Source organism: Lethenteron reissneri, chromosome 53, assembly GCF_015708825.2.
Source record: "Lethenteron reissneri isolate LAM-NWPU_2019-01 chromosome 53, ASM1570882v1, whole genome shotgun sequence".
Classification (NCBI taxonomy): Eukaryota; Metazoa; Chordata; class Hyperoartia; order Petromyzontiformes; family Petromyzontidae; genus Lethenteron; species Lethenteron reissneri.
In genome coordinates this window covers 3,507,278-3,575,954 of record NC_083831.1, presented here as the reverse complement: position 1 = coordinate 3,575,954, position 68,677 = coordinate 3,507,278, and the positions used below count along the sequence as shown (strand labels likewise).

Genomic DNA, 68,677 nt, shown 5'->3' with positions numbered 1-68,677 from the left:
ATGGTATTTGCATGTTTAACGACTCTCTCTCTCACTAACAACCATCGCGTTATGCGGGATCCATGTGCCGTTGTCAAAGTGAAATCAGACAATCGTTGATGATACTGTATTGATGCCGTATGACGTTCAGGGATTGAGAGTTCGCATACTATATCATAGTTAAGGTTGAATTAGTATAAATTGATCAATACAGAAGTGGTTGTGTGATTCTTTCCTGAAATCTATGCATAAGATCTGCTCTCTGCGTTGTAGATTTGAACTTGGGACCTTAATAAACACACTAATACATACTCATTAAATGTTAAAGCGATAACGGGGTGAACCGGGGTCTGGTTATCATAACGACTTGCGTTATCATAATTACACCCACTCGCATAATTAATACGATTACCTCTCGAATTGGCATAATTAAAATGTGCGTAATTACATAAATTAACATATTTCCGGATAATTACACATTTGGCCAAATTTCATTTAATTATTATTATTTCCACTGAATATTCATAACCCACATATACAACATAATAATTCACCCACGCACGCATACAACATAACAAATTTTCATACCCAACATATACAACAAGGAGCACCGTCGCAGGCCCTTACTCCGAGCCGTTCTGTGGTCAGATAACCTGCCGATGTATCTGTTGAGATTGGTGCCTTTAAGAATAATAACTGTTTTGATTTTTTTTTTATCGCCGTATAATCTTTCAAGTATCTTTCAGTCATAATCGCCGCACGTACTCGCATCCTCTACAGAATATTCAACTGTCCCGTGACCCAGGTGCTAACAACGTCATAAGGGTTGCGTATGATCAATAAGGAGTGCGGTACTGCGTGAACAATATTGAGTATATCATTCATTAACGGTTAAGGTTTTCTTAGCATAGTATTTGCATATTTTAACGACTCTCTCTCTCACTAACAACCATCGCGTTATGCGGGATCCATGTGCCCGTTGTCAAAGTGAAATCAGACAATCGTTGATGATACTTGTAATTGATGCCGGTGTTGACGTTCCGGGATTGAGAGTTCGCATACTATATCATAGTTAAGGTTGAATTAGTAATAAATTGATCAATACAGAAGTGGTTGTGTGATTCTTTCCTGAAATCTATGCATAAGATCTGACTTCTGCGTTGAGATCTGAACTTGGTGTACCTTAATAAACACACTAACACATACTCAGTAAATGTTAAAGCGATAACGGTGTGAACCGGGGACCTAAAATATAACCACGAATACACACTCTGGGAATGTTAAAGCGAGAATGAGACGAACCTAGGACAACGATGCCGAGTTAATCTAAGTTAATCTTGCATACTTACAACACACCTGCATAACTGCATACGATTAATTGCCTATTCCGATCGATAACCCACCCTCATCACCGAGGCGGGGGTCTGGTTATCATAACGACTTGCATTTATCATAATTACACCCACGTCGCATACTTAATAACGATTACTCTCGAATTGGTCCATAATTAAAATGTGCGTAATTACATAAATTAACATATTTCCGGATAATTACACATTTGGCCAAATTTCATTTAATTATTATTATTTTCACTGAATATTCATAACCCACATATACAACATAATAATTTCACCCACGCACGCATACAACATAACAAATTTGATAACCAACATATACAACATAATGGGGGCTCGTCCGGGGATTTCTCGCAGACAGTTTTATGCATGAATTCAGGAACGAATCACTGTTGTGTTAATCAAAGTGTGTGAACTAACGTTGCCTTGTGATTGTAAACGGGGGTATACAAACAAAACGCGCTCTGAAGGGAAATACCAGAGTAGCAGAGTATAACAAAGACAGCTGGGCTTGAGATTATTTGCTCGAGTTTGAACTGACGCATCCTGTGATACAATTGTTTATATGTGCTCTGAAGGGGAATTCTAGAGTAACTCACGACGCACATGAGATGTTAGAATTAAGATACACTCTTAAGTCTATTAACCACACTACATAATAGAGATGGCACAGGATCCACAACATTCTGAGTTTGACACACCAACGCATAACACTGATACAGAGTGGACCTCTGAGGAGGGAGATGGAATCTATGGAAAAAACAATATCGGGAATTTGTGTTAAAACGTACTGGACGGACTGCTAGCCAGCAGACGGAGCAGAGAGATATATGGGAGGGGAGCCATACAGAAGATGTTAAGGCCCATAGAAGGAAACTACTTAAGGACGTGATGAAATGTGGCAAAGCCAAACGTGACGTAAAAATTGCAGAAATAGCGAGGGTAGACTCGTATCTCCTCGCACAGACAGACAGAGAAAGATTATGGAGTGAGGAAAAATTTGAAAGGGAGAGACAAGAGAAACTGTCCTTAATGGTGCAGGTAGAGCGTCTGCACGCCCTCGTGAGAGAGAAAGAATCCGCACTAAATGCACCAGTGAAACACCCAGACGTTGATACACAGAACACATACGGGAGTAACAATTTACCACACTCCGAGCCACGTGGACGTAGCCCAGGGCCAGGTCTCACAATGAGTATGGCTACTATGCAAAGCAATTTTGATAAAGTAACACCCTCGCAAATCGAGGAGAGAGAAGAGGAAATAATAATACAAACGGGAAAACATGAGGCCGACCACCCCAACGTTAGAGAGAGACAAATAATTAACCCTAAGTCATCAGGATACACTGTAATGATAGAGCGGAAAAGGGCGGAGCTGGTGCAAGACGGGAAACATGACATAAACAGCACACCAGGCAGACGCACGCTACGCAAGTATGACCGACATGATGCAGATGACAAAGACAGCTCACCAGAGAAACGCACCTCGCACAAACACGACCAACACGACACGGGTAACAGGAGCTCACCAGAGAGACGCACATCACACAAGCATGAGCCATGGGTTAAGCAGAAATCACCGAGCCAAGTTGACCCACGTAACAGGTGCAGAAGGCACTACAAAAGTTATGTTAAGCAGAGCCACCGTGATGGTGACGGCTCATCTGACACTGACTCCTCTGACGATGACCAACAGACATGGGTAACAGAGAGAGCTCACCAGAGGGACGCATGACATGTAAAAATCACCCACGCAAAACCACCCGCACCACAGATGACAGAGACAGGAATCCCGATAACCATGAAGCACGAGACAAACATAAATACAACACCTCACCTAGCAGGCACCACACACGTAGTAGGCAGCATGAAGGTCAAGGACAAAAACACTCACCACATAGACACTGCTCAAGGAGATCACGCACACCAACCCACAAGCACGAATCACAAGACCCACATAAAGAAAACAAGAGACACAAGCAACGGTACAGATACGAATCCTCGGACAGAGGGAGATCACGACACCGACACGGGACACATGACAACAGTGATAGTGGAGACAAGGGTAGCTCAAGGGAGCACTCCTCAGGAACCGACACCACTGATGACGAACAACACACTTTTAACAGTAAGACACTAAAACTAATGGACAAAGCACTCGTGAGAATTCCCTATTTCGATCCACATAACAAGAACAGGGAGATACACACTCACATAGCTACAGTAGAACAGGAGGCTAAGATCCGGGGTCTGGGTAAATCAGCAGAAAAGGCATGTTTATTATCAAGGAGCCTACATGAACCCGCCAGACCATGGGTAGCCTCCCTGCCAAATAGGGTGAAGAGTGACTTTAAACAATTGAGCCGAGCAGTAGTTAAGAGATTTGGGGAATACTCCACACTATCCGAAGGATTGAACGCGGCAAAGTTGATGACCCAGCGTGTAGACGAAGACCCACGAGATTATCTCCTACGCCTTAAGAAAGCATATTACGCAGGGGACGTGAACAATGCCCAGGGAGATAAGACAGTCTTAAAAGTGATGTTCTTCCAATCATTGAGACCTGAAATAGTGAGAATAGTAGGAATGATGTTGGACCCCGAGACTGCCTCCCTACGCCAGATTGAAAGCAAGGCCCACACGGCCTGGGTGAACGGACGGAAAACCACTGGCATAGCCAAAACCCACATCGTCACCAGAGATAAAGAATGCCTCGATCTGGAGGGAAGCGAATCTCCAAGGAATAATATTAGCGCCACACGGGGTGGACATGAATTCCCCCAGGAGAGGGCGCCTAACCCAATAGAATCAACACCCGTCCACAACACGCTGAATAACGTTCCACGTGGGGGGAGGAACGAGGCCAGAGGAACCTGGCACCCACAACCGCCACCACCATGGAATGCAGAAGAGGGCGGAGGCTGGAATTATGGAGGAGGAAGAGCGAGTGACGGGCCATACCTACCCCGCGGAGGCCGACGCCCACCAAACCAGTTACCATATCGTCCCCCACTGCCGCCTCCACTAACAATAGAGCATAGACCACCGTTAGCTAACAGGAATCGATATGCTCACCACATTAGGATGGAAAAAGAGCTCCTAGGGAGTATGAAGACTCCCATGCAAGTAGCAAAGGGAAGAATACCAACTATACCCACACAGGAGGAGGACACACCCAGCGCAAAGGTAGCCCAAGTGAACGTAGGGAAGACAAGAAGCCTTGAAGCAATCACCGAAGTGGTACCAGAGGGAAAAGGGTACCATCTGGGGGAATTGATTCCCGTAGGACCAGTCGGACGAGTCCACGTGGAAGTAATACTGCAAGACACCCTGACCAGCCAGGGCCTTTGTGATACTGGAGCAGAAATATCCATGATATCCAGAGAATTATTTGACGAACTCCAGACTGCCCTCCAGAGGAAGAATGAAACACTACAAATGATGCCAAGTAAACTTACCTACTCAGGATGTGAAGGGACCCACATGCAACCATTGGGCAAAGTTATGACGAAGTTGACGTTCAACAAAATCAACATGAACCATCCCCTATATGTCGTACGGAGCCCCGGAAAAGAGCTGATCATTGGGATAGAACTACTGAATCGCCTGAAACCCATTATGAACCTTGAATCCCGACAAATTTGGGCACAGTCAATGCCGGAGCAACAAAGGGACTCAGAAGATGAAGACGTTATGAGAGACTCCACGGGAATCCAAGTGATAACACAAGAGCTCGACGACCTATCAACGACAATCAGGAACGAAGACGAGCTCCCAGCAGGAATTCGAATCACTCAGCTAATGACTAACAGACTGAGAGAAGACCGAAAGGAAGCCGACTTAGAGTCAGTATCACCAAATGACCGTCCCCTCATGGAGTATATACCGCCCCCTGGAGGCCAAACCGACGAACTGCAAACTGATGAAGGAGAACACAAGGGCAAGAGCGTATTACCCTCGGATGAAGCCAAGGCAACTCAACCGATAGTAACGCAAAAGGAACTTTCAACCGAGCCGCCCGAAACCACGAAGGCCTTGGACCCAGACCCAGGACAAGGAGTCTCCATAATAGAAGAACAAATCGAACAACAAATTGAAGCAGCAGACGCCCTCGAGAACGACACTCAACGAAATGAGCTTCGTCAACTGCTCCACAAATACCACTTCCTGTTCTCAGAAGACCCCTATGATTGCGGCAAAACCGACCTACACGTGGTATCTATTCCCACACTGGAAGGAGCGCCAGCGGTATATGTGAAACAATACAAGATTCCACTGGCTGCCTACGAATCAATCCAAGAAACCTTGGAGAACCTACTCAAGAAGAATATAATTCGAGAATGCAACTCAACCTACAACTCACCGATTTGGCCTGTATTGAAACCCACAGGCAAGTGGCGACTCACCATCGACTATAGGCAACTCAACAAAACGGTTCCCCTATCTCGATGGCCAATGGCAGAAATCGACCAGAATCTCAACCAAATAAAAGGCGCAAAAATTCTCACCACCATGGATCTATCAAATGGCTTCTGGACCATGCCCGTGAAAGAAGCGGATCAATACAAGTTGGCATTTACATTCAATGGAATACAGTATACTTGGAACCGATGTCCATTTGGATACTCAAATTCACCTGCGGACTTTAACATATTCCTACACAAGGCAATGGACGACGCAAAAGAGCGAGGTACCATCGTCTATGTCGACGATATACTGGTCAAGGACTCCTCATGGGAAGAACACCTCGAGAGCCTCCAGCATACCCTCGAGCAGTTAAAGGAAGCAGGCGCAAAGATTTCAATACAAAAAGGACAGTGGGCACGCAAAAGGGTGGACTACCTCGGGCTCCAGGTCGGCACTGAGGGAATGTTACCCCAAACCAAAAGACTTGAAGCCCTCCTCGCACTCAAATCGCCCACCACAGTCACGACCCTTCGGAGCTTCTTAGGGATTTGCAACTACCTTCGACAGTTCGTGGACGACTACGCAGGAATCGTTCGACCCTTAGTCAAACTACTGCAAAAAGACGAACCATGGGAGTGGGGACAGGAACAGGAAGCCGCAGAAAAATAATTAGAACGACAGATCACAGAGGCATCCTGCCTAGCATACCCAGAGAAAGGGAAAGAATACTACCTGGAGACCGCATACTCAGATCATAGTATCAGCTCGGTACTGTACCAGAGACAGGAAGCAGAGAAACGAGTTATTGCCTATGCCAGCAAAGCCCTCCGGGGAGTGGAGATGAAGTTCTCCGAGTGTGAGAAGGCGATATTTGGAAACATCTGGGCCATACAACATTTTCGGAACTTGTTGAACGGAGAGAAGATCATCCTGGAAACGAATCATGAATCCTTGGCATACCTCAACAGTAAGAAGATTCGAGAGGGCCGCGTAACCAGCAGCCGAATAGCCAGCTGGGCACTGACACTCCAAGGCCTACCAATCACAGTGAAATACGCAAAAAACAAGAAAAGTCCAATGGCCCAAGGTCTTGCCGATTTACATGATTGTACCCTTGACAGCATAGAAGCAGAGGACGGAAAGATACCTCCGGAGGACAACAGGTACCTGCCCTTCAGGAAGGAGACATGTGCCGACCTACCAGTGGTATACATCGATGGATGCTCCAAGATGAAGGAGAACAAGCTTCACGCTGGGTCAGGAGTCATTTGGGAAACTGGCCCACTCACAGGGATTCAAGAGGGATTTCAGCTGGGACCAAAGTCAAACCAGTATGCAGAGTTGGTCGGGGTACACATCGCTGTCCAAATGGCATCCGATAACCAAATACGGACCATGGTGGTGTGCACTGATTCCAACTACGTACAGCACAGCTTCCTGCACCACCTACCCATATGGAAAAAAAACGAGATGAAGATCCATAGGAATAAACCAATTCGCCATCGAGAACTATTCGAGGCCATAGATAAGATGGTTCAGAACAAGGATATGAAGATATTTTGGAAGGAAGTCAAAGGGCACTCCAAGATACCTGGTCAAGAGAAAACTGGGAACGACCAAGCAGATGCCATAGCAAAAGTGGGAAGCCTGGAAGGCACCCCGTGGAAGCTAGAAGACCAAACCGACAGAAACGGACAACAAGAGTCGACGAACCAAGACATCGCCGTGATAAGACTGGTCACAAGAAGTGGGAAGAACCCGGCAGAAGCTGGAACCAGAGCCCAATTGAACAGTGCCCAGCCTTCCGAAGACCTGATCAGAATGCAACAAGAGGACGAAACACTAAAGACACTCGCCGATCATATCCAAGATCCAGCAGGAAAACCAATCACTACTGACAACTTGAATGACAACAAAGAGCTCGAGATCATGCATAGCCAAATCAAAAGGTTCTCAATGCGAAAAGGGCTACTGGTATACACAAACGAAAAAGACGGTCGACCTAGATGGGTAGTCCCCTCTCAATATCGAGAAATAATGTTACAACACGCCCACAATGAACCGTGCAGCGGCCACCGATGCGAGGTGAATACGGGACAGATGCTGCGACAGGTGGCCTACTGGCCAAAAATGGGGGAAGACATACACAAACATGTGTCCAACTGTCTCGTGTGTTGTAAGTACCAGCCAACGACCTCACAGCATAGGGCACCCCTACAGAGGAGGGGAACAGATTATCCTTGGTCCAACCTACAAATCGACTGGATAGGACCTGTCAACCGATCAACCAAAGGGAACAAGTACATGCTAACTGTGACCTGTGCATTCTCTAAATGGACAGAGTGTTTACCAGCACCCAACAACACCGCGGAAACGACCGCTATCCTACTGATCAACCAAATATTCAGTAGATGGGGCCTACCGTCAACGATCGATTCAGACAAAGGAAGCCACTTCACAGCCGAGGTCATCACAGAAGTGTGGAAGATGTTGGGAGTAAAAAGACAATTACATGTCGCATACCATCCACAATCCTCAGGACAGGTGGAAAGAGCCAACAGGACCATCGTGAGCCTCCTAAAGAAATATGTGTCTACCACGGGCCGCGACTGGGATACGAAACTACCCCTAGTCTTGATGGCCATGCGAGCCACACCCAACCGAGCTACAGGCAGGACACCCTTCGAGATCATGACAGGGAGGCTAATGACCCTCCCAGTACACCTGTTATATGTCCCAGCGGAGGACGAGACCCCGACGGCAATGACGCCAACTGAATACCTGACGGGACTCAATAGTCACCTACAGAGCACATTCGCTATGGTCAGGGACCAGTTGCAAGTAGAGGCTCAGGGGAGCAAAGCATACTATGACCGAAAAGCCAGCCACGCAGAATACCAGCTAGGAGACCAGGTGTGGTACCTCAATTACGAGAAAAGAAAACAGAAGTGCAGGAAATTCCTGCCTTCCTGGACAGGACCACACGAGGTTGTTGACAAAATGTCCTCAGTCGTATATCAGCTAAAAATCACAAAGACAGGAAGAGAGCAGCAATACAAGTGGGTGCACATCAACCAAATCAAACCGTACCCTGTGCTGGTGGGGCAAGATGAGGAATAAAGGTGGAAAAAGGGGGGGGGGGGAACTGAACTAATGGGCTTATCAGACTACAATAATATGTAACATGTTTTCCAGGGAATGGCAGCCCTCCTGCTCACGCTCCTGCTAACGTACCTTGCCAAGCTAGAAGGAAGCCAAGGCCTGATGATGCCACCCAAGAATAACCGTAGAAACTATCTTTTTAACGATATCTCCTATAACACGTAGTCAATAGAATAATTTTTCCCTCCCTTATCGTGTTACCTTCCTTTAGAATTTTTTTTTTCTCTCTCTCTTGTCACATATAACCATGTTAAGTTGTGACACGTACGCGCGCGTTGTAAGGAATAGCAGCAAAACTTGAGGACAATCGATGGTTCATGATGGAAGAAGGGTATACATATTTTTTTAAAAATAACCCGTGGCCATTTGACCACTGGTCATTTTTAAAAGGGCGGAATGTTGTATACTAACCCTTCCTCCAAAATTGAGATTAATAATATTTGATGATTTTTATATATTATCTTTTTACTTGTTTTTAAACACACCAAAGCGCAGCAAACTGCAAAACACCAGGTGTTGTTAAGTGATGAACTGGAGGAGGGCTAGGATGGCAGAATTTGCAACCTTGCTTCAAGGAAAGATAAGGCCTGATGAACGGGCACATGTCACCCGTGCAGGCGGCAGAGACAGTGGGAGTGTCAGCCAGACATAGTTAAGGCAAAAAGCCCAACCATCCTGCATGGTTTTAAAGTAACAAAATTCGAAATTCAACAACAGAGTAGGCTAAAGTATCGATCCTCGCGCTCGCTCAAATTGGAGACCAGGCTGCGAGCTACATCAATGAACCATTGCCCATTTGCTAATCCAATACTGAATGTTAATATTACTGAAGTCAAAACGAATTCTATGACCTCAGCACATGGGCAAATAATAGGGCAGTGTCGACTCAAAGGCAATGGAAGAAAACAGAGGCGCCTTTGTCTAAATCACAACCACAGAAAGCCAGGAATCATCACTGATTGTGTGTTTAGGGATTCCGAGCTAGTTGGAACACGTGCACACAGGGGGGGAGGTAGAAGTACGCCTTGTCCTCCTGCAGCTGAGGGAGCAAAGATAAACCCAAGAAGGCCAAGAAATTAAATTAAGTGGGTCAGCTCAAGGCTGTGTGCACAGGGGAGGGAGCTGATTTAAACAACCCTGCACGTCTGAACGTGAGGGGGCCCTGGACCTGAAATTAAGAATAACACTCCCAGAGCAGAAGGTGATACACGGTGAGACGAGAATAAGAGGGTTGTATATCTCTCAAGGATGCAGACCCAGCTGAACAACAAGGCTGCGGGGGTCACCAGAAGTTCGCGTTCGCCTAGTTAAGACAAAAAGCTCAATTATTCTGTATTGCTATTAAAGTAACGTTAAAGTCGGAATTTAACAACAGGGTAGGCTAAAGTTTGATATTCACACCCACTCCAATTAAACCAGGTCACAAGTACGCCTACTGAACCATCACCATCATTAAGTCAATATGAAATGTTATTTCCATACTTTAATGCTTTCTATACAACTCGAACCGAAGCATATGCATGAAAAGACAAAAGTAAAACTTATGAAAAGCCAGGATAACGGGATGAATCACCACCAGGTCGAATATAAATACATAATAAAAAAACGATGTTAAACCCAGGGTCGGAGAGAAAGGGAGATCCCGGCCGTCTTTGTATCTCCGCAGCGCGGGATAGGAGTGTGTATACGCTCGGGGAAACACCTCCACTTGAGTCAAGCACCTTGATGGGAAACGACAGACCTTAGGTTACATACAGAATCATAACTGTGTAATAGTAAGGGACAAATGTTAACTTAAAACTTCTTAACCATTTCTTTGTGCGCCGGGTCGGAGAGAGTGTTGCCCCTCCCTCCAGGTTGTGCAACACGAACAAAGACGCCTATGAGACGATTTGTAACGTCTGTGTTTTGGGTTCATGAAGAAGGCCAGACAGAGAGACGACCTCGAGGCAATTTGTAACATCTGATTGTTTGCTCGTGGGTTTTATGGAGGGAGTGGGACAACGGAATACCGTGAGTGATGCACACAAGGACATACGGACGTACGGACACACACATGGACACACCTGCCTACGGACAGATCCTGACACAGCAAAAATCGAAAAGAAGCCCCGCCTTGTGGGCGGGATCCAGGGGGATTTTTCGGCATAAAGGAAAGGATCCTGAGCATTGGAAATTAGTGCGACCAGTGGGTTGGCTCAGGAACGAGTGCGACCAGAGGGTCGACTCAGGAGTGCGACCAGAGGGTCGACTCAGGAGTGCGACCAGCGGGTCGACTCAGGAGCGAGGGCGACCAGCGGGTCGACCCAGGAGCGAGCTCGACCGGGAGTGTCGGCTCAGGAGCGAGCTGCGATCAGCGGGTCGGCTCGACTCATCTTCAGCTCGTCAACCTCTGCCAAGTCGGAGGTCTCTGCTGCCGCCGGAGTGGTGAGCATCGCGGTTCGGCGACGACCCAGCACTGCGCGCTGCGAGCGGGTTGTGGGCGCCACCTACCGACCGGGTTCCGAACTGCGACAGCGTATCAACAGCCATCCGAACCAGTTCACCACGGTGACAGGGGAGCGACTGATACGTATGACGCGCACCGCCCCCTCATCACACGACCACCAGGCGTTTGTTTGACATAAAGAATCGACTCCGAACACTGACTATTCAAGACAACTCTTACCACTCAAACACACTCGAACCCATAAGCCATCCGTGGCTGGGAAGGCATCACAACGAGACCGAGTGATGGCCATCCGTCGTTTATAAGAGTATTCGTAATTTTTATCTTTAATATTTAGTGGGCTGTACTCTTAATCGCATAAATTCCCAACAGATCCATCAATACGAACTGATTCTTGGCACCTCCTTCCGCCGAGCCACGCTCACGTGGGGAGTGGTGGCCCACCGGATCCTTATCAGGTGATCTGGTCCCCAATTAGTAAACTTGGTATAAGATAACGATCTTCGGAAAAGGAGCACCGTCGCAGGCCCTTACTCCGAGCCGTTCTGTGGTCAGATAACCTGCCGATGTATCTGTTGAGATTGGTGCCTTTAAGAATAATAACTGTTTTGATTTTTTTTTTATCGCCGTATAATCTTTCAAGTATCTTTCAGTCATTATCGCCGCACGTACTCGCATCCTCTACAGAATATTCAACTGTCCCGTGACCCAAGGTGCTAACAACGTCATAAGGGTTGCGTATGATCAATAAGGAGTGCGGTACTGCGTGAACAATATTGAGTATAATCATTCATTAACGTTAAGGTTTTCTTAGCATAGTATTTGCATATTTTAACGACTCTCTCTCTCACTAACAACCATCGCGTTATGCGGGATCCATGTGCCGTTGTCAAAGTGAAATCAGACAATCGTTGATGATACTGTATTGATGCCGTGTTGACGTTCCGGGATTGAGAGTTCGCATACTATATCATAGTTAAGGTTGAATTAGTAATAAATTGATCAATACAGAAGTGGTTGTGTGATTCTTTCCTGAAATCTATGCATAAGATCTGCTTCTGCGTTGAGATCTGAACTTGGTGACCTTAATAAACACACTAACACATACTCAGTAAATGTTAAAGCGATAATGGGGTGAACCGGGGACCTAAAATATAACCACGAATACACACTCTGGGAATGTTAAAGCGAGAATGAGACGAACCTAGACAACGATGCCGAGTTAATCTAAGTTAATCTTGCATACTTACACCACACCTGCATAACTGCATACGATTAATTGCCTTATTCCGATCGATAACCCACCCTCATCACCGAGGCGGGGTCTGGTTATCATAACGACTTGCATTATCATAATTACACCCACTCGCATAATTAATACGATTACCTCTCGAATTGGCATAATTAAAATGTGCGTAATTACATAAATTAACATATTTCCGGATAATTACACATTTGGCCAAATTTCATTTAATTATTATTATTTTCACTGAATATTCATAACCCACATATACAACATAATAATTTCACCCACGCACGCATACAACATAACAAATTTTGATAACCAACATATACAACAGTATGCAGGTGGTCGTGGGTTCGATCCCGACCCTGACGCCTGTGTGTTTGGCGTTTGCATGATCTTCCCGTAGTCGCGAGGATTCATCTCCTGGCCCTACGATTTTCCCCTCCACATTTAGAATCAACATCACGCGTTTAGAGTGTTTGGCTGCCACTATACATTTCCACGCGATAAGCCGCTTCGTTGAGCTATCATTTGTGGCCAGGTCGCCACTGAAAAAGAGCTACAGAGAGTTCAATTGACAGTAAATTTGAGTAAGAGTATCATAATTGTTTAATAATTTACCAGGCATGTGTTGTTGTTTTTTTAAAGAAACAAAGTACAAGGACTCTTCTACTTACGAACACTCAACTTACGAATTTTCAGAGATACGAACAAACCTGTCCCCGTATGTCCAGTTGCCCACTCGGACCATGAGTCGTAAGTTCAACTGCCGCGCAATAGATGGCGGTGGTGGTATCTACATCTGCGGAACGTGAAAAACCAGTGGCATCTACATCTGCAAAATGTGAAGAAGCAGTGGCATCTACATCTGCAGAACGTGAAGAACCAGTGGCATCTACATCTGCGGAACGTGAAGAACCAGTGGCATCTACATCTGCAGAACGTGAAGAACCAGTGGTATCTACATTTGCAGAACGTGAAGAACCAGTGACATCTACATCTGCAAAACGTGAAGAACCAGTGGCATCTACATCTGCAGAACGTGAAGAAGCAGTGGCATCTATATCTGCAGAACGCGAAGAACCAGTGGCATCTACATTTGCAGAACGTGAAGAACCAGTGACATCTACATCTGCAAAACGTGAAGAACCAGTGGCATCTATATCTGCAGAACGTGAAGAAGCAGTGGCATCTACATCTGCAGAACGTGAAGAACTAGTGGCATCTACATCTGCAGAACGTGAAGAACCAGTGGGATCTACATCTGCAAAACGTCAAGAACCAGTGGCATCTACATCTGCAGAACGTGAAGAACCAGTGGCATCTACATCTGCAGAACGTGAAGAACCAGTGGCATCTACATCTGCAGAACGTGAAGAACCAGTGGCATCTACATCTGCAGAACGCGAAGAACCAGTGGCATCTACATTTGCAGAACGTGAAGAACCAGTGACATCTACATCTGCAAAACGTGAAGAACCAGTGGCATCTACATCTGCAGAACGTGAAGAAGCAGTGGCATCTATATCTGCAGAACGTGAAGAACCAGTGGCATCTATATCTGCAGAACGTGAAGAACTAGTGGCATCTACATCTGCAGAACGTGAAGAACCAGTGGGATCTACATCTGCAGAACGTCAATAACCAGTGGCATCTACATCTGCAAAACGTGAAGAACCAGTGGCATCTACATCTGCAGAACGTGAAGAACCAGTGGCATCTATATCTGCAGAACGTGAAGAACAAGTGGCATCTACATCTGCAGAACGTGAAGAACTAGTGGCATCTACATATGCAGAACGTGAAGAACCAGTGGGATCTACATCTGCAGAACGTCAAGAACCAATGGCATCTACATCTGCAAAACGTGAAGAACCAGCGGCATCTACATCTGCAGAACGTGAAGAATCAGTGGTATCTACATCTGCAGAACGTGAAAAACCAGTAGCATCTACATCTGCAGAACGTGAAGAACCAGTGGCATCTACATCTCCAGAACGTGAAGAACCAGTGGCATCTACATCTGCAGAACGTGAAGAACCAGTGGCATCTACATCTGCAGAACGTGAACAACCAGTAGAATCTACATCTGCAGAACGTAAAAAACCAGTGGCATCTACATCTGCGGAACGTGAAGAACCAGTGACATCTACATCTACAGAACGTGAAGAACCAGTGGCATCTACATCTGCAGAACGTGAAGAACCAGTGGCATCTACATCTGCAGAACGTGAAGAACCAGTGCCATCTACATCTGCAGAACGTGAGGAACCAGTGGCATCTACATCTGCAGAACGTCAAGAACAAGTGGCATCTACATCTGCAGAACGTGAAGTACCAGTGACATCTACATTCCTCGTGTTTAGTGTACATGCCGTACAACACATTTGGAATCGATAGGTGTAAAGTTGGACTTACGAACAAATCAACTTACGAACAGACTTCTATTTCCTTAAGTGGATGAGTCCCTGTACAGGTTTCTCTGCGCTCCAATCGGCACTGGGGGTGGCGTTTCATTCCAGGCGTGGACATTCCACGTTCCTACGACGGGGGCGGAGTTCAGATATGGCGTGGTGGCTGGACTATTGCATAAATTAACGACAACGTTCCTTTACCTAGCGGTGTGTCACTGAGTCTCAAGAGCCCAGCTATCAGTGAGTCGTTCAATGAGATGGTTCAGTCCAATTCACAAGACAAAGATTCCACCGCGTAGCCTTAACAGACTGTCGGGGCAAGTGCTGTTACGAAGCACCTATGAAGGTCGACACGGCACACGAGGGGGTGGGTGGCCAACACCACGCCCGACCGCCTTTGTCTCCCCAGTGGCGATGTTTTACACACTGCACCAGGTACTCAGTATTTACTTTTCAACACGGAAGCTGATGGGTAGCTGCCGGTTCAACAACAAAAAACGCGTTTGCATACTCGTCTAATAGGCTTCTGTTTGGGTCATAATTGGTGTGTGTCTGTGTGTGTGTTTTTGTACACAATGTGTTTGTGCACAGCAACAACGGAGGGCAGAGGAGCGACGCTCATAACAGCGAGCGGAGCGCCGGGCGGCTAAAATTCAGCAATTCGGTACAGTCGGGGGGTACAGTCAGCCAACCCAATGGCACCTGGGTTGTGCCCCGTGACCTCCTGCCAGCGAGCCTTCGACAGACACTTCACGTGGCCTCAAAGTGCACCTGGCCTGGCACAGGCGCCGTAGTGACGTCACCGTCACTTAGTGGCTAATGCGGGTGGGGGTGTTGGTATCGGTGTGGTACAGGAGGACGTGGAGCTGAGTGGACTTGCCGATGACTGGTACCAGCGGTGTCAAGATCGGCCTCAGTGGAGGAGGCTCGTGAAGGACGCTACTGGGCAGTTGGAGGCAGTCGCCCTCCAACAACAACGGAGGGCGGAGGAGCGACGCTCACAACAACGAGCGGAGCGCCGGGTGGCTAAAGCACAGCAAGTTGGCACAGTAGGGGGCACAGGTGGTGCATCAGCCAGTCATCTCGGTCATCTCAGTCAGTCGACCCGTGGCACCTGCTCGGTCTACCCCGTGACCCCCTGCCAGCGGGCGTTCGACACTTCACGTGGCCTCAATGTGCACATAGCCTGGCACAAACGTCGTGGTGACGTCACCGCCACTTAGTGGCGAATGGCGGTTGTTGTTGGTCTCGGTAAACAATGGTTCACGACAGGGGCGGTTTCTTCATTAGGGCGATTGGGCGACGCACCACCAATGTCATTCAACCACAGAGTTAAGCTAGCCGTTACTGTGCCTCTGGATATAGTCCAATCAGCGTCATGTCACGTTCTGTGGAGTACCGCCTCTTTTTGGACGATTTCACTCTGGCTGAGAATCGCCCAGAGTGTTCCCATAGACTTACATTCAAAGATGTTTTTTTTCGAACGGCGGGCGCTCCAATGCATTCTCTATGGCTTCCGGAAGGGCTCGCACTAACGTGCTTACGTCATCATACGTAAGCACGTTTCAGTCAACAATATTATTTGTCGCCACCTAGTGGAATCTTTAATTGAAAGAAACTGAGTGGATTGTAATAATAGTGAGTATAGAAACAAACAAGATGTATTGTAAGAGTCACTTTATTTTTCATTAATATTAAAGAAGTGAAGTTGCCTTTACATGCTTAAGCTGTTAATTTTTCCATTGCATGGGTGGACCTTATCCTTATCAATCATCCAGACATTTGCCCCCCCTGAGAGATTTTGCAGGAGCCGCCTACTGGTTCACGATATCGGTAGGCGCCCTGTGTTTGTAATTTGAGGTTCCCAGCAAGCGCACGCCGTCCCCTCGTCTCTTTCTCTCTCGCGCGCGCGCCACCTCGTGGTTTCAGGGCCGCAATCACGAGCCGACCAGCCAATCAGCAACGTGACGGGGCCATGTCCACTTCCTCTGGGGGAGGAGGGGGGGGGATGGAGATACAACGAGTGCCAAATTTCGATTTAAAGCTTTCGTGACTGCAGGGATTCATCTTCTTGGTTCTTTCGGTAAAGTCACGTAGAAGGGAAATAATAAAATAATAAAAATAGAACATAATAAAATAATTATCACGATGTTTCGGCCACAACGCAAGCAGCTGCCCATTCTTCACCTGAGGACGGCTGCTTGCGTTGTGGCCGAAACGTCGTGAGAATTATTTTATTATGTTTTATTTTTATTATTTTATTACTTCTCTTCTACGTGACTTTACCGAAAGAACCAAGAAGATGAGTGCCAAATTGTTGAAAGCAAAGTGTGGTAATGCTGTGGATGCGCTCGGCACGTGGGGCTGGCATAGAACTTGCTGACAGCGAGGTGGCACGTTACGTGGGCTAAAGGGCCGTCCATAAATGACGTCACGCACCTAGGGGGGGAGGGGGTCAGACATTTGTGACGATGTGTGATGAGGTGGGGGGGGGGGGTTGAGAAATATGACGTCACATCAAAATGCGCAACTTTAAATAAATATAGACAACACGTTCTACTTAATTAAATAGACTTTTTAATAAATGTTTCTCCTAGAACATCAGAGTGCAGCGCCACATTAAATACGCACTACAATGACAATAGTTTAAAGCGATTTGAAGCATGTTTAATTTTTTTTTGGGGGGGGGAGGCAGAGCTTTGTGACGTCATATTTGAGGTGTGGTCTGACTTTTTGTGACGCCGTGTGACGATGGGGGGAAGGGGGGTCAAAATCGTCCAAAAAATTGCGTGACGTCATTTATGGACGGCCCCTAAGGGAGGGTTGCCAGTGTGATGCACAGAACACAAGCAAGGGAAATGTTCTAAAAAACACGGTTCGATAATCCGCGACGTGGTTCCCCGTTCTTGCGGGAGCCAGCTTGTTTAGCCGGCGAGATGGGGGGGGGGGAGAAGGAAACGGGACTCGAAACCACCTCCGTTACCGGCACGGTAATCGCTGCACGCGGGAGAGAGGACGAGAATGGCAAACGTGGACATCGCGTTCTGCTCGGTTAGATTATACCCCTCTCCTCCGTCCATCACTCTCCCACATAAATAATGCTCCTCCGGTATCGAGAGGGAAATGAAAACATAGAGGGAGGGGACATAGACATGGAGTAGGGAGAGAGGGGGTAGAGAGAGAGAGGGGGGGGGGGTAGAGAGGGAAGGGGTAAGGAGAGCAGAGCGTGACATCTTTTGTGAAATATTTCATTTAAAAGGGTTACATAAAGCAAAGCAAAGCATTGAAAAAAAACTTAAACAGAAATGATGAACGAAGCAAAGTGCCGACTACACCGAGCATCTTCTTGCTTCCTCTGATTGTAAAAAAAGAGGAGCGAAGGGAGGAAATCAGGCTGTCGATGGACGGGCAAGGGAGATTCTCAAAACGGGCACCACGGTGGCTAGGAGATGTTAGCTACATCGCCTGATATACAGGAGGTCGTGGGCTCGATCGCGGCCATGGCAATGCCTGCGTGTTCTCTCTCCCTGTGGTGGCGTGAATTTTTTTCTCCGGGTCCTCCGGTTTTTCCCCTCCACATTTGGAAAACTACATCACGCGTTTTGAATGTTTGGCTGGTCTACATGGCCACACGATGAGCCACTTCGTTGGGATGTGATTTGTGATTGCCAGGTCGCTTCTGAAATAGAGAAACGTAGCCCAGTGGGCCTTACCTGATAAAAAAGTAAAAAAAAAGTTGTAGTTTACACGCTTTTTTAAATCCTTTATATTAAGTTCGCTTGCTTGCTTGCGTGCTTGCGTGCTTGCGTGCTTGCTTGCTTGCTTACGACCGTGCAAATCTTTCGTTCGTTTTTTAACCCACTTCCCGTGATCCAATCGAGCTGACATTTTGCACACAGACTCGTTGTGCGAGACAATTAATGTTCGTGAAAAATGTTTTCCAAAATTTTACACTGTTTAGGGAAAACAAATTAAATATTCAATTACCAATTGCTTAATACTGACAGACAATCATCTGACCCATAGATGGCAGCCATCTCAAGCCAGAGGACGAGAGGACTCTAGCCGCCACGCATATAAAGGATTTAGAGTGAAAAACTTTGTTTTTACGGGTTATACTTATTTATTAACTCATTGTCTGTTGTTGTTGTATCCTCAAATCTTCTAACTCAATTTTAACCCACTTCCCAATGTGGTATCGACTGCAAACTTGGTATACTTATATCATACTGATGACAATACTATATTCTATCATAAAAAACATTTATTTTAAAACATTTTATTTTATATGTTATGTTTCGCCTTGGGTCTAATTGTCCACGGTAAACTGACGTTGGCTGTAAATGACCACGGTCCCTTACGTTATGGCAAGCTTCGGGCCACTTCCTGGAGTCGTGGAGTTCTTCCATTTCTAGTACGGAACATTTCATTAAAGTGTGTTTAAAAAACGTTTTTATATTACTTATTAGTTTATACTGCTGACTGTGTTGAGGCAGTGCCGGATAAGGCTAGTGCGGGGCCTGTAGTCATATGTTATAAAGGGGCCCTAAAAAACAAATATGAAAACACATACATTTTTTACTTGCATCGTAAAGTAATTGTATTTTTTCACTTGCCATATAGCCAGATAACACGACAAATCGTTAAGCTTAAACACCCAGTCGTTCATAAAAGTTGAAGGCAGTATAGTACTATAGTAATGGAGCAAGTACGGAATCACTGAACCGGAATTGATAGCTTGAAAGCATTTAGCGCGGGCCCCTTGAAAGTGCGGGGACCGTAGCTACTACACGTGCAGCTACTACACCAGCCCACAGGGGATTATTGTGTCCGTCGTGCAGGGAGGGGCTGGGTGGGGAGGGGATGGTGAGGAGGTGCTGGGTGGGGAGGGTGGGGCTGGGTGGGGAGGGGAAGGTGGGGAGGGTGGGGCTGGGTGGGGGGTGGGAGGGATGGGGTTGGGTGGGGAGGGAGGGAGGGTGGGGAGGGGAGGGTTGGGAGGGTGGGGCTGGGTGGGGAGGGAGGGTGGGGAGGGGCTGGGTGGGGAGGGAGGGGCTGGGTGGGGAGGGTGGGGAGGGTGGGGCTGGGTGGGGGGTGGGAGGGGTCGGGCTGGGTGGGGAGGGGCTGGTCACCCCATGGTGCCCTTATAAAACTCAACGTTTAACCTACTCACGCCGGCTTGTGACCACCCTCACAGTCATGCATATTTGCGGAATACACCACGCCGCCGTTGACCCTGGCCATTGACCGAGCTACCCAACGTTCCTACCAGCTCCCTCCGCAGTAGGAATGTGTTCCGGCACTGCGTTGAGGTCATCCGTGGGTTGTGAGCCACTAGATGGCAGCCTCCGACTGTGGGTTCCTCAAATTCTGTCACTGGCAGATTTGTAGAAAAAAACGGGAACAGCACGGATGAACATGCAATACATGTCCTTTGTATGAAACCGTCTCTTCTCACACGAGCAGCGACCAATATTCAGAAGCATCGATCGCAGAATACGCAAACATCTGGACCGGTTTCGACATTCAGTGACCCATATGCAGAGTCAGGCTGCATGAATCAATGCTGGTAAAATTGGCAGATGTCTCTAGCCAAGCACCCTCCTTTGTCTATAAAACGTGGGTTGCAGCAGTTAGACGCAATTTATATATAATGCAAAAGTCGGGCGTTCGACACTTCACGTGGCCTCAAGGTGCACATAGCCTGGCACAAGCGTTTTTGTGACGTTACCGCCACTTAGTGGCGAATGGCGGTTGTTGTTGTTCAGTCTATGTATGTATGTGTGAGTCAATTTGTGCGTGTAACTCTATGTGTGTCTGCCTTTTTCGCCCGGGCAACGCCGGGTACTAACCGCTAGTTGTCTATAAGACGTGGGTTACAGCAGTTAGACGCAATTTATATATAATGCAATAGTTTGTAAAAAAAATAAACATGCTTATCAATACATCAACAAAAGCTTGATACAGTTATTATGCTTGTGTAATTCATGATTTTACTAAATATGTGAGGGTAAGTAAAAAAATGCATTCTAATAGCCAATTTAAAGAAATCACATTGACTGTTAGGGAAAGACGGCTTCGGCAGGATACGTATTAAGATGAGTATTGTTTAAGCAGGTTTGAAGCTCAAAAGGCCAGGAGAGAGTCTCATTTCTTAGAGTAACTTGTGGCATTAGTCTGCCAGCAGGGGGCGATGATTGCTGCTGCTGTGTATTACGTCCTAATAGAATAATTAGCGATGCAATTTTACAAATTGTCAAACGTGCACTCTAACACCGGCACGAAATGAGATTTTTTTTCTATCTTATTTAATAACCAGGTTAAGAAGATTCTAGATTTGAAGCTTTCGTGCCTGCAAGGATTCATATTCTTAGGTTTTTTCGGTAAAGTCACGTAGGAAAAAAAATTAAATTAATAAAAGTAAAATAAAAAATTAAATAAAAAATTAAAATCACGACGTTTCGGAGGCAACACAAGCTTCCGTCTTCAGGTGGGACCGTCACAGCACGATATCTGTATTTTTTTTACCCACGTGACTTTTCCGAAAAAACCTAAGAATATGAATATAGGTTAAGAAGAACTGAACTATTAGCTCTTGTTTTTAAGAGGCGACCTGGCACACACATGATATGTCATCCAAGTCGCTGCTATCACCATCATCATCACACGTTGGAATGCATAGTAGCAGCCACATAATCTAAGCGCGAATTGATTCTATAATTTGGAGAAGGGCAAAACCGGAGGAAACCCGTGGATCAATCAAAGCGACCACCACGGGGAGAGAGAGAAAGAGAGGAACAGGTGAAATCGACATATCCAACAGCAGGGATCGCCAGGTCTCCGGGATCGAACCCACGACAACCTGCATGCCAGACGAGGGAGCATCCTTGAACACACGTTTCTCCCGTGGTGCAGTGGTCAGCACGCTCGACTTGCAGTACAGACATCGCCGGTTCGATCTCCGGACGCGGCACTAGGAACAACAACCGTGCACCCCCGTTAAAATATGCCCCACTTCTATCCAGCCAGTAGTCGAATTAGGTGTACCACCGGTTAGTCGATTGAACACGTGGGGCAAAATGTGAGTAACTCCCAATCTCTTTTGACGAGACGTGCTGGCCAGCGTGGAAGAGCAGATCAAAATACCAAACTCGAGAGCACCCTCCACTGGCGGAGACCCTTCCGCGGGCAGGGGCGTAGGAGTGAGTAATTGCAGGGTTGTGCCTTTACCCCCCTCCCCCTCTTCTTTGACACGTGCAGCCGTCTCAGCAGCGCCAGCTGACAGGATCAGTAGGTTCGAGCGCGGAGAGACGAGCGGGGGGGGGGGCACGCGGATTCCCTGCGTCTGCAGCAGCATCGTGCGTCGCTCCAACGTGGCAGATGGATCTTAAATAATCTCGTCTGAAAACGAATTTCTTTAGCATTGCTTTTTTGCGTGTGTGCGTGTGTGCGCGTGTGTGTGTGTGCGTGTGGGGAGCGACAGTGTATCGGTTAGCGCGCTGCGCTATGAACCCGGCGACACGGGTTCGATTCCCGCTCACGGCCAACACCAGTGACGATTATCTGAACCTGAACCGGTCCCGGGCCTCCCCTAAGTCGACTCAGCCTCAAATGAGTACCTGGTGCGGTGTTTAAACATCACCACTAGGGAGACAAGGCGGTCGCGCGTGGTGCTGGCCACCCACCCCCTCGTGTGCCGTGCTGGCCTTCATAGGTGCTCGCTAACAGCACTTGCCCCAACAGTCTGTTCCAGGCTATATGGGGATCTTAGTCTTTGTCTTGTGCGTGCGTGTGTGTGCGCGAAACATTTAGACTGGCTTGCCTAAGATACATCCTGAATTTAACCAGGCTGGATTGTGTGAGGAGCTCACAAATCCTAGAAAGATATGGGCAAAGTCCCATTGGTGAGCTCCTCCGGCAGGCAAGGCTGCGTTGGCTGGGTCATGTAGCCCGCATGCCCATTCACCGCATGTCTAAACAGCTTTTGTTCGGCCGGATCGAGGAGGCTAAACGGGCGCGGCACGGGCTAGAAAATAGATGGAGTGACGTGGTACAGGAGGATGTGGAGCTGAGTGGATTTGCCGATGACTGGTACCAGCGGTGTCAAGATCGGCTTCAGTGGAGGAGGCTCGTGAAGGACGCTACTGGGCAGTTGGAGGCAGTCGCCCTCCAACACCAACAAAGGGCGGAGGCGCGACGCTCACAACAACGAGCGGAGCGCCGGATGGCTAAAGCACAGCAAGTTGGCACAGTAGGGGGCACAGGTGGTGCATCAGCCAGTCATCTCGGTCATCTCAGTCAGTCGACACCTGGCACCTTGGTCTGGCCCGTGACCTCCTGCCAACGGACGTTCGACACTTCACGTGGCCTCAAGGTGCACATAGCCTGGCACGAGCGTCGTGGTGACGTCACCGCCACTTAGTGGCGAATGGCGGTTATTGTTGTTGTGTGCCTGTGTGTGGTTTGTTTGTTGTCCTTCGACCAGCACCTCCGATTGGCACGGCTGTCGACGTGCGGTGCGTAAGAAGTTCAGCATCGTTCGTGTTCATGACACGTGTCCACTAAACGCAAACAAACGAGATGAATGCAAAACGACATCCAATCCCCGTTTGTGTGCGGCGTTACGTGGGTCACTGTTCGGATGGCCAGGATTTCATTTGCACAGAGATCCCTTATGGTGGTGCTGGCTACAGCCACCAGTGACGATTATTTGAACCACTCATGGGCCTCCCCTAGGTCGACTCAGCCTCAAAACAGGACCTGGGGCGGTGTGTAAATATCGCCACTGGGGAGACAAAGGCGGCCGGGCGTGGTACTGCTGGCCACCCACGTGTGCCGTCCCGGCCTTCACAGGTGCTCGCTAACAACAAATGCCCCAACATTGTTTAAGTTTATTATCGCAAGACACTGCAGCACAGTTTTTTTTATTATATTATCAGACTAAGAAATATGTGTGTGGGGGGGGGGGAGATCATGGGGGGGGGGCATAAGGGGAGGGGGTGGACGTGGTCACGATCGCACATTGGGTTGGTTTGATGCAACACCACGTGGTGAGCCTCTTCTGTTATTCAAATCGTGTCAATTTATTTCAATTTAATTTTGCTGGCTACACAAAATTCATGTTACGCGTAGGCGTTCACGCCCGAAATTAAGACGTATAACCAATTTCTGTTGGGTGAGATCCTCGAGTAGGTGGATAGTAGAACCCTGTCCTCTTAACGGCAGTGATTGGTTCAAAGAAATCGGTCCTGAAGTGATTTGGTCGTTCAGCGAGTACAGGAAATGCAAAACACCGTACTTAATAATATTTTAAACAATGGATATTAATACGTAAAGATACTAACAACATTATGAACACAATGAACACATACTATTATAAGAAACATTGTTAATCAACGCTTTTACTGATAGGCACTGTATCTACAACAGCCCGTCGTTAACAAGGGATTGGTGGTAAGCAAATACATTGGGCTCTATGGAGGCACTACACTATTCACTACTATACACTACACTATACACTACTATAAATTACATTATACACTACAATACACTACACTATACACTACACTATACACTACTATACACTACACTATACACTACAATACACTACACTATACACTACACTATACACTACTATACACTACACTGTACACTACTATACACTACACTATACACTACTATAAACTACACTATACACTACTATACACTACACTATACACTACAATACACTACACTATACACTACACTATACACTACTATAAACTACACTATACACTACTATACACTACACTATACACTACTATAAACTACACTATACACTACTATACACTACACTATACACTACAATACACTACACTATACACTACACTATACACTACTATAAACTACACTATACACTACAATACACTACACTATACACTACACTATGCACTACTATACACTACTATAAACTACACTATACACTACTATAAACTACACTATACACTACTATACACTACACTATACACTACTATACACTACACTATACACTACACTATACACTACTATACACTACACCATACACTACTATAAACTACACTATACACTACAATACACTACACTATACACTACAGTATACACTACTATACACTACACTATACACTACTATAAACTACACTATACACTACTATAAATTACACTATACACTACAATACACTACACTATACACTACAGTATACACTACTATACACTACACTGTACACTACTATATACTACACTATACACTACTATACACTACACTATACACTACACTATACACTACACTATACACTACACTATACACCTCACAACTACACACTACACTACTATACACTACACTACTATACAGTACATTATACACTACACGTTGGGGTCTGTGGAGGCCCGTTGGTTAAGCGATTAGTCGTTCAGAGGGGTTCTCGTTGAATGTCATTCCTTCAAACTTTAACCCTCCACCGAACCGACAGAACCAAGCAAACGACACCGTCACGGGCAAACGTGCCGAGAGTTTTGGATTTCATCGGAGGAATGTTGACGAGCAAGCAAACATTTTGATAGCTGTTGGCCGACGTTTCGCCGAATGATTTACATCTCCGCGCGAGCGATGCGCTTTGTCCACATTCCTCCTCCGGTTTTGCTGCCCAAACCCCCGCCACCCCCCCAAAAAAACATCACCCGGCGCGTTTGCCTATCACGCGATACAATCTGCTTCGATAGTACAACGTCAACAGACGCCTCATGTCAATCCACTGCTGGATGAAGGCCCCCCCTCCCCACCTCCCCATGCGTGTGAGTTTTGTCCAGGCCGCGGTCTCGTACTGCTGTGGAGTGCAGCTCACTCCCTCGCTCGCTCTCACACGGCGTGCCCTCTGGGTTGCCGTGTCCAACGTTTCGCTCCATCCGTCTGTTGCCATCACTGTGACAGCATAGGAGAGCATAAGGCAACCGCCCCACCCACGACCCCCTACGCAGAACGGGCGCGCCCGCGTCGGGGATTGAATGCAGGTAACTTGAACTCCATTGTCCGGGCTCCGACACCACATTCACAATCGACGCGCACTTCGATGACTCGTGAACACAACGGGAGAGAGCCGTTACATCGGCGCGTTTTGCGTTGGGATAGCGAGCCACGGAATGAGAGGCGAGCGGCGTCTTGCGCCCTTCCCTGCTGAAAGAATAATACAAAATAATTGATACTCTTAGTTCTTTCGGTAAAGTCACGTCGGTAAAAAATGAAATTAAAATTAATTAAAATGAAAAAAAAATATTTTTATTAATTTTAATTGCCTTTTTTTACCTACGTGACTTTACCGAAAGAACTAAGAGTATGAATCCTTGCAGTCACGAAAGCTTCAAATCTAAAATAATTGATGTCGTCCCTAGCCCCGCACCTATCTATACATCAACCAAAGTCCAGACACGCCTGGATCTCGGGGCAAACCCTTGTTTACGACCTGCGAGGTGCAGTGGTAGGTGAACGGGATGCCGCTGGATTTTTCTAGCCCCATCGCTGGCTACGTCGCTTCGCTCAACGAGTGATGAGGCTTATTTCATGCTAATCTCTCTCGCTAATCTCCCCCATTAACACAACTGACGTGCTTGCATGCGGGGATGGAATTCCTTTCCAGCTCGGAGCCCGCCTCCTTGCCCTTGGCCAACATATATCACCTCTTGTTGTTGTAACAGCTCTCTCTCGCTGCTGTGTTCTTCCTGGTTCAGCAGTTCCACTGCTGGGTCATTATTATTTTTTTTCCGCCCGAGGACGACCGCTTGTGTTGCGATCAAAACGTCGTGATGTAATATTTTTTTTTTCTAGATTTGAAGCTTTCGTGACTGCAAGGATTCATATTCTTAGGTTTTTTTCTGTAAAGTCACGTAGATAAAAATTTTTTTTATTAAAATTAATAAAAGTTAAATAAAATAAAAACCACGACGTTTCGGAGGCAACACAAGCTTCCGTCTTCAGGTGGAACCGTCACAGCACGATAGCTGTATCAGCTATCGTGTTGTGACGGAAGCTTGTGTTGCCTCCGAAACGTCGTGATTTTTATTTTATTTTTATTTGACTTTCATTAATTTTTACTTAAATTTTTTATCTACGTGACTTTACCGAAAAACCGAAGAATTTTATTTTTTTAAGTTTATTTTTCTACCTACATGACTTTAGCGAAAGAACCATAGATTATGGATTCCTGCAGTCACGAAAGCTTCAAATCAAGATCGAGTGTTAAGGCATCTGCTCAAGTGAGCCCCACTTTCAAGACGTAAACGTTTTTTGTTTTTTTGGGGGCCGCAGGGAGGGCCGTTGTCTACCGGTGTGCGCCGATCGGTTTCGGAGGCGACGCGTGAACGAGCCGAGCATGTTCGTGCCGCGCAGTTGCGCCGCACGCACCGTGTGCGGAGTGAATGCAGGGCTTGAGTCCTTGCCAAAAAGTGAAGGTAGGTAAAACATTAAAATTAATAAAAGTAAAATAAAATAAAAATCACGACGTTTCGGAGGCAACACAAGCTTCCGTGTTCAGGTGGAACCGTCACAGCCACGACAGCTGTATCAAGTAAATGAGAGATTGTAAGAATATGAATCCTTGCAGTCACGAAAGCTTCAAATCTAGAAGAAGAAAAAGTGAAGGGTTTCTATTTTGGTGTCTGAACATCTGAACAGCCGAATTTTTGACAGAAAGGGTCAAATCTACTCTTGTTGTTCATACTTTGATACTGGCAAAAAGTATTGAAAAGTTTTTTTTTTAAGAACTCAATTTCCTTTGGTCCCTTACCTCGTCCACATTCATCTAAGATCTGGGCAAAAGTCATTCCATTCCAGCCAGAAGCACCCGACTGTTGCTATCACTGTGGCGTCATCCGACTGTTACCATCACTGAGACATCATCCGACTGTTGCCATCATTGTGACGTCATTCGTCCTGTTGTCATCACTGTGACGTCAACCGACTGTTGTCATCACTGTGACGTCATCCGACTGTTGCGATCACCGTGTCAACATGCGATCGCCACCGCGTCTCGGTGGCAAGCTGCACCCATTTGGCAGCTCTTCTCGCCCGACCGGCCCTCTTGGCTACCCCCCACATCAATCGCTGTGCATCACACAAACGCACACAGGGCAAAGATAGCCCCCCACGTGCCCCCCCTCCAATAAAACCCACCAGAGTCGTGCCACACAGGAACATCTGCTCAGGGTGGGAGTGGGGGGGTGCTGCCCCCTTTTTGAACTCCTGAGGACGATTTCGATTTAAAGCTTTCGTGACTGCAGGGATTCATCTTCTTGGTTCTTTCGGTAAAGTCACGTAGAAGGGAAGCAATAAAATAATAAAAATAAAACATAATAAAATAATTCACCTGAGGACGGCTGCTTGCGTTGTGGCCGAAACGTCGTGAGAATTATTTTATTATGTTTTATTTTTATTATTTTATTACTTCCCTTCTACGTGACTTTACCGAAAGAACCAAGAAGATGAATCCTGAGGACGAGTTGAGGTCCAAGGTTGCTTCGAGTTGCTGGTGGCATTTCTGCAAGCGCTGTACACATGCAACAACTAAAAAACTATTGTTATCAGATTGAAACGTTGGTAGGCTTTCGCGACCAATGTTATTCACAACAAAGGTTGTTATGGGTTAGATCGCGTAAATGTAATATGTGCCTTTAAACCCGTCACCATCCCGTCACAGCCAATTGTTATGTCACGTTAACAACACATGCCCATGAATTACTACTTCCGCATACCGGCGCTGTGTGTTGGAGAGTAAACCCACAACTTTCGCAAATCGAATGCGGCGTTTCGCTGGTAATTACAACCGGCATCATCAGGCGCCGAGTAATCCAACACGTGGCCGGTGCGTGCTGAACTGGTCACTAATTGGCACGTGTTGTGTTACGTGACGAACCTCTTACTTAATTGGTTGTGTCGGGTGGTTTCGGGTTTAACGACACATTTATGTTTACGCTATCTAACCCCTAACAACAACAAAAATAAACTTTATCATGGAAAATATTCTTACCGACATTTTATTACGTATTCATATTTTATTTTTCGATGTAAAGCTTTCGTGACTGCAGGGATTCATCTTCTTGGTTCTTTCGGTAAAGTCACGTAGAATGGAAATAATAAAATAATAAAAATAAAACATAATAAAATAATTCTCAAGACGTTTCGGCCACAATGCAAGCAGCCGTCCTCAGGTTATTTCCATTCTACGTGACTTCACCGAAAGAACCAAGAAGATATTCATATTTTATGAAGGTTATATTATCATTAGTAATACAATATTAATAAAATTAATAAACTAATAATATAGTACAATTATAATAAAGCAATAATGTACATATGATGAATATATTTTATTAATAAATATATTATTAACAATTTATGAATATTTTATTCTTGAGTTGAAGCTTTCGTGACTGCAGGAATCCATACTCTTTAGTTATTTCGGCAAAGTCAAAGTTAAATTAAGATTTAAAGCTTTCGTGACTGCAGGGATTCATCTTCTTGGTTCTTTCGATAAAGTCACGAAGACGGCTGCTTGATTTGCGGCCGAAACGTCGTGAGAATTATTTTATTATGTTTTATTTGTATTATTTTATTATTTCCATTCTACGTGGCTTTACCGAAAGAACCAAGAAGAAAAAGTCAAAGTTGTTTCTTTCGGTAAAGTCACGTACCTACGTACCTACGTGACTTTACCGAAAGAACCAAACAGTTTTATTGCAATACTATGCACATTATTAGTAGTATTTCTATCAGCAGTATAAACCCAGAACTCGTGACGTCGCGATGACTTCTCGAAATCCCAACTCGACCGCCAATCTGGATCGTTCACTTCTTTCTTTTGAAAGCCCCCCCCCAAAAAATTTCAGATTCCTTTGCACCTGCGAAGCGAGCAGTAATCTCTCCCTGCGTGCGAGGGGAGAGGTGGGTGTAACGAGATCAAGCTGCACGATGTGGCAGAGTGCCAAACTTAACCCCCCTTCTTCTTTGCCCCAAGATATGTCAACGATAAAACCATCAGTAGCCCAAACGTACTGCTGATATCACCTCCTCGCCACGGATTTAGGGGGTGGAGATGCGGGGGAGGTGGTGGTGGGGGGGGGGGGGCAGGTGGTTGATCTATGGGAGGGTTAGAGAGAAAAAAGCATGCGTGAGTGAATGTTTTAGAAAAAAAATGTTTATTTTTTACAAATCGTTCAACACTCGAGTGTTGTGAGAAGGGTGGGGGCGGCGGGGGTGGGGGAGTTTCGGGTTCTGTGGATTTTGTTTCGCTGCGCGGCGCGTTCCCGGCGTGTCACGCGCGTGGCCATGCACGCGTGGAAGGAGCCGTCACGAGTAAAGGGGGCGATTCGGCGAAGAGACAACTTTGCCAACAAGTTTCTCGTAGACCTTGATGTTAGTAATAGGTTTTCACCCTTTCAACTGGTACAAAAACTGACACCTTTATACAAGGCATCATGTTTGCAATAACCACAACACAAGCAGTCAAAATGCAAACAAAAAGAAACAACTCTGATGATGATAATGATATGCACTGTCTTTGAAGTTGATTGGTGTACACCTGAGACAGCTTTTCTTAGAGCCTAGTCTCCATTGGTGTTGGACCAGATGACGCCAAAAAGCTGTCTCGGTGTGGACCAATCAACTTCAAGGACAGTGCATATCATTATCATCATCAGAGTTGTTTATTTTTTTTTGCATTTTGACTGCTTGTGTTGTGGTTATTGCAAACATGATGCCTTTTATAAAGGTGTCAGTTTTTGTACCAGTTGAAAGGGTGAAAACCTATTACTATATTTTGCCACTGGTAAAGGAGATGTCTCATAGTTTAAACCTTAATATTAGTCCGTGCAATGAGAGAACTCGAGGACGACCAAACTCACGCGCCAGCATGGTTGGTGGAAGTGTGGCCAAACAAGGTCCGTGACCCACACCGCGTGGTGAGACCCCGCTCCTGTATTTAGCGAGTGGATGAACGCTGTGGGTTGGCTTGGAGCAGTGAGGGTGCAAGATGCCCTTTCTGGGGGTGCGAGACGTGGCCGTGGTTTTATTGATTTATTTCTAAGATAAATAATCGAAATGCTATTTAAGCACGGGCACTGTTTTGTTTCATCAAACCCTGTGTATATTCATTCACTTAAACATTTGCGCTTGATAACCAAAGGAGTTCAAGGCTGCAGTAAATGTTAAGAACCACTGGTTTAAACGGTGGCGAGATGTTAACTACCTCGCCTGGTAGGCAGGAGGTCGTGGTTTAGTTCGCGACCCTGACGCCTGCTGCTGTATATTTGGAGTTCGTGTGTCTCTCTCTCTCTCTCCCTGTGGTCGCGTGGATTTTTCTCCGGGGTCTCCGGTGTTAAAGTTCACATTTAGAAACATTTGCTTAGAGCATTTGGCTGCTGTACATTGCCGTGATAAGCCACTTCGTTGAGCTTTCATGTCCCTTCCGTAGTGGCACGAGCAGGTAATTGCAGGACTGTGCCTTGACCTTGTACATCAGGTACACCTATAAACTATGTTTTTATTTTATTTTACTAGGTAAAGCCAACTGAGCTATAGCGACCTGGCCACAAATGATAGCTCAACGAAGTGGCTTATCATGTGGCAATGTATAGCAGTCAAATATTCTAAACGCCTGATGTTGATTTTTAAATGTGGAGGGAAAACCTGGAGCACCTGGCAAAAATCGACGCGACCACGTGCGGAGAGAGAGAGAGCGCGAGAGAGAACACGCAAACTCCAAATACACAGCAGCAGGTGTCAGGGGTCGGGATTGAACCCACGACCTCCTGTACACCAGGCGAGGTAGTTGACGCCTCTCATAGTCAGCAGTGGCCGGGGCGAGCCACTCACTCTGGGAACTCTGCCCGGTTGTGTTTTCTGTTTCTCTTGTGTCAGTCATTGCCAATCACCGGGACTCAGCTGCGGAATGCACAAAGCCAGCCAGCGCCAGTCCGCCCGGACAGCAATAACGTTCAAGTTCAGGGGTGGAGTTAAAAAAAAAACATCTCATCGAGTTCCTATTGTGTGTGGAGGCACCCCACCACCACCGTAGCGCGGCACGGCTCACGCACACGCACACACACAAAGACAAAGATCCCCCGTGTAGCCTTAACAGACTGTTCGGGTAAGTGCTGTTTGCGGAGTAGCAGCTATGAAGGCCGGAAAGGCACACGAGGGGGTGGGTGGCCAGCACCATGCTCGGCCGCCTTTGTCTCCCTAGTGGCGATGTTTTACACACCGTATTAGGTACTCATTTGAGGCTGAGTTGACCACTCACTCACTCACCCATTCAGCAACTCATTAACCCACTCACTCACCCACTCACTCACTCACCCACCCACTCATTGACTCACCCACTTACTTACTCACCCACTAACTCAACAACTTACTCACTCACCCACTCACTCACCCACCCACTCACTCACCCACTCACTCACTCACTCACCCACCCACTCACTCACCAACCCACCCACTCACCCACCCAATCACTGACTCACCCACTCACTCACCAACCCACCCACTTCACCCACCCACCGACGCAGTCACTCGCAAACTCACCCACTCAGTCACCCACTCACTCAACCACTCACTCACCCACTCACTCACCCACTCACTCAATCACCCACCCACTCATTGACTCACCCACTTACTTACTCACCCACTAACTCAACAACTTACTCACTCACCCACTCACTCACCCACCCACTCACTCACCCACTCACTCACTCACTCACCCACCCACTCACTCACCAACCCACCCACCCACTCACCCACCCAATCACTGACTCACCCACTCACTCACCAACCCACCCACTTCACTCACCCACCGACGCAGTCACTCGCAAACTCACCCACTCAGTCACCCACTCACTCAACCACTCACTCACCCACTCACTCACCCACTCACTCACCCACTCACTGACTCACCGACTCACCCACTAACTCACCGACTCAGTCACCCACTCACTCAACCACTCACTCACCTACTCACTCACCCACTCACTGACTCACCCTCTCACTCACCCACTCACGCAGCGCACAGCAGGTCACATCACTTTTCTTTCTGCTTCTTCCCTTGCCCTGTTCCACACTTTAGAATGCCCTCATCTCACCGTTCTCTCTTGCTAAACTCTCCTGAAAATAATAATAACCTTAGACACTCGTATCGATCACAACTTTGAGAGTGCTGTTTGTTACCGGCCGCTTGACGTTATTGACCTTTCCGATTCTCATGAAGGAATGAGAAACATCAAATAGAAAAATAAAAATCCCAGCCATTGTTTGCTTTCAATATTGTTTTTGTTTTAATATGAAAATACTTTGTGCTGAACAAGAACGTACAAGTGCTTCAATCTGAAATATAGGAACTTAACTAAACATGTCAAGGCAAATACAAAGATCCCCCTTATAGTCTCAACATACTTTTGGGGCAAGTGCTGTTAGCGAGCATCTATGAAGGCCCGCACACGATGGCGAGCACCACGCACGACCGCCTTTGTCTCCCCAGTGGCGATGTTTACACACCGCAGCAGGTACTAATTTGAGGCTGAGTCGGCCTAGGGGAGGCCCAGGACTGGTGCAGATAATCTTCATGGGTATTGGTGGCGGTGTACGGGAATCGAACTCGGGTTGCCGGATTCGTATCATGGATCGCTAACCTCTTCTTGGTTCTTTCGGTAAAGTCACGTAGAAGGGAAGTAATAAAATAATAAAAAATAAAACATATGTTTTATTTAAAAATAAACATATGTTTTATTTTTAATTATTATTTAAAAACTAAAACATCTTTTATTTTAATTATTTTATTACTTCCCTTCTACGTGACATATGTTTTATTTTTATTATTTTATTACTTCCCTTCTACGTGACTTTACCGAAAGAACCAAGAAGATGAATCCCTGCAGTCACGAAAGCTTTAAATCGAAATTTGATCGCTAACCTGCCGCACGAACTCAGCATGTCACAGACACATCCACAAACCGCCCACGGCAATCAGGGCCCAGAAACGTCTATCTGGACAAGGCGCTGGCTGCTATTATCGTCATCATCAACCGAGGTGACGAAATGTTAACACACTTTCCAGGTATACAGGAGTACGCGGGTTCGATCCCGATCCTGACGCCTGCTGTATATTTGGAGTCTGCATGTCATCTTTCCCTGTGGTCGCGTCGATTGTTCTCCGGGTCCTCAAGTTTTTCCCTCCTCATTTAAAATGGACGTCACCCGTATAGAGTAAGTCCACACGATGACGAGCCACTTCGTTGAGCTATCATTTGTGATAGCCAAGTCGCTTCTGAAAAAGAGCTACTGTACATAGCTCGGTAGGCTTTACCTGACTGCAAGGAATCCATACTCTTTGGTTCTTTCGGTAAAGTCACGTGGGTATAAAATAAAATAAATCACGACGTTTCTGGCACAACACAAGCGTCCGTCATCAGGTGGGAAAGCATCGTCTGCCCGAAACGTCGTGATTTATTTTATTTTATACCTACGTGACTTTACCGAAAGAACCAAAGTGTATAGGCTTTGCCTGGTTAAAAAAATAATAACAACGATAGTTTAACTTTATATTAATGATACTAATAATAAACAATTCTCGAACCCATGCCCCCTCACCCCCCACCCTCCTCGCTTCCTCGTCAACTTTACCTGAGAATCGCGTGGGCGTCTAGGCGATGTTTGTTTTTATTGGCGTCGTGTGGCGCCGCCTGTCCCCTTCTCTCTTTGCGAGGAGGAAGAGGAGGAGGCGGACAAGGTGATTTGCATGGACTCCGGAGGGTGGCGTGGGATGCCACGATTTGGGATGCCAGGTTTGGGATGCCAGGATTGGGATTGCAGGATTGGGATTGCAGGATTGGGATGCCTGGATTGGGATGCCAGGATTGGGATTGCAGGATTGGGATGCCAGGATTGGGATTGCAGGATTGGGATTGCAGGATTGGGATGCCTGGATTGAAGTGCCAGGATTGGGATTGCAGGATTGAGATGCCAGGATTTTAATGCCAGGATTGGGATGCCAGCATTGGTGCCAGGAATGGGATTGCAGGATTGGGATGCCTGGATTGGGATGCCAGGATTGGGATACCAGGATTGGGATTCAAGGATTTGGATGCCAGGATTTGGATGCCAGGATTGGGATTCAAGGATTGGGATTCAAGGATTTGGATGCCAGGATTTGGATGCAAGGATTGGGATGCCAGGATTGGGATGCCAGGATTGGGATTCAAGGATTGGGATGCCAGGATTTGGATGCCAGGATTGGGATGTCATGATTGTTGCTCACCATCAGGCGATGCGCCTCATCGCTTGATGATGAATGCCGGATGTTGCAATCGCCAGCGAATCTTCACGCTACTCGACTTGTAAAATGTCACAACCGACGTTGCTAAAGTAGTAACTCATTGGCATGTTTTGCTGCTGTGACAAACCTTACTTCATTGGCTGTCGGACATATTGGTCGTGAAAGCCTCACTGAGTCTTAAACTGACTTGCTCACCACCACTGCTGCCCACGATTATGGGAAACTGCGCTGCAAACCCGGGGAACAACCAACAACAGTGGCGAATATTTGAACCAGCCCTGGGCCTCCCCTAGGTCGACTCAGCCATAAATATCAGCAACCGGGGAGACGAAGGTGACCGGGCGTGGCTGTTTGCCCCCTACCTCCTCGTGTGCCGTGCACGCCTTAATAGGTGCTCGCTAACAGCATTTGCCCCAACAGCCTGGTGAGGTCTATACAGAGGGTTGCTTTGTTGTCTTTGTACGTACAAGATTTCGGCCGTGCCACATCGATTGGCTCGCCCTGTCATTTCACGGCGCCCCTCTCCAGAGTGAAAATCTCACTGGCACCTGGATGGGTGGGTGAGTGGATAAGAGAGTGAGTGGGTAATTGGGTGGGTGAATGAGTGAGCTCGTGAGTGGGTGAGTGCGTTATCGGCTTGCCACCTGTCCCTGCTCTGGCAGATCTATCCGTCTCTCCGGGGAAATTGTCAGTTGTGTAACTAGCATATTCATTATAATAATCGTCCACTGAGTGCTTCATTTCAGCAGGAAATTGTGGACTTCTCAGACTATGCCACTCAAGACGACGCCTTACATGGCCCACTCTTCTGCTACTGTGAGATATTCCCATCCTACACCTTCCCGCGATACGTCCCGAGTTTTTTGTACCTTTTAGGTGCAACCCCTCCGCGCTGCACCGTGGGGCAGCAATACCAGCTTCGCTGTGGAATGTTCCATTTGGATGCCGGGATTGAGAGGGGGGGGGGGGGTTGGTGGGAGTGTCCATTACCGAAGTACACAGAAACCACCTTCGCACCCCCTCTCTACAGAGAAGAGATGGACTACGCCGAAGGCTCCGGGTAGATGTGGTTGGCGTGATGATGTGAACTGAGCCTCTTGATTTCTGCTGGAACGAGTGGGAGGCAACCACACAGACACAAGCAGTGTTACGGCTCACACCTGTAACTGCACTCGCAATACAGGGTCTCCTCTACTTATGAACATTCGACTTACGAACATTTAGAGATACGAACAAACCTGTCTGTATGTCCAGTTGCCTGTTTGGACCGAGAGTCGTAAGTTCAACCGCCGCGAAATAAATGGCGGTGGTGGCATCTACATCCAGAATATGAAGAACCAGTGGCATCTACATCTGCAGAACACAAAGAACCAGTGGCATCTACATCTGCAGAATTTGAAGAACCAGTGGCATCTAACTCTGCAGAACGTGAAGAACCAGTGGCATCTACATCTGCAGAACGTGAAGAACCATTGGCATCTACATCTGTAGAACATTAAGAACCAGTGGCATCTACATCTGCAGAATATGAAGAACCAGTGGCATCTACATCTGCAGAACACGAAGAACCGGTGGCATCTACATCTATAGGAGCTTATAAAGTTTTAAGCCATTTCCCCGTGCTTAGTGTACATGCCTTACAACATGTTTGGAATCGACAGGAATAAAGTTGGACTTATGAACAAATCGACTTACTAACAGACCTCTTAAATCTACCTCGTTCGTAAGTAGAGGAGTCTCTGTATAGGGGCTGACTGAGTGTCTCGTAATGGCCGCAGCTTTAATGCGAGTCAAGTTTTAAGTTTACTGCGTTTAATCAGGTGATAGCCCAAGAGACCAGGATGAGTCTCGTTTTCGAGAGTAACCTTGGGGCTTTCGATTTAAAGCTTTTGTGACTGCAGGGATTCATCTTCTTGGTTCTTTCGGTAAAATAACGTAGAAGGACGGCTGCTTGCGTTGTGGCCGAAACGTCGTCAGAATTATTTTATTATGTTTTATTTTTATTATTTTATTACTTCCCTTCTACGTGACTTTACCGAAAGAACCAAGAAAATGAATCCCTGCAGTCACGAAAGCTTTAAATCGACGGTAATTATGTTGATGACAACGGAGATGATGATGATGATGACGATGGTTATGATGTTGATAACAATGGAGATAATGATTATGACGATGGTGATGTTTATGACGATGGTGATGATGATGACGGTGATGATGCTGATGACGATGATAATGGTGATGATGACGACGGTGATGATGACGATAGTGATGATGATCACGGAGGTGATTATGATGACGATGGTGATGTTGATGATGATGGTGTTGATGTTGATGATGACGACGACGACGATGGTGATGACGTTGATGACGACAGTGACGTTGATGACGATGGTGATGTTGATGACAATGTTGATGACGACGGCGACGACAGTGACGATGATGACGACACCTTCTTCCGGGAGGAGGCCTTTGTCGAGGGGCTCCTCCTCACCGTCGAGAGTCGGCTGCGGTCTCGTGCCCCCGGCGGCCGGCTGCGAGTCTCCAATCACGTCCGCCCAGCCGATGAACGTGGCCAGCGGATTCTCGTGCTGACCCACGTAGCCCAGCGGGAAGGAACTCAGAGCTGCTGCCCCCATCTGAAAGTGCCAGGGGGAGGAGGGGGGCTCAATAACCAGCCGAGCAATGAGTCGAATCGCCCCCACAACCGCCGCTCTTCAAAATCCCACAACTCAATCGTTGCCTCTCCGCCTGCTTTGTCCGCATCTCAGCCAGCAGTTGCGCAACGAACACCGTGCTATCTGGGCGTGGCTACAGCGGCTGGTGACGCCCCTTATAGTGGAGCCCCCCCCCCCCCGTATGGTTAGCTCCACCCCCTTTCGCCTGGCTCCTGCACCCACAGCGGATGGGGCTGCACCTGCAGGCTGCTGCTGCTGCTTGCACCTCCCACTACTCCACTCTTTCGTTTCTTCTTCTCTCCCTCTCAGTGTCAAAGATCAAGCAGCACCCTCTCACCACTCCTTAACATCCTTCCGTTCTCCTCTCTTAAAGCCTCAAACTCTTCTCTGTTGCACAATCGCTTCCCTCTACCCTCCATGTCTTTCCATTCCGTTCCCTAACCCCCTATAACTCCTACGCAGCGCTCTATCCTGGCCATGCATTCCACAGCCCCTGGACGCCCCTGCCATCTGAATCATTTCTCTGTTCATGCCGTCTCGTGTTTGTAACTATGTGAAGCGAAGCGCTCTATAATTATAAAGGTCGGATAAGATCAGGATCGTAACCAACCAACTCGCAAGCGATGAAACGCGTCACTACAAATCGGTCGATGCTTCAAAGCCGAGTCTCTCTCGACTGCGAGCAGCCATCTCGCGGAACACGTCTCGCCCGATGACTTTGCCGATCGATGTAATTAGCTGGCGTGTGTCCTCCAATACAGGCAGTCATCGTTCAACCTCGCGGTCTTGATTTCCGAGGATGCGTTCTTTGCACGCTTCTCCGCGCACTTTTCAGCGTCCGTTCTCCTGTTCGTCGTCAATGACTGCGTGCCCCTCTAAACCGCGTCCATCGCCATGTCGAGTGCTTTGATGCCTCAAGCGCAAAATCCTCGATTCATCGTCGCGTATTATCCGGAATATGAGCCGCTCCGCAAAAGTAAGACGCACCCCAATTTTGCGTAAGTTGAACTTCTTTCGCACCGTACGGCGCCAATCGCGCTAATCGGATGTGCGGGGGAAGGACAACAAACTAAACACAACAGGCAGGTCTGAAGAAATGGGTTTTCAATCGAGATGATTTAAAAGTGTATAGCTCCCAGTGGCTTCCGAAAAACGTAAGGGAGAGCGTTCCAGACGGCCGCAGAAGTTCAAGTTCATTTATTTCAAGTTCATGTATTAGGTATAGCCCTGTGAGCCATTCGGCTCTTGAATCGGGTGCAACCTGCAACAAACAAAAAACAAAAACATGAACAAAAAATATCTTAAAGTTAATATGTGACTGAGTGCAAACAGAAAATCCAAGAAAAGACAGCAAAATATTGCAGAAAAAGCACCGTACATCAACGCTGTGTGCAAAAATCCCAGTGGGATGCAAGTCAAACAACCAACAACAACCACAAGATAACTTAGATTAAGGCCATCAGTCTAACTCTGTACTACAACAAACAAACATGGCCAAACCAAAAAACGTATCTAAAATCAACAAAATAAAGCCATAAAAGCAATGAAACAGTGGTCATAGGAACTGTGACCGAATTTTCACAATAAACGACGTAAACAACATGTACTACCAAACTCTGCAGCCATAGCTGGCTGCATGAGTCACTCCACAACAGTAGGAGCATCAGTCGGAGTATCAACATTTTTCAGCGCACTAAGAAGCGCATCTGAAAGCGCGCGATGTGGTAACCGTCTTGGTTCCAGCCAAAAGCGGCTGCTGCGAGTATGAATTGCGTGCAATCGACTTGCAACCGAGTTGCACGCAACCCGTCACTCTGGCGTGCGGTTTGCATCACCGTTTCTCAAACTCCAGTCCATGGAGTCCTCTAAACCACACTCCGCCTTACCACGATTACCAATGTTTTGTTTATATGCATATGCAGATAAAGGCAGCGTGCACACACTTCACGCACCCAGTGTTTGGTAATTGCTTGACGCGAGTTTGCAGGGAAAAACTAACAAACCCTCCTTACGGAGCAAATAAAAGTGACGGCGATGGTCTGGGGAGGCCTTCATCCAGCAGTGGATAGACCCTTACAGGTGATGATAATGATGATATAAATAGTATGACGTTAATCATATACGAAATAATATCATCCAGCATCGTGCAGTGACTAATTTATTTGCAGATGTTGACAAATATTCAGAAGGGGGATTTATATTTCTGATTCAATAGTCCTAAATGTTTGTTCCAAGGGAGAATACGAAACTGTAAAATTATTTATGTTTTTATTTTCCCAGGTAGGCCCCACTGAGCTATCCCGCACTTTTTCAGAAGCACTCTGGCCACAAATGACAGCTCAACGAAGCGGCTTATTGCGCAGGAAAGTTACATCAGCCAAATACTCTAAAACGCATGTTTCTCAGTGTGGAAGGGAGAGAAAAACCCACGCAACCGCAGCGAGAGAGAGAGAGAGAGACATGCCAACTCCAAATATACTGCAAGATCTCAGAGTCGGGATCGAACCCACCACGACCTCCTGTATACCAGGCGAGGTATTTGACATCTCGCCACCGTGGCGCCCTATGCAAATACAGAGTCATTCAGAAGGCACCCACGTGTTCTCTGCCTCCCACCCCTCTCTCCGCCTCCTACCCCACGTGACGAACCTGTGGGAACTTGATGTCGAACCCTGCGGAGGGTTTATCGAGGAGCGCACCGATGCTCGGGAAAGGGAGCCGAGTCACGCAGCCCCAGTCCTCCACCTTGCCAGGGTAGGGCACCGACTCGCACACGGAAACACCTGCGGCACAGGGGAGGAGGGCTACCTTAGGCTACCAGACACTGGACTGTTAACGTCTCTAGATTTGAAGCTTTCGTGACTGCAAGGATTCATATTCTTAGGGTTTTTTTCGGTAAAGTCACGTAGGTAAAAAAATTTAAATTTAAATTCATAAAAGTAGAATAAAATAAAAATAAAATAATATAAAATAACATAATTAAATAACATAAAATAAAAGAAAATTATTATTTTATTTTTATTTTATTTTACTTTTATTAATTTAAATTTTATTTTTTACCTACGTGATATTACCGAAAAAAACCTAACAATATGTTAACGTCTCGTCCATCACTCTGCTCAACCGACACCACGCCGGAGGTCACAATACTTCTTGCGACTCTCCCATCAGGTTGCTCCGTCGTCAGAATCTCATCGCGTCATCTCTTTAACCCCCCTCCTGTTCTCACGCCGTCGACATCAGCCGTGGTCGATCCACTCCTGGATGGAGGCCTCTCCAATCTGCCACCCGCGAATATAATATTCCACCCAGCACCTGCAAGACGTCCTTATCTCACCGCTCCATCTCCCACGGTGTACGTCCTGCCGGAACGCGTTCCGTTCCTTGGCTGCCACTCCAATATGTTTACCCTGACCCACTGCCATCAACCCTTTTAGCACGCTTGGATACGTACGGTGCGAAAGAAGTTCAACATACGTGTCCTGCTCAAGGCCGCTTGCCGTCTGCCTGTCGATCTACTTAAAACCAATGAATCGTTGTGCCCGTGGCACAACACCACGGGAAGGGGAAAGGATAACGGAATGGGAATAGAGAAGAGAGCAGAGGGTGAGCGGCAGAGAGGATGAAGGCCGAGACGGAAGTGGCTAAGACGGACAGAGAGGAGGAGGTCACGGCTCGAGATGAGGGCAGCGAGGAGACGGAGATGGAGGCAGAGTAGGGAGCAGGAAGAGGAGAAGGAGGAGGAGGGGGAGAATGAATGGCCCGGCTGAGATGTCGAGGATGAGAGAGTGGTGGTGATTGGGGGGTGATGATGATGATAGGGGGGTGATGATGATGATAGGGGGGTGATGATGATGATGATGATGATAGAGGGGTGATGATGAGAGGGGGGTGATGATGATGATAGGGGGGTGATGATGATGATGAGAGTGGTGATGATTGGGGGGTGATGATGATGATGATGATAGGGGGGTGATGATGATGAGAGGGGGGTGATGATGATAGGGGGGTGATGATGATGAGAGAGTGGTGATGATAGGGGGGTGATGATGATGAGAGGTAGATAGGGAGAGGAAAGAAGGAAGGAGCCAGCGGAAGTGAGCAGCACGGAGGATGAGGAGGTGCGGCGTCTGTTTTCACAGTGGGCGGCGGTGGGCAGGTTGGAGACGTTCCGACTGGGCGTGGCCACGCATAAGTCACGTGATCTACGGGAGGTTTGATCCGACGTAGATAGAAAATTATATCTCTGGTCAGTGTCCACATTCCCTCTCGGCTCGTTGTAGCCGTGAGCGAGCTCTGTCTCTCCCCGCCTCTCCCGGTCTCTCCTCGGCTGTCTCCGGCTCTCGCAGTCTGTCTCTCCTCGGTGTCTCTCCCCGGTGTCTCTCCCCCGTGTCTCCCCTCCTCTCCCAGTCTCTCCCTGTCTCCCCTCGGCTCTCTCCGGTTCTCCCAGTCTGTCTCTCCCCGGTGTCTCTCCCCGGTGACTTTCCCCGGTGTCTCTCCCCTGACTCCCCGCCGCTCCCCAGTGTCTCTCCCCGGTGACTTTCCCCGGTGACTTTCCCCGGTGACTTTCCCCGGTGTCTCTCTTCCCCGTGTCTCTCCCCCGCGTCTCTCCCCCGTGTCTCTCGCCGGTGTCTCTCCCACGTGCCTCCCCGCCTCTCCCCGCCTCTCCCTGTCTCTCTCCGGCTCTCGCAGTCTGTCTCTCCCCGGTGTCTCTCCCCCGTGTCTCTCCCCCGTGTCTCTCCCCCGTGTTTCTCGCCGGTGTCTCTCCCACGTGCCTCCCCGCCTCTCCCCGCCTCTCCCTGTCTCTCTCCGGCTCTCGCAGTCTGTCTCTCCCCGGTGTCTCTCCCCCGTGTCTCTCCCCCGTGTCTCTCCCCCGTGTCTCTCCCCCGTGTCTCTCCCCTGTGTCTCCCCGCCTCTCCCAGTCTCTCCTCGGCTGTCTCCGGCTCTCCCAGTCTGTCTCTCCCCGGTGTCTCTCCCCAGTATCTCTCCCCCGTGTCTCTCCCCCGTGTCTCTCCCACGTGCCTCCCGCCTCTCCCTGTCTGTCTCTGGCTCTCCCAGTCTCTCGCTCCCCGGTGTCTCTCCCCAGTATCTCTCCCCCGTGTCTCTCCCCCGTGTCTCTCCCCCGTGCCTCTCACGCCGCTCTCACCGGCGCCGAAGTGCAGGCTCTCCCGGACCCCGTGCGGTGTGTGCCACACCAGCGGGCTGCCCAGGGCCGAGGGGGTGGGCGGCTTGAGTCCGCGGGGCCCGTCCGGCTCCGGGGTAGCGAGGGGCAGCCTGGGTGGCGGTGGAGGGCACGGCCACGTGAAGTGCGCGGGGAGGTCAGCGGGGGTCTCGGCTTTGACCCCGAGTGGGGGCAGGGGTGGTGCCGATCCTCCGCCGCCCTCCGTCCTGTTCCGCAGGATCCGGCTGATGGAGCTCACCGAGGGTACGCTCAGCCTGCCGGGCAAGGGAGTGGTTGGTGCGGGTTACTATGTCAGTCTATGGGTCTCTATGTTAGCATATGGGTCCCTATGTCAGTCTATGGGTCTCTATGTTAGCATATGGGTCCCTATGTCAGTCTATGGGTCTCTACGTTAATCTATGGTTTTCTCTGTTAATCTATGGACCTCTTTGCTCGCCTAGGGGTCCTTATGTTAGTCTATTGAATTTATATGTAAGTCTATGGGTCTCCATGTTAATCTATGAATTTTGTGTTAGTCTATGTGATTTTTCTGTTCATCTCCGGGTCTCTATATTGGTATACGGGTATCTATGTTAATTTGTGGGTGTCTATATTAGTCTATGGGTCTCTATGTTAGTCTGTGGGTTTCTACGTCAGTCTATGGGTCTCTATATTAATCTATGGTTTTCTCTGTTAATCTATGGACCTCTTTGCTAGCCGAGGGGTCCTCTGTTAGACTATTGAATTTATCGGTAAGACTATGGGTCTCTGTGTTAATCTATGGGTCTTTGTGTTAGTCTATGAGTCTTTATGTTAGTCTGTGGGTTTCTACGTCAGTCTATGGGTGTTTATGTTAATTTATGGGTTTATGTGTTAATCTGTGGGTCTCTATGTTAGTCTGTGGGTTTCTACGTTAGTCTATGGGTCTCTATGTTAATCTATGGGTTTACGTGTTAATCTATGGGTCTCTATGTTAGTCTGTAGGTTTCTACGTTAGTCTATGGGTGTATATGTTAATCTATGGGTTTATGTGTTAATCTATGGGTCTCTATGTTAGTCCGTGGGTTTCTACGTTAGTCTATGGGTCTCTATGTTAATTGATGGGTCTCTATGTCAATCTATTGGTGTCTATGTTAGTATTTGGATCTCAATGTTAGTTTATGGGTCTCTATGTCGGGCTATGGATTTACATGTCAATCTATGGCTCTCTGTGTTCGTCTATGGGCCTCTATGTTACCCCCCCCACCCCCTTCCCCCCTTCCCCCCATGCCCCCCCCCCAGCCCCCACCTGTCACAGACGCCGTCAGCGACGAGACGGTCACGGATCTCCCAGGCGAAGGCTGCCGGCTCGCGCCGCTTGCACTCGCGGACGTGGCGCACCACGGCGGGCGTGGCGACGCGCGGCTTGCTGCCCCCGATGGCTCCGGGCAGCACGGAGCCCGTCTCGCGGAAACGCGCCAGGATCTTGGAGACGCAGCCGTGCGAGACGCGCAGGGCCCGCGAGACGTCGCAGGGACGCGCGCCCCGGCGCGACATCTCGACGATGCGGAGGCGCAGCGCGGCGGGGAGCGGGCGGCCGTTCACGAAGGCGCCGCCAAGCTGGTTGACGTCGCCGCCCGGTGACGGAGAGGACGACTCGTCTGCGCTCGTTGTTTGTTGTTGTTGTGGTTGTTGTTGTTGTTGTTGATTAGGGGGAGAGGAAGAGGCGGGGGGGGAGGGGCGAGGTTAGAAAGGATTTGGATCGGATGTCCGGAGGTTTCATTTCCCGTTGGTTTCAAGAGGGCCGGCATTTGCACAACCACACACTCATTCGAGGTTTGAAGTTTTCGTGACTGCAGGGATCCATACTCTTTGGTTCTTTCGGTAAAGTCACGTAGGTATAAAACATAAAATAAAAATTTAATCACGACGTTGCGATCGAAACGTGGTGATTAAATTTTTATTTTATGTTTTATACCTACGTGACTTTACCGAAAGAACTAAAGAATATGAACCACACACTCACACCACGCTCACTCATCCACACACCCACACACTCACGCGCTCGCTCGCTCGCCCATCCACACACTCGCCCAATCACTCACTAATCCACCCACTTAACCACTCACTCACCCACTCTCGCACCCTCACCCACGCTATTCAGAATCAGGAGTGTATTTGCCGCTGAGTAAAGCCAAAGTGAGCTAATGAGCTCTTTCTATAGGGAGTCACTCGGCCGGCAGACATCAATCAAAGCATTCCACAATTATAAACTAAAAATCTAAATCAAACAGACTTAATAATAGCGGTAATATTGTCAAATTACATTCACACTTAAACTTGAGTGATTTTTTAATAAAGAAAAGTCAGTTTAAACGAGGACAGAGATGGCAGACGGGAGATGCCAAGAGACGAAGCTGGGTTGGCGGTTCCAAACAGTTTGGGGCAGCAGCGCCATTGAATGCTTTTGATCCAAAGTGCGTGCGAAATCTGGGAGCTATTAATAGACAGCGAGACGCGTGGCTTAGAGCAGAGGGGTCCCCAACCCCTGGGCCGCGGACCGCTACCGGGTCCGTGGCCTCTTATGAACCGGGCGGCACAGCACGAGGTGAGAGCGGTGAGTCCCCGCGTGGCCCTCCCCCATTGTTTTATTATTCACCACTTCCATCCGTGCCTCTTTCCCGCACTGCGCACTCGTCTCAGTCACGCATGTGTTAGTCAGCCCACGAGCTCTAACCCCCTAGTAGCCAAAATTTGTAAAAAAAAACAAACGTCGCTGGAGAGCTTCTTTGAAAAGGAGGAAAGACCCAATGATGACCCCCCCTCCCCCGGTCCGTGAGAAAAATTGTTTTCCACGAAACCGGTCCCTGGTGCCAAAAGGTTGAGGACCGCTGGCTTGGAGGGTCCGAGATGCTGAGCCGGCACCTCTGAGAACTTGGGTTCAAATCTTGTGGGTTTCAACCGCACATCCCCTGCGATTGAACCCGGGTCCTCGAGTATATTGAGTTGATGGTCTCAACCTGGCCATCAATGACTCAACGTAGACAGAGACCCATAGACCCAAAGAGACCCATAGACTTATATAGAGACCCATAAACACGTAGAGACCCGTATACTCACATAGAAACCCACAGGCTCACATTGAGACCCACAGACTCACATAGAGACCCACAGGCTCACATTCAGACCCATAGACTCACATAGAGGCCCATAGACTCACATAGAGACTCACAGACTCACACAGGGACCCATAGACTCACATAGAGTCCCATAGACTCACATAGAGACCGACAGACTCACATAGACCCACATACTCACATAGAGACCCACCGACTCACATGGAGACCCGTAGACTCACACATAGAGACCCACAGACTCACATAGAGACCCACAGACTCACATGGAGACCCGTAGACTCACACATAGAGACCCACAGACTCACATAGACCAACAGACTCACATAGAGACCCGTAGACTCACAAAGGGACACACCACACACAGTACTCACATTGAGACCTGGAGACTCATGTCGACGAATCAGAGCCGCTTAATGGGCACGATTCTGCCAGTACCGAGTCAATGTCAGAATTGCGCTCGACTGGCAGACTAACCCGGGAGGTTCGTTCTCGCGGTGCCGCGGTTGAAGCGGTGGTGGCAAGTTTATTAACCCCCCCCCCCCCCCACCACCGCATCTGCCCACGCAGACGATCGGCTGGTCAGGTGTGGTGGGGTAGAGTTTAGGTATCCCCACGCCCCCCTTTCAAAGACATTAAGCCGGTGTGAAAGAGTTGTCCAAATTACTCTCAAGGTAGTGCTCGCTATAGCAGAGCTTCCACGCAGCAGCATCAGCAGCAGCAGCTTCAGCAGCAGCATCAGCAGCAGCATCATCAGGCAGCAGCAGCAGCATCAGCAGCATCATCAGCAGCAGCATCAGCAGCATCATCAGGCAGCAGCAGCATCAGCAGCAGCATCATCAGCAGCAGCATCAGCAGCATCAACAGCATCAGCAGCATAAGCAGCAGCATCAGCAGCAGCATAAACAGCATCAGCAGCAGCATCATCAGGCAGCAGCAGCATAAGCAGCAGCATCATCAGCAGCATCATCAGCAGCAGCATCAGGCAGCAGCATCATCAGCAGCAGCATCATCATAATCAGCAGCATCAGCAGCAGCAGCAGCATCATCAGCAGCAGCAGCAGCAGCATAAGCAGCAGCATCAGTAGCAGCATAAACAGCATCAGCAGCAGCAGCATCATCATCAGCAGCATCAGGCAGCAGCATCATCAGCAGCAGCATCATCATCAGCAGCATCAGCAGGAGCATAAGCAGCAGCATCAGTAGCAGCAGCATCAGCAGCATCAGCAGCATCAGCAGCACCAGCAGCAGCAGCATCAGCAGCATCATCAGTAGCAGCAGCATCAGCAGCAGCGCGAGCGAGCGAGGCATTGCAGGCCCTGCACCTTGACGAGCCGCGTGCCGAGCGGGGTCTGTCCTGTACCTGCCGCGGGCTCTCTGCAGGGTCCGGTCTGGCTCACCGTGGCTCCACCACGTGAACTACAGCAGCCAGGAGGGTCGAATCGCACACGGGACGACGACAACGCATCCCTGCGCGTCAATTACCCGACGGTGATATGGTCTGATAAGGGTTCGTGCGGGGACACGGCCAGGATTGAGGGTAGGGGTCACGCCGAGTTGACCTAAGGGAGGCCCAGGACAGCGCGCTAACCACTGCGCCACCGCTCCCCATAGTGTATGCAAATGTACTTAAACACACACGCATACAACACGGCTGATTTGCATGGCCATTGAATAGTCAAACGTGTACTATACTGATGCGACTTTTAATATGTTCATGTTCTTTGAACACGACTGCGAAGTACGGGGCCAAAAAGTCAAGAAATTTCAAGCGGTCAGCAACAAACAGCACAAGTATCAAAGTTTTCCTGAGAGAAGATCTAACAGTTTATTTGAACGAGTACGAGAAGAAACGATGATGATGATGGAATGAGGAGGAGGGAATTCCAGAGAGGAGCAGTGCGAGGGGAGAAGCAGAGCGAAGTGAGATTGACCAGCAGTGTGGTGAGTGGGTGGGTTGGTGAGTGAGTGGCGTAGTGAGTCGGTGAGTGACTTGATGAGTGGGCGTGTGAGTAGCTTTGTGAGTGGGTAAGTGAATGGATGAGTGGGCAAGTGAATGGATGAGTGGGTGAGTGAGTGGGCGTGTGAGTGGCTGAGTGAGTGGGTAAGTGAATGGATGAGTGGGTGAGCGAGTGGGTGTGTCCGTGAGAGGGTGGGTGAATGAGTGGGCGGGTGAGTGAGAGTGGGTGAGAGGGTTAGTGAATTAATGAGTGGGTGAGTGATTGAGTGTGCGTGTGAGTGAGTGGGTTGGTGAATTGATGAGTGATTGGGTGAGTGGCTGAGCGAGTGAGTGGGTGAATAGGCGTGTGAGTGAGTGGGTGGGTGAGTGAGTGGGCGGGTGAGTGAGTGGGTTAGTGAATTGATAAGTGAGTGGGCGTGTGAGTTGGTGAGTTGATGAGTGATTGGGTGAGTGGCTGAGTGACTGAGTTGGTGAGTGATGGAGTGAGTGAGTAGATTAGTAAATTGATGAGTGATTGGGTGAGTGAGTGGGCGTGGCCGTGGCTGAATGAGTGAGTGCGTTCGTGAGTGTTGGTGATTGGGTGAGTGAATTGTTGTGACCTGCAGTGTTGTGCTGGTTAAACACCGTGTGACTGATAGGGCGAAACAGTCGGCGTCTTGGTAGAGAGACCAGGCCCTCAAACACTTCGTTCACGGGAATTATAGCTGCGCATTGCGCATCAGACGTGCGCACTTTGAATGTTATCAGCGTAAACATTTTTTTTCTCCCATTATATGAAATTAAAGAGGAAATTCGAGCTAAACCGCCCACGTGGAAGTCACTTGGGCGGTGGTTCCTCAAGCGTTCGTCAATACCAAAAGATTTTAGTTGTCACAAAAAACCACATTACGACAGCCACGGAAATGTGAAGCTCTCGCCTTTGTGTGAGCGCATCACGCGGGGCTTACTTGCATACATACAAAATACAAAAAATGTGCAGCTGAAGTTACTGACAGACATGCCACCTCTTTGTTTACATATCCGATAAGCGAGCCGAAATGAATGTGACGCTGTTCTGCCAGCTTTTAGGATGCACAGCCAACATTTGTTTTTAAAAACAACAACAGTAAAACTGATTTCCTGCCACTCGACCGAGCCACATTGAGGCGGCATTAATGCTCCTTCCCTGTTTAGAGTGGTGACAATTCCACATTGCTACGACGGGCGCGAGGCTATCCTGATAGGAGAACGCTGCTATCGACTTTCGTACAAAGCGGTGGTCATTTTCATTGACCTCCCCCCCCCCGGAGGGATGATGGGGCTGAGTCAACGGCCCCACCCCATCCATGATTTGACCTCCAGACCGCGGGCCGCTCCCTCTTATCGCTGAAGCCACCTTGCCAATCGGATAGGTTTTTATTTTATTTTAGTTTTAACGCGGGGGGAAAGTGCACGGTAATCGGGAGGCTGTTCCGGTGATTAAACACAGCCGCACAATGGAGAGAATGTACGTGTGCCGAGCCCGGAGCACAACGGACAGCACGCTTGACGACTGCTTTTTGTTATTTTGGAAGGTTCGAGCATTTCGAGAATTATTCCGTCAATTCACGAGAACACCCCCCCACCCCACCCCGAACCACGACATCCAAATCACATGCTTCGCGCAGTTATCGCGCCCCCCATTTCTTCCGCCCTTCGTGTCAGCGGGACCCATCACGCAAATGCGGGAAGGGGTTTCACAAGAGGACGACTGAGAATGCTTAAAGTTGCTTAAAAATTCCATTCATCCCCCGAACTCCCCCCTTCCTCCTATTCGTGTCATCATACACCGCCGTGGTCGATCCACTGCTGGATGAATGCCTCCTCGCCAAGGCTACTCCGCTGCCTCACCTTACGATCGTCCGACGTAACGATATACCCGGCACCTGCACGCAAACTGATTCCATCGTTCCATCTCCTCCACAAGGAGAACACGCAAACGCCGCATACGCAGCAGGCATCAGGGTCGGGATCGAACCGACGACCTCCTGTATACCAGGCGAGGTAGTTAACATCTCTTAGCCACCATGATGAGAGAGAGACACGCAAACTCAAAATATACAGCAGGCGTCAGGGTCGGGATCGAACTGACGTCCTCCTGTATACCAGGCGAGGTAGTTAACATTTCATAGCCACTGGTCAACACACTTTTTCTGGCATAAGGTATTCCAACGGTTTTAAGGTAATTTTGGGGTGCTGATTCCAAATCTGGCATCAGTTTTTGTCTATCACATCAGGTTTTTGAGATATCAAATATTGCATTTTCAATAAAAACTGCAGAAGAAAAATATTAAATAAATTTGGATATCTACATAAAATTATATTATAAACACACTATCCTAAAAATACAACACCATATTTTAACACTAAAGCAGTCACTGACTCGCAACAACTTGCAATCATAAGTGACCGAGTTAATTTCGGGTAAATTCAATGAAAATGGGGTATGCCGATAGCATAAAAATGAGATGTGATAGAGCAAATCTGAGATCAGATTTGGAATCAGCACCCTGAAATTAGTCTAAAACAGCTGCAAAATTCCAGGCCAGAATTGTTGTTGTTGTTGACCAGTGTCATGAGAGAGAGACACGCAAACTCAATATATACAGCAGGCGTCAGGGTTGGGATCGAACCGACGACCTCCTGTATACCAGGCGAGGAAGTTAACATCTCATAGCCCCCGTGATGATGATGAGAGAGAGACACGCAAACTCAAAATATACAGCAGGCGTCAGGGTCGGGGTCGGGTGTCGAACCGACGACCTCCTGTATACCAGGCGAGGTAGTTAACATCTCGCCAGCGTTTAGGGCTCAGTGTGAGCGGGACGGCTGGAGGCGAAGGGGCACTTCTGGTTGTAGCTGGGGTGGTGTTCGAGATTGTCTGGTAGAAAAAACAATAGTTCAATTTCCTCTGCAGATTTTATCGCGTGATTTGCTTAGCTTTCCAACACTTGGCACTCCGATCGTGCGTTTGTACCGTTATTGGAGCGTTCTGACTCGTCCCGACTGGACATCCGTTTAAAAACAGAGCTTCATGTCCCATCGGATTCCTCCTGCAGTATAAATACCGATGATGATTACCCCCTGGCTGCCACTCTTGTTATCAGGCAACGCGACGCCTCCTGCCCAAGCCCCGCTGACTTTCCCTTGCGACGTCATTAGCTGACGTGTGTCCGCACATCCACGCGGTCATTTTGCAGCCTCGCGGTCTCGATTCCGAGCGTGCACCCTTTCCACGCTTCCAGCGTCACTCCTCCGTCAATGTCTGCGTGCCCCTCTAAGCCGCGTCCATCGCAGGTGGCTGGCACTCGTCAATGCCGAGTGTTTCGATGCCTCGAGGGCACAACCTCGATTCGCGTCGCGTATTATCCGGGATAGAGAGACGCTCCGCAAAACAGTAAGACGCACCCCAATGTGCGTATGTTGAATTTCTTTCGCACCGTACGTAAGCCGACCGTGCTAATTCGGAGGTGCGGGAAGGACAACACGCTAAACACCAAACGCAGTTCCAAAGAGAATGCGTTTCCACATTAGTGTAGTGGTGCAGTGTATCGTAGTGTGGTATATAGTAATGTAGTGTAGTGTGTTGCCTAGTGTATAGTGTAGTATGTAGTGTGTATTGTAGTGTATTGTGTAAGTGCTATATGTTGAACATCTTTCACCAACCGTGCTTATCGGAGGTTCGGGGGTGAATGGCAATAAACTAAACACAAAAAGCAGTCCTGCGTTTACAGTCTCTATTGTCTCTCACTAAGCCTCCAGCCCTCACTGTGCTCAGTCACGTTTACGCTCCATCTCTCACCTTGCTCCCCATCCATTAGAATAAACTCCCACTCCACATCAACACAGAGGCAACTTCACTGAACCATGTTTCGTTCCTCCCTTAAGACTCATCTCATTCCAACAGCGTATCCCACTACGACAGGGGTCAGGAACCTTTTTGACTGGGAGAGCCATAAAAGCCAAATATTTTTATTCTTAGGTTTTTTCGGTTAAGTCACCTAAGAATATGAATCTTTGCAGTCACGAAAGCTTCAAATCTAGAATTAAGCCAAATATTTCTAAATATATGTCATTGAGAGCCATATAGTATTTTTAACGTATAATAAATTAAATATGTCTTACTTTTAATGCGACGTCTGGTGCTGCATAGTTTTGCTGATGGCCTTGTAGTCTGGTTCATACGTGGTGAGGTGGAGCTTCATGCAGGCGTGACCCGTGAAATTTATCTTCAAAACTAATTTCTGTTCACTTTAAAATGACACAGTATTATTAAGTAATATCACAAGTATTTTAAAATCAGTTCCAAACAGATTTTTTTTAAATTATTTTTTCAACTCAAAATTGTCTGGGAGCCATATGCCGTCACTGGAAGAGCCATATATGGCTCGCGAGCCATAGGTTCCCGACCGCTGCTCTACTACTTCGTGTCCACGTCGTTAAAGCGTTAACCATCATCTCCCTTCCTTTTCCTAACCTCTCTCTCACTTTCCCTATCATCACCCTTCCTTACCATCCTCCACCTTCCTCACCTCGTCCCTCACTTTCCCTATCATCACCCTTCCTTACCATCCTCCACCTTCCTCACCTCGTCCCTCACTTTCCCTATCATCACCCTTACATGCACTCCGTTCCCCTCCCCAAAACGCAAACTCCATCCCTTTTCCCCATCAGCCGTTACTAATGTAAGTAATAATAAAAATAAAATAATGAATCACGACGTTTCGGACGCAACACAAGTCTCTGTCATCAGGTGGGACCGTCACAGCTAGATTTACTGTATCAGTAAATCTTTCTCTTGATACAGTAAATCTAGCTGTGACGGTCCCACCTGATGACGGAGACTTGTGTTGCCTCCGAAACGTCGTGATTCATTATTTTATTTTATTTCTATTATTACTTTTATTAATTTTTTTAACTAAGTGACTTTACCGAAAACACCTAAGAGTATGAATCCTTGCAGTCACGAAAGCTTCAAATCTAGAATTACTAATGTACCATTTATAATTCTTGAAAAGCGCTCTATAAAATCCTAGATAATATAAGATTAAGAAATTCGTTTTCAATCTATATTTACAAGCATAAAGGTCACCCGTATAACCACCAATAGTATGTTCGGGCAAGTGCTGTTAGTGCTCACCTATGAAGGTTGGCACAGCACACGATGCGGTGAGTTGCCAGCACCACGCCCAGTCGCCTTTGTCTTGCCAGTGGCAATGTTTACACATTGCACCAGGTAGTCATTTGAGGCTCAGAAACAGTTCAGATATTCGTCACTGGTGTTGGCCGTGAGTGTGAATTGAACTCGGGTCGCTGGGTTCTTAGCACAGCGCGCTACATGCTACACTACCGCTCCCCATACACGTGTAGTGACGTAGAATCGATCTAGATTAGAAGTTGTGTGACTGCAGGGATCCATACTCTTGGGTTCTTTCGGTAAAGTCACGTAGGCTTTACCGAAAGAACCAAATACATAGAATCGGTCGTGTAGCAGCATAGCACTGGCTGCTGCTAGGGAAGGGGATTTGCAGCTTACAGCAGCCCTGACTGACAGCAGGCCACGTGATAGACCAGACAGTGGTCTAGGGGAAAGGTCACGGAAGGGGCACATCGAGAATCCGCTAGTAGGTTCCAGAAGGAGGCGTGGCCGCGGGCGGAGCCAGGCCACGCTGGCAGTAAAAGAAGGGTCCCTGTAGGGGGCCTCGGGGCTGTCGTGTGGAGTGGGATCCCGTCGTGTTGCTGGAGTCTTCGCCGTCGTGTTTGTCTTCACCAACTCGGCGTCGCCAGTCAGGCAGTCTACCAGCCGTCCTGACTGGGAGCCGTAGTTGAAATAGTGACGAGTTATAAAGTTTTCACTGTCAGGCCGTGTTAATAAACAGAGTGCCTCCTACTCTTAGTGTCTCCGAGTCAGTCACTACACACGTATTAATACACACACTACACCTGTACTGAATTATAGGCCGCAGCACCAACACCCGTGCGTGTCTAGGTAAAAAAAATAAAAATTAATAAAAGTAAAATAAAAAAGTAAAATAAAAATTAATTATTTTATTTTTATTTTACTTTTATTAATTTTTATTTTTACCTACGTGACTTTACCGAAAAACCCAAGAATGGGAATTTAATTATTTAATTACGTGGAAAGCATTAAGCTACAAAAACATTGAACCCGTGAGAAAATGCCCGAATCTGCTGATAAGACACGAAGACAGTCGAAACCGGTGGAGAGTATAAATTGTTTAAACAAATGCGGTTACGTAACATTTTCTCGAAATAAAACGTGCACTGGGAAAGAAAAGGCATCTAAAGAGAAAAACGTGTATTATGGATGATATTGGTCGCGAAAGCCGACGTGTTAAACTGACTCCGAAGGACTTTACGCGCTGTACTTTATCTCTCACGTGGAGAGACACACGGATGTGCGTTCCCTTATTTATTTCATCGTGAATTATGATGCTCGCCTACAAAATCGGTCCTCGTGCGATAACAGCGCCAACCTTGGAAGGACAGGCATTACTCTATATCTGTCACAAGTTCAGCACCACATCCGTCAACACCACTGCGCTGAAGAGGTGAACAAAGACAAAGACAAAGATCCCCCGTATAGCCTTAACAGACTGTAGGGGCAAGTGCTGTTAGCGAGCACCTATGAAGGCCGGAACGGTACACGAGGGGGTAGGTGGCCAGCACCACGCCCGACCGCCTTTGTCTCCCTAGCGGCGATGTTTACACACCGCACCAGGTACTCATTTAAGGCTGAGTCGACCTAGGGGAGGCCCAGGACCGGTTCAGATAAAATCGTCACTGGTGTTTGCCGTGAGCGGGAATCGAACCCGGGTCGCCAGGTTCATAGTGCAGCGCGCTAACCGAACACACACACACACACACACGTATATACATATACAGACAACACTGCAGGCAACGGTCCTTCATCTGGTATTACGAATAGAGGCTATCGGCCGAAACGTCGTGCGCTAATATTAACACCTTTGCACCAATGCAAATGCAATGACTCCAAAACATGTTTGTCTAAATTCGCAGATTATCACTTTATTTTTTTGCGGGAGGAAAAACGTCATTCCCTAATATTCGTCGAATATTTATTTCTGTTTAGCCACGTGGTGGGTAGCTGTTGTGCACGCGCCCTGCAGCCCACGCACTGTGGAGGCAGCAGCGAGGGATGGGTGGATCACCAACACCTACGCCGATGAGCTTGCCGTACCCTGTGGCTCTGCCGGGTGAAGCCGGAACAGCCAGTGGACTGATCCCCGCGTGGTCAGTCTGCAGGGGCCGTAGTTGTTTGCCTCCTTTCCACGCGTTGGGTTTGTCCGGCCGCTTTCCGGATTTTATTTTTTATGGTTTCATGCTACGATTTTAATGTAAAAAAAATTGTCAAACATCTCGAGCTAAAGGTATTCCTGAAATCAGTTTCGACTCCGTGGGAATGGGACGCAAGCGTAGGATTGATCACCCTGTCGCTGGCCGCCTTTGGGGAGGGTGTATGGTGTGAAAGGCCGAAACACCCTAGGAACCAAAGGGTCACTACTGACGATGCGCTCCCCAAATTTCACCAGGCTCACTGTTCATGAACTCTTGGAAGTGCTTGCACAAAGGATAGTAACATCTCATCCTGTGTTCTTGGAATCTCGTGGGTAAAGGTTGCAATGTTTAGCGTTGGCCGAATTGGACATCGCGACGGCTACAATCTGCATGGCTACTACAGTCGACCCTATCGTTATCACGCTTTGCTTTAATGTCCGCGATAAAACTAAATAACCCAACATTTCCTCTCACACCTCCAAACACCCATTCATTGGCCGATAACATCTGGCAATGTAGAGGACCGCAGAGCTCAGTGTGCGGCCAAATTTCGCACCGGTGAGGGTTGGGAGCGACGGAGGGAGGTGGAGGGAGGTGGGGGCAGGAGGAGGGGGTTGGGGGCAAGGCAACACGAGAAAAGGCAGCTGCACCTTAATAATGGTCAGCCCTTTATCGATCCACTGCTGGATGAAGACCGGCCTCCCCATGCCGTGTCAGTCATTGTGAGGTGTGGCTTGGCGAGGGGGCGAATTGTTTTGATTGTGGGGAAGACGAAGAGTTCAGATGACACTCATCCGTGGTTCCTCCCCCTCCTCCTCTTGGTGCCTCTGAGTCGTCCCCACCTCTGTCTCTCTCTCCGTGAGCGAGAAGCGATGGCGATGATGATGACCTCTCATTGTGTCCCGAGATGCCCCAGAGGAAACAAAAACGCCAAAGCAGCAGCTGCAGCATTCTCCCAACAAGGCCCGTCGCTCGGTGAATGTACCGGCGAGACCCCAAAACGTGCGGTTTGAGAGTTTACGACGTTCATTTATTCCTTTTTACGGTTTGATTTTTAAAGGCTAAAATTAATAACAAACACCCTCCCTCCTCCCTCCTCCTCCTTCCTCCTCCTCCTCCCTCGTCCCTCCTCCTCCCTCCTTCCTCCTTCCTCCCCCTCCTCCTTCTCCCTACTCCTCCTCCACTTCCTTCTCCTCCTTCCTCCTCCTCCTCCCTTCTCCTCCTCCCCTCCCTCCTCCTCCTCCCTCCTCCTCCCTCCTCCTCCCTCCTCCTCCCTCCTCCTCCCTCCTCCTCCATCCTCCTGCCTCCTCCTCCCTCCTCCTCCTCCCTCCTCCCCCTCCCTCCTCCTCCCTCCTCCTCCCTCCTCCTCCTCCCTCCTCCTCCCTCTTACCTTCCTCCTCCCTCCTTCCTCCTTCCTCCCCCTCCTCCTTCTCCCTACTCCTCCTCCACTTCCTTCTCCTCCTTCCTCCTCCTCCTCCCTTCTCCTCCTCCCCTCCCTCCTCCTCCTCCCTCCTCCTCCCTCCTCCTCCCTCCTCCTCCCTCCTCCTCCCTCCTCCTCCATCCTCCTGCCTCCTCCTCCCTCCTCCTCCTCCCTCCTCCCCCTCCCTCCTCCTCCCTCCTCCTCCCTCCTCCTCCTCCCTCCTCCTCCCTCTTACCTTCCTCCTCCTCCTTCCTCCTCCCTCCCTCCTCCTCCACCTTTAAAACCCTTCACAGCCAAATTCCGAACCGCATTTTTTCCACCTCCTTCAAAATATTTGTCTTACCTTCATCCCCCGCGTAAGTGACAAAATAAAACCCCTACAGAGGCGTCAAAAGCCTTTTCACACGCCCCCCAACCATCCCTGCAACTCCCCAAAAATAACAAAAAATAAACAAAATTCCCCTCCGCTGTCTTCACCTGAGCCACGTGCTTATGACGGGACCCTGTGGAAAGGGGCAGCCGTCGTGGAGATTTGCACGAATTTGTTTCGTTACTTGGTCAAATGCGCCTTTTCCCTCTTTGTGAAGTTCACGGACGTTCTCCCCCAGGCTCTACAGATGCGTGTGAGTGAGTGTATTGCTGTGCCAACATGTATACATATCAACATCACGGGACATTTTAGCGTCCCACCAGGAAATCAGACGGTGAGCATGTCGCGGTTTAATACACCACAAGCGTTAACCAGGGCTGCCGAAAGTTTTGAACCGCAAATATATGCAAAAAACCAGGCGCTTTGCCCCACCCCTCCCCAACTATCGATGCTATCAGGCTCACCCTCGCGTCGCGTAGTCTTCAGCAGGATAACAAAACAAAAACTGTTACATTCATTGTATCATAGAACAAATATGTGTGTGTGTCCGTGTGGGGAGCTGGCACAGTAGGGGGCACAGGTGGTGCATCGGCCAGGTAATCTCAGTCAGTCAACCCATGGTACCACCTGGGTCTGAGCCGTCACCTCCTGCCAGCGGGCGTTCGACACTTCACGTGGCCTTAAAGTGCACTTAGCCTGGCACGAGCGCCGCGGTGACGTCACCACCACTTAGTGGCGATTATCGGTTGTTGTATGGGGAGCGGTAGTGTAGTGGTTAGCGCGCTGCGCTACAAACCCAGCGAATCGAGTTCGATTCCCACCCACGGCCAACACCGGCGACGATTATCTGGACCGGTCCTGGACCTCCCCCCGGTCGAGTCAGCCTCCAAATGAGTACATGGTGCGGTGTGTAAACTTCGCCACGAGGGAGACAAAGGCGGCCGGGCGTGGTGCTGGTCACCCACCCCCTCGTGCGTCGTGTCGGCCGTCGTAGGTGCTGACAGCACTTTCCCCAACAGTCTGATACTCGGTTAGCCACTATTGGGTAACTATTAACATGCAAATTTGAAGAAAAAAAACTATTATCATCAGGCCAGAGTCTCTAACCCTTGTCAGGTTCAGAGATTGTCTATAATCCTATGAACATGTTAACGAGCAGTAGATGTAGTAGTTCTAAAAACAACGTTTCGCATTCTTCCGGCTGAAATTAAGCCCCGATCATACCCCATTCAGAGTTGCATGCAGGAATCCTTTCAAGCAACAATAATTACCAGTCATCGCGTCGGGTTATTGAGAGCCCTACATCACCATCAGCTGAACGAACGCACGAACACACACACATACACACGCAGACTTACCCATGCAAAGCACTTGATTTCGCAGGCGATTGATCACATTCGCTCGAGGCCGATGTTTTCAATCTCAGCGTCTCTGCCGCTCTGCAGACAAAAGCCTTGGTCCAAGGCCTTCCCTTCGTGATAAAGAATTACAAAACAAAAAAGGCAATATTATAGATCTACAGCAGAGGCTGCGCCCAGCGTACCTCACGGAAACACACGTGGTTGAACGGCTCTGTCTATCCCATGCCTCCGCCTGCAGAGAAATGCACCTGATGACACTTCCGTGTGAAACTCTAAGGCCACAGGTAAATGAAGTTCCAACCCACCTGCTTGGTTTTTTTTTTATCTTGCCCACCTTTCAAATACTTTAGGGGGGGGGGAGGGAGGGGGGTCACATTTTAGGGGCGTGAGATCCTGACTTGTGGGTCGCTGTACGTACGTACGTTGAACTTCTTTCGCACCGTACGTAGCCAACCGTGCTCATCTGAGGTGGGGTTCTGAAGCAAACGACGGTACAGAGAGTCCCCGAGTTACGACGGTCCGACTTACGATATTTCAATCTTATGATCGCGATACGATACGTTCAATGCATGCTAAAAGTTTTTTTTTAATAGCAGATAGGATTGTTTCCTGAAAAACTTTCCATTAAATTGCAGTTCATATAGGTAGGCTAAGAATTTACCTTGTTTTGTACTTTACATTTTACTGTGCAATACAGTATTGTAATTAATGAATACATACAGTATATAGTTTATACAGTGCGGTACTGTAAATTGCTCTGTTTTGCTAAATTATCACCATTCTTTAAGACTCCTGGGTAGGCTGGGACATCTTCGACTTACGATATTTTTTGACTTACGATGGGGTCCTCGTAACGCATCTCCGTCGTAAGTAGAGGACTACCTGTATTTTCAAATCGGATTCCGCCTGGAACCGATCTCCCTTCTTCTTGTAGAAAAGACGGCGGCGAATTTTTGTTTTAAATCCACAGACCGGGAGAAGACGCTACTCAATGGGGCATCTCCTGTTTATAGCCGTGCAGAACCGGTGGTGGGAATTCCACGTTCCCATGACGGGAGCGAGTCTATCCGTAGGGCAACTGCCGTTGACTTCCCCCGAAAAGTGGCACTCATGTTGACATCAACTCCGCAGGCATGATGGGTTGAAGTCAATTCCGGCACCAATGTTTCGAACTCGCAACCCTTCCCGCAGTGATCCACTCTCCCCACCACTGAGCCACGTGGTCGCTTCTACGGGTGTGCGCTTTGTTGTTGTTGTTGTAAATACGAGCAGAAATCTGCTTCTAGATCACTGCGTAAACAAAAAATATGTTTGAGTCTATCGGCCTTAATTGGCGTCAAAAAATAACACCCTCCCCCCCTCTCAAATTTTCTCCAGCAGCAGTCGTGAATGTTGCTCTTGAATGAGATGGACGGAAATACTGCAGCAGCAACAATAACAACAACAACAACACGCTGTTCAAGTTAGACAGAGTTGTTTCACGCGTCTCAGGACACTGTAGGTAAAGAACATCATTAGTGAAGGTGATAGAGGGGGCGGGGGTGGGGGAGCAGGTTCAGGGAAGAGTGGGTGGGGGCAGGGGGAGGGATGAGTAGGTGGGGGCAGGGGGGGGAGGAGTGGGTGGGGACGGGGGGGGAGGGAGGAGTAGGTGGGGGCAGGGGGGGGAGGAGTGGGTGGGGGCGGGGGGGGAGGAGTGGGTGGGGGCTGGGGGGAGGAGTGGGTGGGGCGGGGGGGAGGAGTGGGTGGGGACGGGGGGAGGGAGGAGTAGGTGGGGGCAGGGGGGGCGGAGTGGGTGGGGGCGGGGGGGGAGGAGTGGGTCGGGGCTGGGGGGAGGAGGGGTGGGGGCGGGGGGGAGGATGTGGGTGGGGACGGGGGGAGGGAGGAGTAGGTGGGGGCAGGGGGGGGAGGAGTGGGTGGGGGCGGGGGGAGGAGTGGGTGGGGGCTGGGGGGAGGAGTGGGTGGGGGCGGGGGGGAGGAGTGGGTGGGGGCGGGGGGGAGGATGTGGGTGGGGGCGGGGGGAGGAGTGGGTGGGGGCGGGGGGGAGGAGTGAGGGGTGGGGGCTGGGGGGAGGAGTGGGTGGGGGCGGGGGGGAGGAGTGGGTGGGGGCGGGGGGGAGGAGTGGGTGAGGGCTGGGGGGGGGGGGGTGGGTGGGGGCAGGGGGGGGAGGAGTGGGTGGGGGCTGGGGGGGGAGGAGTGGGTGGGGGCGGGGGGGAGGAGTGGGTGGGGGCTGGGGGGAGGAGTGGGTGGTGGCGGGGAGGAGGAGTGGGTGGGGGCAGGGGGGGAGGAGTGGGTGGGGGCTGGGGGAGGAGTGGGTGGGGGGTGGGGGAGGAGTGGGTGGGGGCGGGGGGGAGGAGTGGGTGGGGACGGGGGGAGGGAGGAGTGGGTGGGGGCTGGGGGGAGGAGTGGGTGAGGGCTGGGGGGGGAGGAGTGGGTGGGGGCTGGGGGGAGGAGTGGGTGGGGGTGGGGGGAGGAGTGGGTGGGGGCGGGGGGGAGGAGTGGGTGGGGACGGGGGGAGGGAGGAGTGGGTGGGGGCTGGGGGAGGAGTGGGTGAGGGCTGGGGGGGGAGGAGGTGGGTGGGGGCTGGGGGGAGGAGTGGGTGGGGGTGGGGGGAGGAGTGGGTGGGGGCGGGGGGGAGGAGTGGGTGGGACGGGGGGAGGGAGGAGTGGGTGGGGGCTGGGGGGAGGAGTGGGTGAGGGCTGGGGGGGGAGGAGTGGGGGGGGCTGGGGGGAGAAGTGGGTGGGGGCGGGGGGGAGGAGTGGGTGGGGGCAGGGGTGGGGAGGAGTGGGTGGGGACTGGGGGGAGGAGTGGGTGGGGGCAGGGGGGGGAGGAGTGGGTGGGGGCAAGAGGAGGGGGGGCAACACGAGAGAGAGAGAGAAGGCAGCTGCACATTGATAATGTTTAGCTCTTTATCGATCCACTGCTGGATGAAGACTGGCCTTCCCATGCCGTGTCAGTCATTGCGAGGTGTGGCGGGGGGGGGCTGTTTTGATCGTAGGGAAGACGAAGAGTTCAGATGACACTCGCCACTGATGTGAGCCGTGCAATGCTTAGATAAAAAGCCTAACAGTGCGAAAGTCATCGCACTGTTTAAATAACTATTTACTTAAATTGTATCACAATTAGGTGGCCTCCAGAAACAATAATGAAGTGAGTGCAAACAGTCAGCGTGCGTGAAACATTTATTCGATGCGGCATTGGGTCACAGCGTCCCCAGTTCTAAAGAGCGCTGAAGTAAGTCAGTGGCTTTGATTCATAACATCTCACGAGGCAACGCAAATTTCCATTTGGCATTTTAAACACACGCGAAACAACATCGCAAATACAAAGGAAAACAATGAAACGCGGAAACAATGGACGACAATGTTTCACATTTGGAGTGTGACCGAGGGTCGAGCTTTAATTAAAATTGTAAAAAAAAAAATAACCCGTAAAAACAAAGTTTTTCACTCTAAATCCTTTATATGTGTGGCGGCTAGAGTCCTCTCGTCCTCTGGCTTGAGATGGCTGCCACCTATGGGTCAGATGATTGTCTGCCAGCATTAAGCAATTGGTAATTAAATATTTTTTAAAAATTCCTTAAACAGTGTAAAATTTTGGAAAAAAAAATCCACGAAAATTAATTGTCACGCACAACGAGCCTGTGTGGAAAATGTCAGCTCGATTGGATCACGGGAAGTGGGTTAAAAAACGACCGAAAGATTTGCACGGTCGTAAGCAAGCAAGCAAGCAAGTGATCTTAATATAAAGGATTTAAAAAAGATAGACTTAAACGGGTCATTATCGTATTAATGTTGTGGGTTTTACTCTCCAACACACCCGGTGTGCTGTACGAGTGTAGTGGGTTCTAATCAGACCGGAAGTCAACACGTTTATTCTCTAACACAGCCAACACTACTCAACGTTCCGAGGTTAACTATGTACATTACAGGTTAACTACATAAGGGGCCGTCCATAAATGACGTCACGCGATTTTGGACGATTTTTGACCCCCCCACCTCCCATCGTCACACGGTGTCACAAAAAGTCAGACCCCCCCCTAAAATATGACGTCACAAAGCTCTGCCCCCCCCCCCCCCCCCCCAAAAAAAAAAACATGCTTCAAATCGCTTTAAACGACTGTCATTGTAGTGCGTATTTAATGTGGCGCTGCACTCTGATGTTGTAGGAGAAAACATTTAATAAAAAGTCTATTTAATTAAGTAGAACGTGTTGACTATATTCATTTAAAGTTGCGCATTTTGATGTGACGTCACATTTCTCAGCCCCCCCCCCCCCCTCGTCACACATCGTCACAAATGCCTGACCTCCCCCCCCCTAGGTGCGTGACGTCATTTATGGACGGCCCCTAAGGTGGTGGCCACCGTTCCTTCCCACCTAACCAATTGAACAGATTCTCTATACGGTTGAACAACAACAGCCGACAAGCCCTTGTGTCTCCGCGTACTCAAGAAAGAAGACAGACGCTGTCTCCCCCGACATACCTGGTCTTCACCTGAGGACGGCTGCTTGCGTTGTGGCCGAAACGTCGTGAGAATTGTATTTTTTTTTATTATTTCCATTCTACGTGACTTTACCGAAAGAACCAAGAAGATGAATCCCTGCAGTCACGAAAATTTTAAATCAAAATTGTACTTTATAATGTTTTATTTTTATTATTTTATTATTTCCATTCTACGTGACTTTACCGAAAGAACCAAGAAGATGAATCCCTGCAGTCACGAAAATTTTAAATCGAAATTGTACTTTATAATGTTTAAATTTTATTATTTTATTATTTCCCTTCTACGTGACTTTACCGAAAGAACCAAGAAGATGAATCCCTGCAGTCACGAAAATTTTAAACCGAAATTGTACTTTATAATGTTTTAATTTTATTATTTTATTATTTCCCTTCTACGTGACTTTACCGAAAGAACCAAGAAGATGAATCCCTGCAGTCACGAACATTTTAAATCGAAATTGTACTTTATAATGTTTTATTTTTATTATTTTATTATTTCCATTCTACGTGACTTTACCGAAAGAACCAAGAAGATGAATCCCTGCAGTCACGAAAATGTTAAATCGAAATTGTACTTTATAATGTTTTATTTTTATTATTTTATTATTTCCCTTCTACGTGACTTTACCGAAAGAACCAAGAAGATAAATCCCTGCAGTCACGAAAGCTTTACATCGAAATTTAAGATCGAAGAAGACGACTTTTTTTCGGGTCGAACAGCCACGCTCCCTCTCTGGGCTCGGCTTATATCTCCTGTGACGTCACCGGGCTCCGCTCCTGGTCACGCCCCCTTCTCGATCCTTCGCGGAGGCTCTGGGTCTACATCACGTGGCCCGCTCGCCCCCCTTCTGGGGGCCCCCGTGCACCCTCTTCCGGTCACGTGCTCTCGCGGGTTCACACAGAGTGTTATGTCCTGACCTGACCTACGTGACATACGGAATCTGCCCCCGAGTGAGCCCCGGTGTATAGTACACCCACTGTAGCCATATGTCGCTACACGATTAAACATCGGCATGTTCTGTTTACGTGACAAACCTCACTAATTGGTTGTGTCGGATGGTGGCGGGTTTAACGACGCATTTGTATTTACGCGATCTAACCCATAGGCCTCAATTACGGACAATAATGGTCGAGAAAGCCGAGCACGCGTTAAACAATCTTACTGATGTCGGTATGGAAATGTTTAATACACTTCACGTTTATGTATTGTTCACAATATGTAATTATTATTTCTTTTTTTAAACGTGCACGCGTACGCATTACAAAGACATACGTAAACAAATGAAAGCTAGTAAACACAAATAAATGCCACGTTATTTGTGGGTGTCCATTAAGTTTGAGGGGCGAAGTGGTGCTGGCAGTGGTTAATAACACACTGCACTATGAACACAGCAAATTGTCTAAAAAGGGTCTTCGAATATGCATAACAAAAGTACATAACAAATATTACAAAAATATAAACAATGGTTTATTATTTCAAATGAAAGCGCTACTGGAACACTCAAAATCATGTAATTTTTTTTTTCAGTTTTCAGTGTCATTTATGAGGTATAACCCTGTGAGCCATGCGGCTCTTGACTCGGGTGCAATCGCAACAAACAAAAACATGGACAAGAAACATCTTAAAGTGACTACACGCAACAGAAAAATCCAGGAAAAAACAGCAAAGTATTCCAGAAAAAGCACCGTGCATCAACGCTGTGTGCAAAAACCCCAGTGGGATGCTAGTCAAACAATAACAACCATGAGACAATGTAGATTAAAGTTATCAGGCTAACTCTGTACTACAACAAACAAACATGGCTAAACCAAAACGTTTTCAAAATTACCAAAAAAAAGCCAAAAAAACAATGTAAAAGTGATAGACCTAGGCAAGGCCATAGCCGATTCAGACAATCGTCACTGGGAATATAACTGGTGGCGCAGTGTGTTCATCACGACACTACCGCTTCCCACATTTACACACTCACGCAAAGACAAATATCCCGCAGCACCTGTCCCGACAGCCTTAACAGACTGTTGCGGCAGGTGCTGTTAGCGAGCACCTGTGAAGGCCAGCACGGCTTGGTGAATGAGCTATTGTGTGTGTGAGAGCTTCAGAGGGTAGGTACGTGTTTTTGTGAGTGATTGATTGGTATCAATAAATATTCTGATTCATTTGTACGTTGGTATCTGAATTCAATATTTGGACAACAGAACATGTATTTACATTCGTATTCATGCGTGTTATATATGAAGTGTATTTGTTGGGGTGTGTGTGCACCTTCTATCAACAGTCAGTTCAAGTTATAAGTGAATGGTGGCGTCCGCCAACCCCCTTGTGCTAAGCCTAAGTTGGTACGTTCCAGAATATAGCTGGGGGCAGGGGGGGGAAATTATGCATTTCATTTCCAACCCTGATTTGTATAAGAACATAACATTGTAATGTCAAATATTCGCTGGATTAAAAAGAAAATGGAATCATGTACCGCTTTGTTAAACTCATGTAGAAATCATTCACTGCCCTCTGGTGTCTCTAGGAAGTAAAAAAAAAACAATGACAGAAAATAACACGAGACGATGTCAGTGCAGAATATTGTTTAAGAGTTGAGAAACTGGGTGTCTTTTAGACGTCGCAACTGCCATCGTAAAATAATAACAGCCATCATAATGTAGGTCCCATTTGTCACTCCAATGCTGGCTGAAGGCTTCCCTCTGTGCCAAGTAGGGCGTGGGACGTTTGCTTTGACCATACTTCACCACGCTGGTCATTGCGGATTACGTAAAGCTAGACATCCCGGACCTGTTAATATATCACTCGCCACCAATAATTAACATCCTTGGCTAGGAATTGAGCTCAGGATACGCTGCTCAGCGGTCTTAAGCAAGAATGTCTTAAAGTGCGCAAAATACCACTAAACGAACACTCGCCACTCGAGATGGCCCTGAGCCGTGGACATTCCACATTTCCATGGTGAAGGACAGTCTTTCCGTGGAGGCAACATTGTTAACTTCCCAAATATTTGGGCCATAATGCCACGAAAGCCACAACAATCCCCGTGATCCTTCTGCCTCTCGCATCACAGTCGTTCCACCAAGTTGCTCGGCGCAGCAGGCGATGCGTCACAGGGGAGGCATTCATCCAGCAGCGGATTGCTCATGATTTTTGATGTTCAAAAGCGACGGTTGGCAATTCCACATTACCATGGTGAGGACGGTGCGGGGAGGGTGGTGGCGATCTGGTGTCCTTGTGTTTGATCGATAATTGGTCCACCCTAAACCGCATCCACACAAACAATGGCAGATCCGGAGAGCTGATGCACAAATGAAAACTTAGAGATTTCTCGAGTAGTGTGCGACTGTGGGTCATCGAGAAAATAGACCGGTAAACAAGGTGTAATGACGCAATACCCCGATCCACAAATACGAAGAAGGAGACATCACAGCGGCGATACGACTAACTCCGCTTGCTCCTGCTGACGCGTGCATCTGCTGGGCTTCACCAACCCTGAACGTGGAATTTTGCAGTCGTTGTCTCTGTGTCTACATCGGCAGCCGTGCGAAAGAAGGGAAAAATAAGAAGAAACGGGTCACTTTTGAAAACTAGTAAAAACACAAGCTTAACAAGTTCTGTCCGTGACTCAAAAGGGGCAATTGCTTGGGTGGGAACGTCCGAGAGAGTTGTCGCGACCAATTGGACAGCAAAAATGCCATCTGGGCTGGCCTCCCTCTCTCTCTTGCAAGTGGGGATGTGCGACCGCGCGAACAAAACCGTCCCGTGTGGCCGGCGGAGACGCAGTAAGTTTCACGCTGAAAGGGAAGGTGGTGGGGGGGTGGGGGTGGCGACTTTGCCAATACGTTTTCGTCTTGACGAGCGGGCAACTCTGATGAACGCAGGGTTTTTTGCCTTGAGCTTTTCGAACAGCTGAAACTGCGCAGTGCTGCCAAGTTTACGGGTACGTTGTGGGGAGGGGGGTGGGTGAAGCGAGCCTCTCTATTCACGAGTCAGCTGTGGAAATTCCACATTACCTTGGCGGGAGATACGGGTGGAGGTGGCATAGACAGTATGTTCGCTGGTTCTCACAAAAGTGTGACATTTTATCGGTACTGCGTCGGCGACTTTGTGATTTGCTGTCAAATATTGCTCGGCCACGTTGACGTTGCATGTTGGTGAACGTGGCGTAAACGTCAGTTTTTGAGTGATGTGTGGTGGATTTGAACCTACTGGAGATGTACCATTTGATATACATTTAAAACAAGTACTGCAGGCAACGTTGCACCTGCTCTCAGGCCGGTACCACTGCACTCACTATTTATCATTGTAGTGGAGAATGTGTACTAACAGAACATTTTTTTTTCATAATGTTAAAGAAAAACGGTGTTTAATAGTGTGCTATACAATGGTAATTGTTGAATATACTGTTTAATCCTATATGCACAGCGCACGTTTGTTCAATAAATGAAATGATCGTTATTTCATGTTTAAAGCGTCTTCCGTGAAATATTTCAATGGCGTAATTTTTAATGGACCATTGTACAACTGTTGGATATGCGAATGCATTTGAAATGATACAACTTGACGAAGTGTTCACCCCCACACACGTTTGGGTCCAAATCTCCCAGATCTGAGGTTCAAGACTTTAAACAGATGGCGGCCATTTTGCAAAATGGCTGCCGTTTCTGCCCTAAGAATAAACTTCTATTATCGCCCTCGAGCTAAAAACAAAACAGATCTTTGGAATAACACACGATAGCCGCTTGCGCCAGCTATGGTGCTTGTATAATCGAACCCAGAGTTTATTCGCAATATCTGCTGCACAAGGTGGAGGATGTTAACCACCTCACCCGGTATGCAGGAGGTCGCAGGTTCGTTTCCAACCCTGACGTCTGCTGCTTTATATTTGGAGTTTGCGTGTCTCTTGCTTTCCACGTGATCGCATAGATTGTTCTCCAGGTCCTCCGGAATTCCCCTCCAACTTCAGAATAGACATCACGCGTTTAGAGGATTTGGCTGCTATACATTTCCACATGATAAGCCGCTTCGTTGAGCTATCATTTGTGGCCAGGAGGCTTTTGAAAAACCTACATACAGTAGCTGAGTGGGCCTTCCCTGGTAAAATAAAAATCGTTAAGTTTAAATCTGCGAATGATGTCTAATCTGTCTTATATCAAACCATTGTTACAGAGTTATGCAAATTATAATGATGTTCTGAAAGATCTAGAAAGCTGAAATTGGGCACAAATATAGCCACAATGCTCGATAAAAGCACGTGATCCGAGTTTGATTCTGGCTCAGTTGACATCAGTGACCGAGTGATATCTCAACCAGACTTAAACCTCCCACCTCCTTCTAAGCCAGTGATTATTAACCTTTACTGTAGCCTTGCACCCCTTTGTAGTTTTTATTTTTTATTTTTTTGAACCTATCTACGTGACTTTACCGAAAGACCCAAAGAATACGTAT

General features: G+C 48.2%; 1 protein-coding gene across 1 annotated transcript; it reads right to left on the bottom strand.

Annotated features, from left to right (window-relative positions):
* Window positions 1-33,327: 33,327 nt before the first annotated feature.
* On the bottom strand, window positions 33,328-58,949 carry LOC133356198 (paired box protein Pax-1-like). The gene is made up of 6 exons (XM_061573577.1): window positions 58,731-58,949; window positions 44,460-44,811; window positions 43,139-43,446; window positions 40,660-40,814; window positions 37,785-37,971; window positions 33,328-36,442 (listed from the first exon to the last, which is right to left on the bottom strand). Exons 1-6 carry the CDS (start codon window positions 58,732-58,734, stop codon window positions 36,378-36,380), a joined length of 1,071 nt encoding a protein of 356 aa, XP_061429561.1. The 5' UTR covers window positions 58,735-58,949; the 3' UTR covers window positions 33,328-36,377.
* Window positions 58,950-68,677: the final 9,728 nt, after the last annotated feature.

Excerpts from the sequence above, each read along its gene's own strand:
- LOC133356198 (XM_061573577.1), bottom strand. Across the intron at positions 43,447-44,459 it reads GCTGACGGCGTCTGTGACAG|GCTGAGCGTACCCTCGGTGA; the intron begins GTGGGGGCTGGG and ends CTTGCCCGGCAG. Across the intron at positions 36,443-37,784 it reads AGGCCTCCTCCCGGAAGAAG|CAGAAATCAAGAGGCTCAGT; the intron begins GTGTCGTCATCA and ends CACTCGTTCCAG.